At 35.8% G+C, this 63510-nt stretch overlaps 1 protein-coding gene and 1 long non-coding RNA gene across 2 annotated transcripts; both read left to right on the top strand.

Annotated features, from left to right (window-relative positions):
• The first annotated feature begins 6131 nt into the window (after positions 1 to 6131).
• Positions 6132 to 11483, top strand: LOC116718310 (uncharacterized). The gene is made up of 2 exons (XR_004338909.1): positions 6132 to 6598; positions 9193 to 11483. It is a non-coding gene; the product is annotated as an uncharacterized LOC116718310 (long non-coding RNA).
• Positions 11484 to 13565: 2082 nt separating this feature from the next.
• hsd17b12b (hydroxysteroid (17-beta) dehydrogenase 12b) lies at positions 13566 to 35890 on the top strand. The gene is made up of 11 exons (XM_032560121.1): positions 13566 to 13921; positions 22637 to 22683; positions 22987 to 23062; positions 23636 to 23743; positions 24859 to 24923; positions 25212 to 25256; positions 26127 to 26161; positions 29033 to 29114; positions 30039 to 30104; positions 30261 to 30410; positions 34853 to 35890. The coding sequence occupies exons 1-11, from the start codon at positions 13744 to 13746 to the stop codon at positions 34958 to 34960; spliced, it is 960 nt and encodes a 319-aa protein (XP_032416012.1). The 5' UTR covers positions 13566 to 13743; the 3' UTR covers positions 34961 to 35890.
• The last annotated feature ends 27620 nt before the right edge of the window (positions 35891 to 63510 follow it).

Genomic DNA, 63510 nt, shown 5'->3' with positions numbered 1-63510 from the left:
CCTGAAAATACTCGTTCTAAAAATGGCTCCAGCACAAAACAAGCTGCTATTTTTAGAATCCTGTGAAGTAACAAGATGGTTGCAGAGGAGCTGAAGTGTATGCACGGAATCCTATAAAAAAAAAAAAACAAAGAAAGAAAAGCACATGCAAGGGGAAATTTGGAGCTACAAAGCCCTCCCCTCTCCTTTAGATCCACTGTGGACAAAACCTGCTGCATTGCAAATGGATCATATTTACTGTCATCCCCGCTCTCCATGTCTGTGTAGCCAAACCTCTTCTTTCACTCTTGTTTTGGAATGTTTCTCAATGAATAATTGACTGGAGCGGTATTTTTGACCATCCCTGTCTTGGGTGCAGTGTATAAATAGCTCATGTGCTGCAAAGCGTGCATGGATTTGTCAGGGGTGTTAGGCCTGGGAGTAGGAGCCCTGTTATGTAATAGGCATGTGAGTTGGCACACCACAGAAACACTGCATTGAATGGGTGTGTGTGAAAGCTCTGTTCCCATTGAGTGTTTTCAGAGCGATTGTATTCTCACTGGGAGTCCTTTGTTAAGTCTTTTGAAGCTGAGGCAGCTAATTTTTTTACCGCAATGGCAGACAAGATGCGTTAATCTTATATCAACACAAGCTTACTTATCTTGAAACATTATATACCAGATATGTTAAATTTTGATTCAAATATTATCCTCTCCACAGTAACCACCACTCTCCATATACCAGCATTTGAATTAACAATTTGTACAGCTTGTACTTTTAAATAAATACAAGAAACTGCTCTTATTTTTCAAAGGATGAGCTACTTATTAGCTTTTGAGTTCACTAAAATTATAAGTTTTTTTATTTTTGCATTTGTATGTTAGTAACCAGTTAATTAGCTTCACTGAAAAAATACTATTTGGGATTTAGTATATATAAATATTCATTACACTTTGCAGACAGATGAATGCTGCCTTCACTTCCTAATAAATCAGCTTTATAGATTCTCAAAAGGGATAGCTTTTGACTTTTCAGTCATATGTCGTTATAGTAAACTTTTGATGCTCATAGGCATGTTGGAATTTGCTCAGCGTATGCAAGTGTAAATTTAGCTCAGCATGGTTTATTTTAGAAACACTGAATGAAAGTGATGCAAGACATTATGTAATAATTGTGAGTTCCCTACATGGACATGAAAGACTATTTTTAAAGGCACTGAGATAAAGTGCACTAAGATTTCAAACACAGGCTGAATCTTTGTTTCAGATTTCATTTTATGTGTTCACTAGAAAATTGAGACAGTTCTCATCAATTCAATTATTTGTCTACAATTCAATCATATTTTACAGTTTATTAGTTGAGCAAAAATCTACCTATCTTGGCCATAAATAGATATTTTATTGCAGTATTACTCAGATTTTATGATTTGTCTCTCTTCACCTATCGATAATCTAATGAACTGTTCAAGGTGTATCCCATCTCTCCACTGTGGATTACTGGAGTGGGCTTTTTTATTTTATTTGGGCTTCTTTATTTATTTTACTTTTCTTACTTGCAAATAAAGCAAACTCTTGAACAACAAATTACATGTACTTCATAACAAAACAGCAGGAACCATGTCTCAAGTTTTATTCATGCAACAAAAAGAAAAAGGGAAAAGGGTCTGTTTTTGGACAGTAAATTATAACATGGAATCACAGAAGTAGCTCTCTTATAGATTATGGAGATATAAAGGAATATTCTAGAGGGGTTGATGGAGAATGCAAAATCATACCAACAAAGCATTTTCCTTTGTGACTCACGACGAGAAACTAATTGGTCAAAGATCCCATTTGAAATTGTTGCTACTGTGCTTAGTTATGAAATGTCTGTTATGTTGTCCGGTTGTATCTAAGGCACCTCCAAAGTGTACCTCACCTCTGGCCTATTGACTGCTGACAATAGACACCAGGTTCCTGGGAACTCTGCAAGAAGTACGTAAATAAATACATGAATGCATGTATCCACAATGGGTTCTGTGGGTTTTGCTTTGTTTTTAACCATAGTTTATGGTGCAATTATGGTGCAACAAAATATTCATTGGCATTTAGTGTTGAATTTCTTACAGCAGGGACTTTCTTCTCACTTTTACTAAAGCTAAGTATTGCAGGAATGCAACACATATTTATCATTAGTTCATCATCTAATGTCTAATGAACTAATGTCATGTTTCAGTCAGTGTATTTACAAAGAATATACAAACATCATATCATAAAGACTAGGAACAGAAAATTGAATGTTTTTACTTAAAAAAGGGAAAAAAAAACATATCTCAAAAGGATTGCTGATTATTTTTATTTAATTGATCTCCACAAACATCTTGCAGCCTTGTGCAGATCATCCTAAACTCCAATCTGAACAGGTCTTCAGCACCATGGACAGCTCACCAGTGAGTCCCTTACACTTCATTCAGAATCCTTCTCTCTTTTCAAATTTGTTTATATGGATAAGTTGAGGGGAAAACATTATTTAAATCTTACCTAATATTTATGAAAACACAGATCAAAGTTAAGGATATCTATGGTGTCACTGAATCCAAAGGGAAAATATCGCATGTGAATTGTTAATCAAATGCTTTTAATTACATAGTCTGCTATCTAAATTATACAGATGTGTGTTAGCATAATGTCGAAGGAGAAAGATACCTTAGAGAAGCTGTTATCACTGCTAATCGATCTGAGGAGTTATAAGAACCTTTACGAAACAGTTTAAACCTTTCATTCTGCAGTGAGAAGGTAATTTACAAATGGAAAACAGTTAAAACCATCACTATTTTCTCAGGAACAGACCTTATGACAAGTTACCCATTGGTTCAGATCATGCAATGTTCAAACAGACTGCAAAGAACCCAAGAACAACATAGTAGACTCCAGAAGGTTTTTTTGCAGGTTTTTTCCTTATGCCAGGGAAAGCCAAAAGTAGAAATGTTTGCCCAAGATAGAGAGTACCATATCTGAAGAAACCCAAATCTAACAGTATCACAGACTACCAGTTGTCAACCATTTTGGTGAGGGGTGATGATTTGGACTTGTTTTCCAACCCGGGTATCTCTAGATGCAAAAATACTCCAAAGTTATTTAGGGCAGATTTTTATTTTAACAATGCAAGACACGTATAAAAATGAGGGAATCAGACTGTATGGAAAGCATCTGTAAACATCAATGTTAAGGCCTTAGCACATACTTTCAGTTAGATTTAGGTCTGGACTTTGACTGGAATATGCTAACACAAGAATATGGTTTGAACTAAACCATGTGCTGGAATCTGAACGATTCCAGCACATCATTCAGATTCCAGCACCTCTGAACGATGTGCTGGAATCTTAATCTCTCCACTAGTCTCAAGTTAAGGACATGTTTCCTTCCAGGTTTGCTCTGGATGTGACTTCAACTGTCCTCAAATCAACTCTGACCAGCTTCCATGTAACGGCAGAAGACAAGCAACCCCACAGCATGATGCTGTCATCACCATGTTTCAGGCTGACAGTGTGTGGTTAAGTATTATCTGCATGTTGGTCTCATCCAGAGACCAGAACTTCTTTCTTCATATGTTGTGTCATGCTTGCTGCGCATGGCACAGCAAGCATGACACAGCAAGCATGACACAGCATTCTTTTAAATTGGCTTTCTTTTCACCACTCTTCCATGATAGCTGGGTTTCTAAGTTTATGTCTAACAGTTATCCTGTTAGACATGACAGTTCTCCCTGAGTTCTGGAGCTCTGCAACTGTTCATGAGTTATCATGGCTGCCACTCTGCCAGATGTTATTCTTGCCAGGCCTGTCATTTTAGGTAGACAGCCATGTTTTGGTAGGATTGTAGTTGTACTACAATATTTCCATTGTTGCATTTCAGATTGAGTAGTGGTTTGTAAAATGTTTAAACCTTTTGTGTAATGTTTAATCACTTAACTTTGCTTTAAGTGTCTCCAAAAATGATCCATGACTGGTTTGCTGGGTTAATGGGTCATAATAGTGGTGTTTATTGAAGTTTTCTATCAAACTTCTTGGGCCTTCATGTAATAGCAGCATTGATTACCCACAGAAGGGCTAACGTTCAAAGGGAATACAATGTACATGATATTAATGCCTACTATAGATCTATCCATCCATCCATCCATCCATCCATTTTCTTACACTCTTGTCCCTAGTGGGGTCAGGAGGTGCTGGTGTCTATCTCCAGCTAGCGTTCCGGGCGAGAGGCGGGGTACACCCTGGACAGGTCGCCAGTCTGTCGCAGGGCAGTATAGATCTAATTGTTTTTATTATGCGTTTACATATAAAACAATCAGCCATAGGTAGCAACATTTACTCTGTTGCACTTACTTCAGTTACTTTAGAAAAATTTATTTCTCGGCACAGTTATACAGCATCGCATTTTCTTTTTTACTTTTAATCAGGTAATATTTTCAAGTAATACTTATGTTACTTGATTACAATTTAAGACTATTTGACCCCCCACTAATTTATTTTTTCTCAGTTGCTTTGGTGCATTTCTCACATCACTTAGCATTTGGGCATCAGCTAGTTATCAAAAACAATTAGTTCAAACTGCAACTAGCTGACAACTTACAAAAGTGTGTAATTTGATCAAAATAGCTCAGAATGCTTTTTTCCTAAAAAGCAAGTAATCCTGTCAATGAATTTGTGATTGGAAGGAATAGAAAATGGCTACTATGCACCTTCTGACTAAAGACAGTGGAAAAACTGTAAATCACCGAATCAGATCAATCATGTTTTAACCAAAAAATGCACCAGATGTTGGAGCACACGTACACTAATTAGGTTAAAGTAAGTCTTAAAGTAAGGTGGAATCTAAATTGATAATATAAAATTTCTCAGATTTATAGATTATTGTATAAACAATATTTATAGTCTCAGTTTCCTTGTGAAAAGCTACTCATCACATCAGATGTCAACTGTATTGCAAATATTATGAGTGGGTCAGCATTCTGAATAATTGGCCTTTTTTTAAACATTTGAATGTTTAAAAGACAGACAGACAAGAATGAACATCGTAGCTGCAGTGTAATCAGAAAACATGTTAATAAGACAGAAAAAGAAGCAAAAGTTCACTCTCCTGCAAATGCAATGCCATGAAAATCCTGCAGGTTGCAGCTTTAATGAATGAGACAGTGTCTCCATTCTTAAAGAGACACGATTTTTAAAAAAATAGAATACAGGAAATATTGGAGGATTTTTATTTCATTTCTATTTTTATTCTGTAATTTGTCCGATGAAAGCAGCCGTGGGTTAATATCCCGCTTCCAGTACAGTAACACCTTGAGCAGAGAAACCCGCAGCGCCAGGCGTGTTGAGTATGGGAGTTAAAAATAGCATCATCGGTCGGCCAAGCGCCGCTCCGTTACTACGCGTTTCAGCATTCTGCCCTATGCAGGGGGGGAGTCTGCAGGACTGAGACCGCGGCAACCCTCCACCTTTTTATGCTGCTCCGCATTATCAGTCGGAGGGCCACTTGTGGTTGTTTCGAAGGAGTAAACCCAACCTGAAGTCCATTTTAAGCACATTTGCAATCTTTATACGAGTCCATTCTCACATTACTCACCATTGTGCTCCTAATGCTCTATGTGAAATAAAACAGACGTTTTAGAGTCACCGAACCGCGACCACTTCGGTCTATTGAACGAGGTGTAGGCTAGTCTTTTGGTTCATCCTCTATTCGTTTACATTTTTACTGGCTAATTGGGCCCTTGATGGTGTTTATTCACATTAAAGGAAAAAGCAGGCTTTGCTTCCACCTTCAAAGTGGGAGATTCTCTACCTGACGTCAATGCCTGTGTGACTGACGCAGCCCGCAGCAGAAGGAAGTCTGTTTTAGTTATCCATTTGTTTAGGCGTTAAAAATAAAAAAAGGACACCCAATTCTCCACCACCAAGCTCTACAATTATAGCTTCGTTTGACTATTTTTGCCATATAGCCTCTATATATATATATATATATATATATATATATATATATATATATATATATATATATATATATATATATATATATTTTTTTTTTTTCCCTTTTTTGTCCCTTTCCACAAGATGGGTGCGTCTCTGCGCGCATGGATGCACGCGCGCGCTGGGAGATGAGGGTGCTACCGTGCTTTCAGCGACAAATCATGATTTATTTTTTCTTTTTTTTTTTTTTTTTAAGTATCAAATTTTGCACATTATTAACTCCTGTTTGCAAACCCGGTCCGAGTGGTTTCCTTGTGGAAATCATGATCACTTTATATTGGAAAATATGCGGGTGGGCTTGCGCGTGCGTGCGTGCGTGCAGCCCACCGTGCAAACAAGGCTCGCGCTCGCTCTCAAACGCCGCACGCTCGAAATTCCTCCAAGGAACCTCTGCGAGCTTTTCTTTTTTCATCACGCGCGAGCTAAAAATAGAAACGGGGTTGGATCGTGATCCAGAAATAGATAGGGGGCATCACTCCTATAAAAGGCATACCATTCAAGAGTACAGTGAGAGAAGAGAAAAGCCGGAGCAGATTTAATGGACAAATATGGTTTTTAGTCCATTTTTTAAAAGCTTATTTCCGTGCTTTTATCAGAATCTCTGCAGCTACAAAGGTGAGTTGTTCTAACCTTTCTCTGAATGCACCTGTTTCCTTTTTATCCCAGTATTCTGCATCAGTATTATTCCTTGTTGTTCTTTTTACGTACAATTTTGGGCACTGCAACTCTTTGATTAGAATGGGACGCCTGCTTGAAACAAATAGCATTTAAGGAGAGCTTTTTTATCGTAAGAATTGGTGCTATTTCTGCAGCTTGCTGGAAGGAACATCAACCGGTGTGTGCTTACAGCTACACGGGGATCACCCTCAGACACTGTTATTAAAATAGCTAAATTAGTCTTCTCACTGTTTATGAGAGATGAACTGTCAGCATGAGTCTTGCTGTTGTTACTTAATGATCCTCATTCTGAGATTTGTTGAATGGTTCTCAGGCAAGAAGTGTGAAGGGAGCTGTCCTTCTGGTAGCGGTGCTGAAGCGGTTCAGGTAGCGGTTGCTGGTTTACCCCCAGTGCAACTACGAATACCGCCATGGGCAGCTCTGATTAGTTTGATGCACCAGAGTTTTATGCTTTTTGATGGGTTTTGATCTTCACGCATTACCGCTGTGTGAATAAACATGATTTTTATTTTTATGCTTAAACTGAAGCGAGAGGAGTTCGACGCCTCACACCAAATGCTACGTTTAGAATTTGAATTCGCTTGCAGAATTGGTTTTTTTTTTTCTTTCTTTCTTTTTTTCATCTCTCCTCCCTTTTGTGCACGATGAGCCTCGAGTCGTGACTGCTAAAAGTGAGTAAGGCGCGTGCTGCGTCAGTGGCGTCTGGCTCCGGTGCGCTCGAGACAGATGGGGAGAATCGTGACAGGCTGGGGAGACGCGTCCTCGACTGAAAGACTGGGCGGCCCAATGAAAACGAGGCGAGGGTGGGGCCCCTACATCAGCAGCTGGTGATTTGGAGCCAAAATTAACCCTTTGCAAATAATGAAATAAAACTTTATGTTTATTTAAGATGAATGCGCTCTGAGTATCACGTCCGGTTTGGATCCACACATCTGATCTAGATGAAAAGTCGTGCGTTTTCAGCTGCAGCCTGATTGTTTTAAACCGCTCTGATGTCCATGAGAGCAGAGGTAGTCAAGAAACTGTCAGGTGCTTTGGCCTCCTGCTTTTAGGTGCTCTTTTTCTTTGCATCCCTATTGGTGGATGACTGGGTACCCTGTCCAATCAGACCACAAGCATTCCTCTGCTGCGTGTTAAAGTCTATAACGGCGATAAGATACCGCCTCTCTTCATCGCCGCTCTTTTTAATAACAAGGCTGCGTGTTGCTGCAAAGCCAATACCAGTTAGACGAGTGTTCAGATTAGATACAATTCAGTCAATGAACAAGTCAAACGACAGTGCAAAAAGCTGAAGACACTTTGAGGATGAAGACCCCCGGGGAGTCGTGGACTGGAGATTCACTGTGATTTAAAGCAGCTGTCCGTCACGAATCTTTTTGCGGTCTGGGCTTGCTGTGCATACATGAATCCGGGAAGCCCTTACCCCAAAAAGCATTCGTGGAGGACGTTAACGTCGCTCGTGTTGTTTTGGATGGAGGAGTCACACTGCTGCTGTCAAAACGGGCTCTCTGGTGTGTTGTAACAACGAGAGCTGGACCCTCAAAGTGCTTCCTCACACACAGGCAGTGTTTGAATGTAATAGCTAGACGCTTTGTTAGATACTTAAATACAACTATTATGTCTCTGCATCTACTGAAGGAGGAAAAGGCAAACAGGAAGATGCACGCATCTTTCATACACAGTTCACTCTTCAGCAGTTTGCACAATTACGCAAAATGTTGCTTAGCTGTGCAAAGGGGTAAAAAAAAAAAGAATAAAGACATTTAAGAAAAAATATCTGAATTTCAGAAGCGTTGTGAAATAGAAAATAATTTATTTTTTGGACACTTATTTTTATTTTTTATATTATATATATATATTGATTGCACTTAATTATCTATCTATCTATCTATCTATCTATCTATCTATCTATCTATCTATCTATCTATCTATCTATCTATCTATCTATCTATCTATCTATCTATCTATCTATCTATCTATCTATCTATCTATCTATCTATCTATCTATCTATCTATCTATCTATCTATCTATCTATCTATCTATCTATCTATCTATCTATCTATCTATCTAATCTCAGCATGTTTAAATTTTGTTCTATTGCAATATGTGAATTGTAAACAGGTGCATGTGAAAGACTGCGTAATGTAATAAGTGGAAGAAAATAAAAACAATTATCATTATGCCCAGAATTTGCCATGTAATAAGTTATCCAATATCTGGTATATATTTTGATTTTTGAATTTTGAGACATCTATACAAATACCAAATTGCTTTCTTTTTCAACTCACCTTTCATGTGCAATTTATCACATGTATTATTACGTACACTTAATCTGAAAATAGAAGTTATTTGTACGTTTATTTTTTATTGAATCTATCCACGTTCATCATATATCCTCCATCACACCAGTGTGCGCATGTTTTCAAATCATTTTTCTATTTGACGCAGCAAAAGAAATTTCATTTTTACTGTTTCTGCTCCCTCACGTTGTGTTTACTTTCTAATTTTTTTTTACCGCTTTAACTCCTAGGCTCCCCACTTCACACGCAAATACAGCACACAACACCTGGAGACAGCAGCAGTGACCAAACAACATCTAGGTCAGCAAGTGGACTCTACACTGAGTGGGAAATCCTGTAAAAAATGTAAACAAAAATTTGCATCATATTCTGTTTTTACTTTTGTGAAATGTTCAAGAATGTCTGCCTTTTCATCTTTAAACTGCACCTCAACTGAGTCTATTAAGACATCAAGAGTTTGTTTTTCTATCTAGCTATTAATGATGTAAATACTAAAAATTCCACTAGAAAGCAAATTAATTTGTCTCATCTTATTTTTGCAACCTGTGATTAAGTGTTCTATTTATGCGCTGTATTAGTAGGTTGGTTTCTGAATATTCAGGCAAATGATTTAACCTTTTGTGTTCTTTTTATTTTTTACCTTTCACACATTACCACATCTTTTATTAAACTCCCCATACATAATATTTTTTATAAGTAACCTGTACAAACCTTAAATGTGGTTTAAGGTTTAGCACTGAACAATTTATACAACATCTGAATGTTGTATAAATCTGAATGTTTTCTTTATTTCTCTAACAAATTGAGCACATGATTTTTTCGTAATATGTCGCTGACGTAAGTGACTGAACCGTTCATTAATCTTAAAGCTGCTTTAAATAGCTATGAGGCTGATATTTTACCCATGTCGAGGAGCATGGGCAGTCAACACCCCTCACACTTTTTTCTAGAAATGGTCAAATTTATCCAATTCCTCACAAACTAAGGAGCGTCATGTTTGAGATTCATCTCTTTCTTTGCAATTTTTCATCTCATACACGTCAGCGTCTGCACATCGATCACAATCCCTTGAAAAAGCAGGGGAATTACAGTATTTTCTTATCATGTGACAATTTAAATGGATTTAAAAATGGTGTCTCTTGAAATAAACAATATTTAGAAGCTGAAAATGTTTTTATTCTTATTGTTTTTTGTTTTTTTTGCAGGGTTAAAATGTATTTTGATTATGCTCCTTTTTTCATGAGAAAATCCATCAGAACGTGTTTTAACTCTTCATAAATAAAAACAAGAACTATGAACCAACATTAACTGTGATGACTGTGATCATCTTTGATACTATCCAGTCTTTTTCCTTCTCTTTCATTATTTAATTCTTTATTTCTGTACACAGTATGAGCTTGGATTTTAATTAGAAGCAGTTTGACGGTACTAGGAGTGTACAAGTATCTGGATGGGAGACATTCTGATCATCATAGTTATTTACAAGCAGCAGTCTAAATTGATTGAACCCATGCATGCATGTGTCCAATTGGTCTCTCTAAACTGCCCTCAGGAGTGAATGTGTGTTGTGCATGTCTATGACAGACTGACAATCTGACCAGGGTGTGACCTACCTCTCGCCCATTAACCACTAGAGATAGGCCACCCTTACCCCAGCGACCCTGCAAGAAAAAGCAGGGGTATACAATGGATGGATGGGTAAATGGGTAGATGGCTGGATGAATGTGTTCTAGGTGGAAAGACATTCTGCTGCACAGTTAATGGGATTGCTGTGTTAAGCTCTCGCAAAGATGTGACGTGGTACTAATGTCACCAAAGACCAGCATGTATTAAACACTGAATTGAAAAAAATATATATCTCACTATTTTGGGCTCAGTAGAAAGCAGTTGTAGTATGAATCTTATTTTGTTTTTCTCCAATAAGGTTGGTGACATAAAACTGATACATCAGAAGTTATGTGAATGCCCGTCTTTGTTTCAAAATCTACATGTATGGTAAATGTATTTACCCCTGTGTTTTCAATCAAAAAGTGAAAACACCCTTATTTGTGTTTTCATATCTCGCTCTGCTTTTTTTTTTTTTGCTTATTCTTTTTACCATTATTATTATGGTTATTATTTAAGTGTGTGCAGTTGTGTATAGATTGCATTATTATTCAAATAAAAAATATATATTTTTAAACTTTTGTATTATTGGTGAGCTCACTTTGTCAACTCTACTGATGCATAAATGCAAAAGTAATATAGATTAAGCACTGCTAACATGTAATCACAAATAATATAGATTAAACACTGCTAACATGTAATCACTGTTGATGTGAATTCTGATTAATAATAAAAAAACCAGAAGGAGATCCAGATCAACACGAACATTTTACACAAATTTAGGAGATATAATATCCACATTTGCTTTTGTGGTTACTACTGTGAAGATGTAAATGAAAGTTAGTGGAAATTATGTTTATTTTATTGATTTTGTTCTAAGTTGAATTTATGCAATAAAGAGTATACAAAAACATGAGTTTATTATTGTCATTGTACGCCTGCAAAGCAACTAAACAATAAGGTAGAGCTTAATAAGCATAAAATAAAAGGAAAGCCCAGTAAAATAAAAATGTGTGATCATGGGCATTCAGCATTGTTTTACTGTACAGCCATTTTAAGTACAAATATATTAACAAGCTTGGCACTATTTTCATGAACCAATCAATGCAACAAGTTGAAATCAACACTCTTCATTCACCTACAACACACTCACTCACTGAGGCATGAGCAGCAGACTCACAGGACTTGCCTGGTGGCTTTCACAGTAAGGATCAGCTGCCTGTCCATCTGCAACCAAGACAATGCTCTGATTTAAATTTCATTCAGGTTCCTTTGAAAGTCCAGAGCCGTCAGTTTTGACCCATGTTTACAATTGGTGCATTTCTATTTTTAGTAGCAATGCGCTTATGTAACGCTCACACTAACGTTATAGACCACTGATGTCTGCTCCACTTGACTGAACTATGTTATGCATATGTGTGTGTGTATGTGTTTGCATCTGCAGACTAACTTGGACATAATTATGTGGGTTATTAAAACATGAAGGAGTTGTGTTAACATTCATAAAGTTTTAAACCTATTCACATTGTGTCCTTGTGAATTTTTTTAGTGCCATTGCTGACGTAAGGTTTATTATTTTCAAACAAGGGAACAAGGTTCTCCAAAATGTTAACCAACAAATCTAACAATATAACCCATAGATGCATGAAAGCACAAAAACCTAAAGAAAGTGAAAAATAAAACAGTGTTGTATAAAATAGCAGTCAAATAACACAAGTGAAGTGAAATCAATGATTGGCATTTGAGGTGAAAAATATAATTCCAACACAATCAAGAAATTATTAAAATACAATCAGACTAAACATTGGGTATTTCATTTTATTATATATAGAGTTAAATTTTTCAGTTTTTAATTTGTTAACTGGTTTTCTTAACATGATAAATTTAGTACAAAAATTATGCAAGATATAAATCATGTTCATACCAACATGATTTATGTCATGTTGGTGAAATTGAATATTGTATATTCAATTTCATACGTCTTTAAACAAAGAGGTAGACAAACAAGCAAATGTCTATTACTTTTAAATATAAAGCATACAGACCTTATCTTCATATTCACCACCACATAACTTGTAGATTTGATTGTACAGTTAAGTCAAGTACCAAATATATCAGATGAATAAATATTTAAATAGACTTAAAATTCTGTAAAATAAATGAATATAAAGATGTAGCTGAAAATCAGCTGTATAATAAAAAATGACAAAAAACCCCCGAAAAACTAAATATATATTATTAAATACAATGGAAAACTTCTGAATTATGATACTTTTAAAAAATATCTTGAGATATAAAAAGAAATTAGATGGCAAGTGCAAAGACTACATAGAAAAAAAGAGTTTGCAATGTATTGAGTGTAAGAGTGTGTTTTAGTTCATTGGTTTATGGTTTTTAATTTTTAGTTAAGTTATGAACTGTACTGACTAGTATCTTTTAACATATTGTTTTTTTGCACGTATATATTCAAAACAGGTTTCTCCTGAAATTACACCTTGTATTTTAAAGATTTAAGAGTATAAATATAGTGGGAAAAAACATAACAACAAAAAGACAAAACATACACACACACACCCACACACCCCCGGACGCATACGTGCGAACACACAAAAGGCAAACAAAAAAACCAAAAACAACAAAAAACAGGCATAGCTGTAGAGTTAAGTAAATGATAAATCGGGTGTTTATATACAATCTATAAATAAATAAATAAAATAAGCTTACATTAAAATTCCGTCCTTGTTAAAGCAGTTCATAAGTGAAAAGATATAGCCCTGATATCTATTTTATAAAGTATAAAATAGAATATAAAATAAAAATACAACTCAAGTAAAATGTCTGTATCACAAAAATTTGTTTATTTCCAGAGAAAAAGAGAATGGTCCAGTTATCGATCCTCGAACAGTTTGAATTCTTGACATATTGCTCAACCGTAGGTGGTGATAATGCTTCGGTTTTTCACTGTTGCTAAGAAACGTACCAAAGAAGAAGAAGAAGAAGCGGAAGGACCCAATCACCAGCAGCGAAACACAGATGAGGAAGCATCTGACACGGGCGTCTATAAGCTTGGATTCCCTGTTGCACTTTGAGCAGCGGCTGTTTCATTAATAAAGAGGTTAGAAGTCCAGGTGTCAGTGTCACCACAGAGTAGAGACAGAGGAGGGACTGGTGCGGGTATGTCTTTCAGCGGAGAAGCCATGTTGAAAGCCGTAGAAGCGCCGCTGTTCTGGCTGGGTGTTCTAACCGCGGCCTGGCTCTCCGTGTGCTCCGTGTATCGGCTACTGTCCGGCTTCAGGGTGTGGGTGCTGGGCAACGGAAGACTGATCTCCCCCAACAAACTGGGAAAGTGGGCAGGTGAGAGTCCAGAAGGCTGGAAACACTAATGTCAAGTATTATCGCAGTTAAAACTGATCTTAAGCATCCAGAAATGAAGTGACAGTAAGTCTTTTTGATAAGGTTTGGGTGAAGTGAGAATTGTAACAAGGGACGTTAAATGATAAAAGCAAATCTTGCATATTGTTGTACTAGCAACCCAACATGTATTGTTTTGATCTAACATACAGTACAGACCAAAAGTTTGGACACACCTTTTAATTCAATGAGTTTCCTTTATTTTCATGACTATTGACATTGTAGATTCACACTGAAGGCATCAAAACTATGAATAACACATGTGGAAATATGCACTAAACAAAAAAGTGTAAAACAACTGAAAATACCCCTTATATTCTAGTTTCTTCAAAGTAGCAACCTTTTGCTGTGATTACTGCTTTGAGCACACTCTGCATTTTCTTGATGAGCTTCAAGAGGTAGTCACCTGAAATGGTTTTCACTTCATAGGTGTGCCCTGTCAGGTTAATAAGTGGGATTTCTTGCCTTATAAATAGTCATGAAAATAAAGAAAACCCATTGAATTAGAAGGTGTGTCCAAACTTTTGGTCTGTACTGTATATCTATATCTGTCTGTCTGGTCTGTATTTTATTATACTTCTCTTGTGATCGGATTACAGCGAGAGTAGAAATATGTCATCATAAAGATGCACCTATCAGTTGGACAGAGATAATATTAACATGATTTAATTTGCCATCGAGAAGCTCAGACTGGTGATCACCATGTCCAATAACTGACCTTATTTATTGAAAACTAAGTAAGAGAGTTTCTCGTCTAAAACCTAAGACAGCATGTAATTTGATTCAGTTGCCATTTTAGGTAGTATGGTGAAATTGCAGAGTTCCTCTTAGGCTTCTTCAGAGCCACTGCAATACAGACTACTATGAAGATCCTTCCTGCCCACAGCCATAAGCATCAACACATTTTTTTTAATCCAAATCTGGGGAAACATTTTATCCCATCTCTGACCAATAAATATATGTGGTATATTATTTTCATTTTGATATGCAACATTTGCTCCTGAAGACTTAAAATCTTGTTGCAAATGTCTGCATATCTACATGCCTTTTTTCCCCATTGAATTTGAGTACTAACTTAAGGAACAGATAGTCTTTAGAGTAAAGACACTGCCTCACTAGATTGTGCTTTGTATATAACACTTAGAATGGCCTTGCAAATGAGAAAATAGCTGTGTCAGCATGAAGACAATGTGCACCATTCAACTGTAACAAACAACATCTAGTTGCAGTTGTTTTCTTTGTTCCCAGCTATAGTGTATCCAGTCTGTATGAGCAATGTATAGAATTACAATGACAATGTGCTGAATCAAGTTTGCAAATAGGAAGGTAAAAAACCCCAAATGTAATAAACTTTATACATTTATCACAATCTTGTTGTCCATACCCTTAAAATGCTTTTGGTCTGTTTAACTAATCGTAGTACAGAAGTTTTATTTGATAAAATTAACATAGTAGTTTGTGACACTGCCATGCAGCTGTTTTTCTAATATATTTTAATAATTCACATCTGCTGAATCTATATTTATCTTCCGATTCTGCAGCAGCACACAGACATCTCTTGACCTATCTTGTTTGCCCTAGCAATAAATGTGGGTGACAGCCTCTGGTAGGTTGAACACGATCAGACAGTTTGGTTGTAAACTGTAGTAAATCTTGTGACTGGATTATGGTTCGAGTGGATTATCAAATCAGATTGAATACTGTCCATCTTTCCATGTTGCTCACTGATCGAACCTTGACATTTGAACAGGCTACCTGATGTTACTTCATATGTGTGATCCTGGAGTTCGAAGTTCACATTTCAACACAGATGCTGTAAGAAGGCGTGTGTGTGTGTGTGTGGGTGTGTGTGTGTGTGTGTGTTAGAAATGAGCACACCGTATAGGAACTCTAATAGTTAAAAGTAACCTGTTTTGGGCTATTGATCTTGGTGATTTAGATTGTAGAGAAATTGGGCAGATTGATTTAGTTGAAAATGTTTAGAATCCCTTTTAGCATGCACCGTGACATCAGTCTGCCAGAGAGAGGAAAATGTTTGGAAGTTGGGAACTGAAGTTGCTTTTGATCTTTTTTTGTGTGTGTGTGTGGCTATAAATGGAAAATCATCAGAGGGAGAAGGGAGTTTATTTTTGGATCACTCATGCAAAATGATTTAGAATATGCAGTGAGGCAAAAGGAGCCTGTTGGCCTCCACTGCTACTTTCATTCACAAACTTTGTCTCAGTGAAGTGGACTTGATTGGGAGGACAGCCTGATTACATAACAATTTCAGAGTCATTCATAAATGAGGCACACATGAGACACAGAATCCTCAAGATTCTGGTTCAGTGGTTCCCACAGTTCAAAAGACTGCGTGTGAAAGAGATGTTGCGCAAAAGAAGGGAGCATCTATGAAAACATGATTGAGCCCTTATAGCTGCATACTAATGAAATCCACTTGCTTAGCAAAGACCTCAGAGTTATTAGTGGTATAGATGCCAGAAAAAAATTAAGTAATACTTCAATTTTGTAAAGCACATTATAAATTTTACTCATTTTATTTTGCTTATCTTTGGATTCCATCTAACACATTTGCTTACCTGCTGTATTAGATAGATTAGAGTTAGATATTTTAATGACCATCCATCCCATCTATCCATCCACCGCTTGGGACAGGAGCTGGTCCCTGACCCGGGGAAGCCACCCTACCCTTTTCCAGCTCAGTTACTTTGTCATGTTTTATTAATTGTGCGATAGTCTTCACATTTACCTTGCCATCCGATATATGTGTAGCTTGAGATGCTGCTTGCTTTCTTCCTTTGTAGTTTGAGGCCTGCATGGCCTGACCCTAGAGTTGAACATGCTAAGTCGTGTATATGGATGAAAATCATTATTATAACAAAAACATACATGCTAAGATTTTTGTTTGTGAAGAAAACTTAATAATAAAAACATTTTATCCAATGTTTTGCATCAGTTATACATTTATAAGCATTTTATAATCCAGCTAACCTTTTTATTCTGTTTTCTTTGCAACTTCTGAATTTTGTGTCTGTTGAGTTTAACTCCATGTCTCCCTCTGCTGGTTATTACCTGCAAGACTTAATTAGTTGTTTTGAGAAATTGTATGGATTATTTTATTTTTTGTGATTTATTTACTTTTTTGTCACATTTAATGAGTGGTACATCCTGCTGTAATATTATTTATTATACAAGACCATTTTAAATGTAAATTAGCACGGAATATAAACGCGGATGTTTTTTTTTTCCTCTGAGTTTACCTATGAAGCAAACATCTTATCAACATATTTGTATATGGAAAAATTTGTTTTAGATATTTTTATTATTAAATTAGTGAGGTAATAAGCAGTTATGTTCTATTATTTTGACATGTGATTGACTTAGTTAATCATTTGATGGTCTCAGATTATTTTCAGTGATGATTACGTCTGCATATATAAGGCCTACAATTAACTGATGTTAGTGGAGACCTGAGAAATGAGTGGTTGTGTTGATAACAGGGGTTCATATGCACATAGTAGCAGTATAATTTAGGATCCAGTCTGACCTAGTTTTACAGAAGACAACAGCAGCTCTAAAAATAGATCCTTATTTATTTGAGTGAAGGGAACATGCACTCAGCTGTAAAATCTTTCTTTTTATTCCTGTTCTGCCTGAAAAACTGTTCATTCTTAAAATGCCTAAAAATAAACCAGTCTATGTTTCCCTCATCATTTCGCCTACAGACTCTCCCGTACCCCCACCCTCCTCTCTCCCTGTGCTATTTTTAGTTGCCCCCAGGATCCCCCATGTTCGTGTTTGTCATTTTCTTTTCTCTTTTCCTCGGCCGCTCCTTTCTGTTTGACTCTCCTGCAGCCCTAGAGGATGCGTGGCATCGCAGCATCATCTGCACTCAAGAGTATCACACAAAAGAGAGATGGGCTCAATAAAAAAGATGAATAGAGGAAGAAATAGAATAAATAGTGTAAAATAAGAAGAATGTGTGCTTTGAATAAGCTTCATTGTTATGGAAGGAATATTAGATTTTCTAAATAGCATGGGCACCATTTTATGAGAACAAATTTGATGTATCAAACTTCAGTGCAAACAGCATTGAATCTAATATGATTTCAGACTTATTGGGCTGAAAACATTAGAGAGGGTTTTGTCTACCATGCGTTAGATGAGGCAGTGAAAACAATTTAGAAAGTTTGGCTTAGGTAATTGATTATTTTGAAATAAATGGCGCATTAAAAAAAACATCCAAAAAAACATTGAATCCCTCCTGATGTTTCCCCTGTCTGTCACGTTCCAACCACAGATGTCAATGTTTTTTGAGGGATTTTATGTGGTTGAGAAATATTAAGTAATAAATAATTGAAGTGGAAGAGAGAATGATTTAGCTGAATTACTCTGATCAACTAACTTTCCTAAGTAGGCCAAAAACTTAAAATGATCAACTCCTATATTAAATGTGTCTAGACTTTTACATGTTTCCTGCTTTTAACTATTTTCTAATGAACATCTTAGCCTTACAGTTAATTCTAAAATATAATATGGCATACACAAACGTGTTTATGTAGTGTATATTTTAAATTAGGACATATCTTCCTTATGAGTCAGACTGCTCAGACATTTGAGTAATATTGTAGTTTGGGGAAATCTATAAAATAATGGTTACTCAAAATGAATTTACTGAAATTACATCATTTTATTTCAAAGGACTGAAGAATGCTGCTTAACATGTTCTTTTTTCTTTCAGCACTCTTTTATTTCTAGCCTTTTAAATGGAGATTCAAAGAAAATGCGTCATCTGTCTGATCATTCCAATTGCATTGTCTGGTGGAAGTATCCATGGACAATGATGGCTTTCCATCAAACATGGTCTTACACAGCATTTATGCACTGCTGGCGCCTTTTAACTGATTCTTAGAATCATTTCAGAAAGCTGTCGGTTACTTTTGGTGCTCACAGGCCTGGATTTACAGCTAGTTGTAGTGCAAAAGGGTAATTGAGGATCTCAACTCATAGTGAGGTCTTAGATGAATATTGATTTGTCAGGGGTTACCAACCCTGGTCCTCGAGATCTACTGTCCTACGGGTTTTAGACGGATCTCTGCCCCAACACAACTGAAACAAATGATTTAATTTCCTCTTCAGCATATCATCACGTTTGGCAAAGGCCTGTTGAGAGCCATTGATTTGAAGTTTATTGGAACAGGGTTGCATCTAAGGGTGTTTTCACACCAGGAGAATCATTTGGTTCGCTTGTTTGGTCCAGACCAAAAATGGATTTTATTTTATTTTTTTGTTTGGTGCGGTTTGCTTTCACATTGTACTTCATTGCAAGCAGACTATAATTTAGAAACAAGCCACTCTGGTGACAATCATTGCTCTCATTCGACAGAAATGACGGGGTAGGAATAACATCTTTATAATTTTTGATTTGTAAACTTAACATTTCAGAATTGCTGTAAACCTCTTAAGATGAACCTTGACTGGTTAATCTTGCTGGGTTATTCTCCACAGGAAAGATTGCCAAGTGTCTGGCAATCTTCATTGTGAAATAACCTTCAGTGTGAAGTAATGTACTCATTACATTAGGGGAAAATCACTAATTTTACCTGTATATTTTTATTCCATACATTTATTACATGTGGCTAGAGATGGAGAGTATATAAAAATTGTCAGTCTTTTGGTTGTAACTATCACCTTGTATAGTCAAAGCCTCATTAAAAAAATAGAAAAACATAAAACTAAAACTTACCCATCATCAAGCAAGGGACTTCCCTAAAGCAATTGAATTTTGGTACTGCAAGTGAAGTGCTAAAGGGTGCACAAAAATGTTAATATTTTGAAATTAAAAGGGACCATTTATTTATGGCCTAATGGAACCAACAGTGTAACAAGTCACAGGGGATTTACAGAAATCATCAATTTGAATTTATTATAATTAACCCAAATTGCCTTGAAAAGTGTGTGTTTGCATAGTTGTTTCTCCTGGGTGTCTCTGTGGTCAACTAGCCGACAGGTCAGGGTGTGCCCCACTTGTTGCCCAATGGCTGCTGAAGACTGACACCAGACCTCTGCGACCTTGCAAGCAGGGATGGCTGGTTGACAAATTCTTGTTTTCCCGTACCAATCCCCTTTGGGACTTATTTGTTTGCTCATTTTTTAACTCTGTATATTTAGTCATGTTCTTCCTTGTTATGTAGTATTCATTAAGCCTGAATGTATATTATCATTGCTGGGAGAGACATTAGAAGCTGTCCTCCTTACTGCCCCTAACTAATAAAGTAGTTTACTAAGTGTACTTTTCTCGCTTTCTAAGCCACAACTGGGAATTCATTTAAAAAAAATTCCATAAATGTAAATGACAATGAATGAAGAAAAGTGGGTTCACCCACGGATAAGATAAGTTTTTCTTTTAAAGTGAGCTTTTTTAGGTCATACTGGGACATATTGTAGCGCTTCCTGTCTCGATCCACGTTTTGTTATATTTAGCAAGGGATGTGTTGAATCGTTCTTTTTGAAAGCTGGGGACTGCTAAAAATAGTCTGCTGCTGCTGCTGTTGCTGCTGTTTGTGCCAGGCATTTCCAGGGCATCTGCTCACTCTGTTGCTACCTATGACAGAGAGAACTTGCATTCTCTTTTCTTTGTCCTCATCTGTCACATTAGCAGCTCTCCACATCTCTTTCTGCAGAACATCAGTTTGAATTGACAGTCTCTTTAACCTTGAAGGTGTATTCAGTGTGTTATTTATTTATTTTTTTTGTAAAGCTTGTTCTGCTCGGCCATCGTTGCCATCTTTGCACAGCATTTTCTAGAAGTCTCATAAGTTTCTGTAGGTGGCACTGTTAGTCTGTGTTTTGATACTGCTTTCTTTTTTGGTGCTATTATTTTTGTTTGCTTTGTTGGTTCTCCATGTGCCTTTTCTGTCTGTAAAGAAGCTTTCCTTTTTTATCACCGCTAACCCAAGAGCCAGATATTTCTGAAAGCTCTTGCTTCATTTGCTTCTGCCCTTTTTCTATTCAAACAATTTTCCACTCGGCCTTGCTGGGGCTTGGCCAGTCGTTGTTTATCTAATATCAAGTGTTCTTGATATAAGACTACACAGAGATCCACAGTTGTGACTTACAAATACTTTCATATCTCTTAATGCTTCTACTTCAGAATAGAGTACACTGGCTAGATATCACCTAGTTGTGAGCTTAATATCATGGAGAATTGTTTGAAAGATTGATAAAATAGTGTATTTTATTTCTGTATGTATTTTTTACATTTGAACCACAGATTTAAATTCATTGAAATGTGTATGATGGATAGAAGGATAATTACAAAGCACTTTGAAGTTTGAAGAAAATAATCAATGGTTTTCATAGATTTTTGCAAATCAAATCTGAAAAGTGTGGTCTGCATTTGCTTTCAGTCCCCTTTTACTCTTTTATCTCAAAAGAAAGCCCAGTGAGCAGTTTACTTGTGGGTTATGTAATCTCCATCTAAATGCACGTGTTATTTGAAGGCCTCATAGGTTTGCTAGAGAGCATTAGTAAGAAGAACTACACCAAGGACACACAGAACAAGATCAAGGATGTCTCACAAACAGCTGTGTAATTCTTCACCTGAAAATGGAAACTGTGTGGTGGAAAACTAACACTGAGCATCACATTGAGCATATAATATTCACCTTGTTGGAAGGAACTAAACACATGATAATCCTGGAAAATATCTGTATATGCCTATTTTCATATTTTTTTTCTCTTCTGTGCTTCCATCACCCTGTGTCTTCAGCACTTTGGGTAATGTTGTTAGTGTCTGCTGTGAATGTTGGCTGCCGTAAAACTCTGATCAACTAACTGGATATTCCATTAGGATGAAAAATGCAGTTTCATAGCACTTAAAATATATTAGCCAGCAATTGTTGTCCTAGTTGAAGGATCACCTTCTGGAGTCAGAGCCAAACTGTTTTAGATGGTTTAAGTTTAGATTAAAGCATTTTTGTGTTAGAACAGTCCAATTGAAAGCCACACTAAAATCCAATTTAGATTTTGTGATAAAAATGAAAACTGATATTCAAAGACTCTCTCCATCACAGATATCTAAGGTTAAGCTATTTTGCGAAGCTGAAAGGGTGAATGTTTTCAATCTGTAATTATAAATATGGTTGAAACATTTCCCACAAGACTTGCAGCTGTAACTACAGCAGAAAAATCTGTAAAGTATTCCTTCACTGGCTTTGAAGACAAATGAGTGTCAAACTTTTCAAATTTCAATAACATTAACTTGACTTGTCAATTAGAATCCCAGTAAGCTCTGTCTAAAATAACGTCACTCTTATACACAAAATATACAGAGCACAGAATACAAAGAGCAGTGAGCAGTGTCTGACACCACTGACCTATCTTATTGTTATTCTTATAACTGCATCAGAACAACTTCTGCACACAAGACCCAAAATTTGTCTGACAGTTGCCCCAGACAAGTTTGACAGTCGCACAATATTACAGTAGCAGATTAATATGATTATTTGGTTCTACAAACTACTTCAACTACTCACAGTTGAGCGTGTGAATGATCTTAACAGCCATACCATTGCCTCCCTTTTTCAGTATAAGTATGCCAGATTAATGGGAAACATGCTAATTCTACTTGTTTGACCTTTTTTGTCCAACTTCCAGTTGTAACAGGAGCCACAGATGGGATTGGGAAAGCATATGCAGAGGAGGTAGGAAGGCATTCATAGGTTGCATTAAAATAGTTTTGTATCTTATAATGCTAGTTTTCCAAGCTTCTTTATATATGTAGTGTGTGGTTTTAGTTATGTGGTTCTTCATAGAATCTGTCTTAAAATGAATCTTTCTCTGGTTCTGTTTACATGTTTTTACATGTGAATGAAAACTCAAATTAGTGATGCAACATTTTTTTCACTCCTGTTTTATTGTTTCTTATTTTGTGTGATTACAGCAGCATGATTTGTTTGTTTTCTCGTAGACTTGATTTGTTTTTTTTTCCCTTTGCTTCTAAACAGCTTGCCCGCAGAGGCTTTGCCATCGTTCTGATTAGTCGCTCTCAGGAGAAACTTGATGATGTATCCAAGGCAATCGGTAAGACATGTGCACGCTTATTTTTTGACATCATCTTTGATAGTTTTTTTTTGTTTCTCCTTCTAACATGGCACATCATAGTAAAATATTAAAGATGACAGAATATTAGTGCTTTTAAGCAATTATTCAAACAAGTCTTACATTTCTGTGTCAAGGGAAATCAATATTGCTTGTCTTCCCAAGAAAAAGACTAATACAGGTGATCCATTAGGGCAAACAGCTGCTGGACAAGGGCTTAGCCATCCATTGACATCCTTGCATATCCTTGCTGTATGTCCTCATTCATCCTCAGCCTGAAGAGTTTTATCACCCAAAGGGCCTAATTGACAAGTGACTAAATGATATAGCATTGAATTGAGTGTTTTGCACGTGATCCTTTCAGTACTGTAGAGATGCATCAAAGGTTTTATTTTGGAGGAGTAAAGCCTCCTGCTGGAGCCAAGTGTGAATCCATGCAATTGGATAAAAGGAATCCTTTCAGTGATGAACATATTGGATAAATATTTAAATTAACCCTTTTGCTGTCTCTAATATTCCTATTTACTAAGCTCAAATGCATGATTGTGTCCCCAGCAAGCAAATGTGGTGTGGAGACCAAAACGATTGCAGCAGACTTCAGTGCTATAGATATTTATGCGAAGATTGAAGAGGGTCTTGCGGGACTGGAGATTGGCGTGCTGGGTAAGTCTGGTGCACCGTTCACCTAGGGTTTAGGATTTTATTTGAATATAAGAAAAGCAAATTCTTTCTAAAATGCTCTTTATTTATTTCATGCTCTTTATTTATTTCATCTGTGTTAGTGCAAGTATTACATATGCAGGTGCATCTCAACAAGTTCAATTATTTTTGAAAAGATCATTTTGTTACAGAAATTCAGCTTAAAATGTGAAACTTATTGAATAGTGATGTATTTCAAACATTTGTTTCTGTTAATTTTTCAAACTAAAATCATTTTTTTAGAGTATTTCAGAATATTTATGACATTACCCAATGTCACAAATTGACATTGGGCTAATCTCAAGTTATGACACTTGACCCCGTAATGCTGTAATTCATCCAAAAGGAGCCCCAACTATGTATAGAGTGCTTATACTGTAAAAGGCTGCACGTTACAAAACAATTAAATGCAATAATGTTGATAAATGTCATTGGTTTACTTGCTGAATTTACTTGTGATTAATAAATAAATTAGAAATGGTGTTGGTGTCTGTCTTCTGAGGGTATATAATAAAAATAGTCCTCATATAAAGATTGGGGGGAAAAAAATATTTCCATTGTATTCCAGGCATCACATTCTTTTAACTGGCATCTGTCTACAGCTGCTGTTTCTTAATGACCTTTTACTTGAACAACTCAAATCAAATGAATCATTAAATATCTAACTGGCACAGAGAGCTTGATTAGATGGTACTTAAATAATGGAATCAACTAATATTTCCTGCAGTTAAAGCAGTTATTTGCTAAATTTATATTGCATACAATTTGTAAGAATGAATTTAAAATATATTTTACAGCCTTTTACTGTGCACTATACTTTTTTAAAATGTATTTTTTGTTTTAGAATAATGTTCTGTGTTGTTTCTCAATCTGTTAAATGCATAAACATAAAATATTAAAATACAACTTTATGTGCATCTGGTTTAACAACCCATTGCTGCCCCCAAAAGACAAGAAAATGAATAGCACTTTTTCCACATTTTTTTTTTTTATAAAAAAGTCTTTTTCTGGTTTAAAGTTTTCAGTGTATTTTCAGGGCTCTGTCACTTAAAAAGAAAAAATCTACTTTTATTTTGTAGTAAACAATGTGGGCACATCCTACTCCTACCCTGAATTCTTCCTCAACATTCCCAACCTGGACACAGTAAGTTGTCTTTCATTTGACAGCTGTCTAATTGAAGTTCAGGCTTTGTTCAGATCACTTATGTTGAATAAGTGATCTTCAACATAATATCACTTACGTTGTAGATAATAAGTAACCTTATTATCTTCAATTGAATTAAAAACCACCTAAAAGTCATCTCTCATAATTTAATAAATCAGTTGGATTTGTAAGAAATGGACTTGTGTTTTTTGACCATGTAAATTTATAAAACCTTTAACTCGGAAAATAATTCCTCAAGATGATTAACTGGTCTTGTTCTTATTTCAGTTCATTGACACAATGATCAACATTAACATAACGTCAGTGTGCCAGGTAAGTATGAATAAGTTTTTAATCACAGTAACTAAAAAGAAGGAAAACACTTTTAAATAAAAGCCTAAAAAGAAACTAACCATTTATACTGAAATCATGGTTGCGTACGTTTCTCTGCCTACCATTTGATATGTAGATAATGCACTTTTAGCTGTAATTACAGCCTTGATTCTGTTGATGGATTGGTAGTTCTGCTATTGAACTGACAGTCCAGCATGTTTCTAAAAAAAAACAAAGAACACAGGTTGCAAAAAATTTGGTGGAATAAAACTAGAGTTTTATAAATGTTGTCTTATGCAAGCTTGTTTGGAAACCTTGTAGCAGATATTAAGTTAAATGTCTAGCTCAGTCCCAGTCTGCATTCAATAAACTTTATAAAGTTTGAATTTTGCTCATATCATTAGTTTTCCCCTGTGGTATCTGAACCACCTCTGAGTAATTACGTTTGTCTTAAGTGGATTCAGATTGCCGGGATCTTTTTCTGATGTGTGTATTGCCAGTTAGTCACACAGAGATAACACTCTTTCATGCACACACAAAAACATGGGAAACAGTGACATAAAACACAGTAAGTCACTTCCGTCCCTGTTATCCGCATATAGCAGCTCCCAGAGAAGCAGCTAAAGTCCACCCACTCTTTTAACACTTAATTTAGGTCATTCAATATTTCTCCAAATGGCTCCCTGTGCTATCATTAACATTTCCTCCCTCTCTTTGTGTTACCTCACTGACCACTTCTTCACACACCTCCCACACAGGTGTATGTTTGCAGGCACACATCCACACACAAACAATAAGCATTCTTTGTCTGTAATTTCTATTCAGCGTCTCTCTGGCATCTCTTTTTAATTGCTATTTCCCCCCCCCCAGATGACTCGTCTTGTTTTACCTCAAATGGTAGAAAGGTGAGTTTTTGTTTTTTTGTTCCCATACAGAAATGCCACCAATGCTGGAAAAAAGTATTTACACTTTTACTTTATCCACACAATAGATTTATTCTAAAACAGATTTATTGGAATAAATCTTGACTAAGTAGCCTATTATGATAAACTAAAAATACCTATGATAAAGTTAGTTGACTTTAACATGATTTGAAATAAAACACACTTGTCTGTAGAAGGTCACACAGTTGACAGCATCGGTATATCAAAGGTGTGACCTGTAGACCTCAAGAGACTGGATTGTTTCAAGGCACCAATATGGTGACACAGAACTATTTTGACAGCATTGAACTCCCTTGAAAAACAGTTCAGAAAGGGAATAAGTTTAAAACCAGCTGGACCCTATTTAGATCTGACCAGCTAACAAAACTGAATAATTGGGGAATACGGATCTGAGAGGTGACCAAGAACTCGATGGTCTCCAAGGCAGACTTCCTCTGTTCTTCTCTGAAGATGGAATGATCCAGAACTTCAGCCATTCACTACTCGCTCCACCAGTTTGACCTATTATGGTAAATTGATGTCAAATTCATTTAAATAGCATATTAAAACGTAATTTGACCAAATTGATAACAATTACACCAACAGTAGCAAAAGTGGCAAATCGAATAGACGGTAATAAAATAAAACAAGACTTCCGATGTCTAAAAACCATTTAGCATCTCATTCAGAGAAAGAGATGTTTTTAGCTGACATGACAAATTCTCAATCACTACTTAATTTTAAGTTTGATTGTAGAACAAAAAGGAAAAACTGGCTGATTGACTGAAGTGCTTTCAAATATGAGTGGATGTTAAGTAGATCATGTACATAAGATGGGGCTAGCCCAAATATGGCCACTGAAAGGCACTTTTCAGCGCAGTTGGATTTTGCCAAAAAGCACCTTTATAGATTTTCAGACTAAGAGAAAAAAAAACAAACCTTGGCCTGATGAAACAAAAACCATTTTCTTTGGCCTGAACACTGAAAAACAAAATAAAACACTGTTGGTAAGCATAGCATTTACAGCATTATGTTGTAAAGATGTGTTTAAGCAAAGAAAGTGGGTGCACAAGGATACAATGACAGTGGGGAAAATATGGAGAGATCCTTTGAGATCTCCCCCCACAGAGTGCTCTGGAACGCTACGTCTTCCAACACAATGACTCAAAGCAATCACCAGGAGAAAGGAGTGGCTCTAGGAACAGTTTGTGAATGTATGTCCTTGAGTGGCTCACCCAGAGCTTAGACTGAAATCCTATTGAACATCTCTGGAAACTTTGTTTACAAATACTCCTCATCTGACCTTGCTAAGAATAAGATTTGCAGAGACGAATTGGAGAAATGGAGAAATACCTTAAAATATGTGTACCAAGTTTGTAGAGCCTTTTCTTGATTGCTGCCAGAAATGCTTCAACAAAATATTGAATATTATGAAACTCTGGATTAACAAGCTTTTGGCTAAATAAAAAAAATACTTATTATTCAAAAAATGTTTGTTTTTTTACCTTGAGAGGTTATATGTGTAGGTCAATAACCAAATCTGTTTTAGAATACATATTGAAAGTATTAAAATACTTTTTATTCATGTTTATTCAATAAATGAGTATGTAGATATATGATGAAGGCACAAAATGAAAAAAAAGAAGTAAAATGTGATTGGATTCTTTTTTCCACTTCTGGAGCTGTGGCCACTGACAGTTTAAGGGTTTTTGACAAAATTTGTCTGCAAAATCTACAACTCGGTGAAAAAGTGGTTCCTCCTTTAGAAATTTCTTTGGGGTTTTTTTTCTTGCGTGTTTCTTATTAGTATGTGTAATAGTTGACAATGAGTTTTTAAATATTCCTGCTGAGGAATTTTGGTGCATCTTTTATTGCAGTGCTTTTCAGTCTGCACAACAGTAGAAAGCCAAAGTCGTGGACCATTAATAATTGCAAGCTGTCTCAGAAGTTGAAGAACCAGATCTATTCCAGATAATCATACTGCATTGTTTTACTTTTAATATAAGATGGGTTTTTGTCTGATGGGTTTTGGTGTTATGCCAAATATCACACCCTTCTAACGACCAAGTTGTTTTGGAAAATCTTTGTCCTGGAATACATGAAATCCATATTTAAAATCCAACAAAAAATTAACTAATCTGACACAGTTTGCCAAAACAATTTGGCATTTTCCAAATGTGGCATCAACTGAATGCCAGTGGCACTGGGGTAAGCTCTCAATCAGCCAAAAGGGGGAGACAGTGTTGCTTCTTCTGTTACAAGCTGGAAGACGCAGATGCCACAATACAGAAGTATTTTAAAATGAATTTGAATTTGATTTTCAAATGAATGAATTTGAAAATCTATAGAAAATAAATATGTAATTTTTAAAATCAAAATTTTATTTTGTTTAACATCAAAAACTTTAGAAATAATATTTTTTTTTGCAACATCTGACTTTATTTATATGTATACATATGCTTTCATATAGATTTATGTATAGTATTCTTCTATTATCACTGTGCTAAGGATTTATGTCTTGCTGAATATTTTCCTTACAATAAAGTTTATTTTCAGAAGGGGAAAAAATCAGAATGAAGGTACCAAGAGCTGAAGCAAAAATGTCATCAGATTGTAAACATTTAAGTATTGATGTTGCTGTATCTTTGATCTTATCATTATCCACCAGCTCTACTTTGATGTACTACGAGTGGAGTTTTGGCTCAGCATGCGAGTACATGTGCTACCATATTCTTTTATCTTGCTGGGATTGATTTCAGGCTGAAGTGTCTGCTGCCCCCCACCTACCAGCCTTTTTCCCTTCTTTCTGGTGTAAAAGAATTTTTTTTTTTTGTGATTGTATGTGGTTTCTAGGAAAAAGGGAGCCATCCTAAACATCTCATCTGCCAGTGGGATGTACCCTGTTCCTCTCCTCACCGTCTATTCTGCCTCCAAGGTAATTGCGGTGCATGGTGTATGACCTTCGCATCAAATGTTACTTGAAGGAATACCTGTAGGCACATCTCGGCTTCATAAACAGTTTGTTAACATGCACTGTAGCCTTCGAGGAGAAGAAGGCTGTCTTGTTCTCATTTTACAAATTATTGTTTTATTGACAAACATTGCCTCAGGCAAAACCTAATCGATATGTGTAGGAATAGAGCAGCATTAATGTCTATTAGTGTTATGTTCTCTTTGGTAGCTGGAGAATGGTCTGTCCCTCGCTGCTACACTTCAGTTTGTTGGCATCTTTTTTTTTTTTACTGAATCCCATTATCCACACTTTCAATGTGCAACTAAACAGTCACTGCACTGCAAACTTGAAACACTGCTACATGTTCCAGGCCTGGATAATGATGAAAAAGGAAAACAAGAATGTTGAAAAGTAGCTATATGCAGATTTCCTGCTTTCTTTTTTTCTCCCTTCTATCCTTTTCCCTCCTTATGTCCTCCTTCACTTCTTCCTTCCTTGTATCCTTTATTGCTTCCTTTTTTATCTTACTTTCCTTTTTTGTCCTTTCCTTTCTTTTTTCTTTCTTCCTTCTCTTGGCCTTTCCCATTATTCCTTCTATTCTTTACTACTTTTTTATTCCTTCACTCCATTTTTACCTCCCTTTTTTCCATTTTATTTGTCCTTTCTTTTTGTCCATTCTTCCCTCCCTCATGTTTCTTTTTCTTGGATTTTTTAAAATTTATATTTTAAGTTGAGTGCAAAGGATTGAGTAATCGACTTTTGAGTTTGAAAAAGTCTGGAGTTTTTAAATTAAAACTTTGTAAGAATTCTGCCGATAGACCTTTTTTTATTTTAATTTTTTTCATTAATAGAATGGTGAGAACTTGGTTAAAGGGAATATTTATCACATGCTTTTGCTTCAAACAGGCATTTGTGGATTTCTTCTCCCGAGGACTGCAAGCTGAATACAAGAGCAAAGGGATCATCATTCAGGTAATTAATGGACTAATCTAATCTAAGGGTTCCTACGCTGTTATCAAGTGCTGTTGATTAATAACTGAAGTTTGGGGAGGGGTAACAGGAAATTAAGCAAAGATAATGAGGCTATTTGCATTGATGTTTTTTTTAAATCAATTTCTCTGTTTTTAGAGCATTTTGCCGTTTTTTGTTGCCACCAAAATGAGTAGAATTCGTCGCCCTACCCTGGACAGGCCTAGTCCAGAGCACTACGTTGCAGCTGAGCTCAACACCGTGGGGCTGCAGACTCAGACCAATGGGTACCTGCCGCATGCTATTATGGTATGTCATGAAATGAACCAGAAATTTCTCTAAAACTATGCTACTCTCTTTAACCTGTTAATTGTGTTGCCTCCAATGGTAGGTGGTGTTGTATTAAATCACACCAATAAAGGATCCGTCTGATTGTAGCACAGTGGGTACAGTCTGAAATATTTCTAAAAGCACTCAGACTTTAATTGCTTAGATCCCAACATCTTATAAAGAAACAATACGAGGCATGAAAAGGAAAAATAACATCAAGGCCACTAACTTATTATTTCACAGTGACTACACTTTGTTTCTTATGTCAAGTCAGTCTAAATACCGTGCAAGGTGTAACTGTAACAAGCAATTCATAGCTGCAGACTTCCTTTCATGCACATTTGAGGCATGGAAAAGAGAAGAGGGATCTTCAGTTGGCATCACAACCTGATATTCTACAGTTGCAAAACCTCAATCTATTGTTTCTTTTTTTTATGTCTGCTACATTCTAAAACAGAATAAAACCTTTAAGGAAATGCTTAATATTAAATCTCTTAATATGTTAAGCTGCACACACAATAGTCACACACCTTGTTTTGTTAAGCTTAAATCTTTCTTCAGGTAAAATTGAAATTTACAGAAAATATAAGCTGGAGAGCTGTTTTAATTGTATGTTGTATTGTTCCAATCAGAGAGTTTTAGCTCCCTTCACAATGCTCTGGTCCAAAGGTTTAGAGTTCCTCATCACCTCCTTACCAGGGCTGTGTTCTCTTTTTACCAAGTTAGACATGACAAAAATGGATGGATGGGATTTGGGGTTCAAATGTCCCTCGAAAACTACCCTGTATCCTGAAAAAGAATCCTGGTCGACTGTATATACGTGTATGTTAATTAAGAACCATTTATTTAAGTGAACTGCTTACGTCATTGCTGTTGTTTGTTTAGTCAATCGTTTCTTAGGAAACACCTGGGAAGTCATTCCCTTCACCGTTTCATAACATTAAGCTAAAAAACACTTCTTAGTATACAGACAGTTAGTCCTGTTCTGAGCAGTTATTTGTATTTCAGTTCAAGTTAGTGAAGCAGGGAGCAAGAAAAGGTTATATTATTTAATGGATAATTTGAAATTGATGTTTCACCCTAAATTTTTACTTTTTTACAGATTGTACTATTATATGAATTTTGCTCTATTTTGCTCAGAAACACATGGGCAACTTCAGCTACATTAGGCCTTAGGATGTCCTGAAGCATTCTTTTTATTGATCCATGTCTAAAAACAATCCAGCACAGCTAAGAAATCCATCCCTTATTTTATCTCCAGTTTATCAGTTGTGTAGCCATAGCAAACAACTGCTGACATTTTTTGTACAAAATAGAGAAAAAATATTTTATTTAACCTGTTTATATAACCTTGTGGAGCAACTAAAACACATTTTGTGCAGACTCGGTGACTGTGGAAGTTATGAAAGCATGCTTGTAGTACATAAGTTATCCATTTTTTAAAGAAATAAGCTTTCTTTCTCAACGCTATAGAACTGGAACAGCATAATACAGACGCAGCATGGTGAAGGTATGCCATGGCAACTGTGTTAAAAGCTCATCAAGCTCCGGTTTGACTTTATACAAAAAAGCCTCCTACGAGCTCACCTCTATTCACAAAGGTAATGTTGTTCCAACAGCTGCTCCTAGCATCTGTTTGGAAGTAAACATCCTCCAAAATAATGGAGTGGGATGCCTCACTACCTTTCAGCATTGTCTGCATCCTAATGACACCTTATCAGAAATGAGGCGGAAACTTCAGTCCTGGCCTGATTTTCCAGTCTGTGCCTTCATTCATCAGAGGTCACAAGCATATGTCAATGTCAGCGTGCTGCAGTGGACTATATGACCTAAATACCAACGATCATGTTTATTGATTATACATTTAGGTGACACTATTTATTTCAGCACACAGGTGGTCAATGAATTATGTTCATCATAAAAAGACTTTTATTAATCCTGTGCAGTCACTGGGTTTTGTGCAGATAGCATCAATTCAGCCCAGATCTTGTCTGCCCTCAGCCACAGTATTTCAGCCGTCCATAAGCAGCGGACAAGCGGAGCTGTTGTGTTTATCTGATAATCCCTCTCTGTTCAGCTGTGTCTCGGCACTCTGCACGTTTTACAGTTTTAAGCCACAGTTCACCAGTATCCAATTTAGACTGCTGTAAAACTGCAATCTGCACCTTTCTGGGGATAAACAACATCTGTTCCGTTAACTGTGCTGCTGCTTATTTTTCTTTGGTTGTACAATTAGAATTACATAGTAACACGCTTAAAATAATAAAACTAAATGGATAAGTGAGTGGAGTGTGAAATTTCATGCTGTTCCTGCAGTTTTTGTCCAACCAGTACATGTAAATTGCCTGATGGTAATTCATGGTCATCTTTAACTGGACTCAATCAGCTACTCATTTACTGGGTTTGTAGTCTTTAACTACAGAAAGTAAACCACTTTTCTCCTTTTACTATAGCCACATTAGGTTGAGTGAAACGTAGATTTTGTAAAAGAGAGAAAAAAAATTGCATCTACAAAATATGATGAAACTTAATTATGGTTATTAAAAATAAGATAAAATTTTGTTGGAATTTCAAACTGCACTTAAGCAATTTAAAGCCTATTCCATTTTTCTTTTTTTCACATCTTAAATGAAAACGGATCCAAAGAGAAGTTTAATGGACTCTTTCTGGGCTGCCTCTCCAGCAAGTTCCATGTGATTATATGTGGTTGTGTTTTTTGTTTGCATAATCAGGCTAACAAACAGATAGGCAGCTGTAATCACATACCTTCTCCTCAGCTCTCACCATGCTGGAAGAATGAGTTCATTATGGTTTCAGTTAGTCTGAGTAAAACTGCTGATTAGACCGCATAAACCTGCTCCTCACTTAGGGAGAGGACTGAAATTCTAAACCAAATCTTCTGGTTTTATTGCGAATCTCTTCTGCAAAACACTTTAAAGTTAAAATTAATTTGCATTGCAGGTGAAAGGTTTACATACTCAGCGTGAACATTGATGTCATTAATTTGTGGCTTTTTATTGTGAATTTGAACCAATCTTCTCTTGGAGTGAAGTGGTGACAGATCAAATGCTTACAATGATTCTAAAGTTGGAATTTATTGTACCTTTTCTCCCAGACATTTAATTATATTCCAGAAATTATTAAAAGGGTAGATGTTTGGGCCATTGCAGCAGCTTAATGTGAACCTTCATCATCCTTTCCAAAACCAGTTTTCATGTGTATCTGTGATCTGGGCATTTATTTGAGAAGTTGAAGAACATGGAGGTTGCCCTTCTACAGTATTCCATCCACTTTTTTGATAATCCAGTATCAATGGGAGTGCATTGATATTTACCATAATTCTAACACCACCATACTTCACAGTTGACTCATTTTTGTGGGTTTTGTACATTAATTTCTTCCAACACATTTTTCTTTTCATCATTGTTCTGACTTTTCATGGATGGATAAATCTGCCTTCTCATATAGCATTTTAAAATTCCTGGCCTCAACCCACTAGTGATTTGTGAGCTATGTCCCAGAGAAACAAGATATTTAAGTTAACTTTTCAGACTTTGCCAGAGGCTGCTCCAGAATTACACCTGGAGCTTTGGTTGAGTTACTGAACATTAAGGCACAGGTGCCAAAGTCCACTCATTGAAATCTACTATTTTCAACTTTTGGATACAATCCTGCTCCAACATAACTAAATTAATGATTAAATTTTCTCATCAACATTTCTTCAGCTCAACAGCAGCCTGTTTATGAATAAACTATTCATTTGATTCAATTATAAAAACTCTTTTTTTATAATTTCATCAGTTTCTTTCTCCTAGTTAAGTCTGTGGTTCTGATTCTGCTACTCCAACATTGGAGTAGACTTTTGGATCGGGAATATGATCCTGAAGAAAATCATACTTGTGAGCAGAAATCTTGGTTTTGAAACCTATCAGTTCTCCATAAAAAAATATTAATATGCATCAGGAACATCCCAAATAGAATGATATTGAACTCGATGCCAGTGGAAGAATAGGTAAACTTTCCAGCTGTACTACACTTCCCATGGCTGCTAAAGTAGTCATTTGTATTCCTTCATAATGCACAGGCTCGTAAATTCATCCACTGACCCCAGAAAGTGTGACCTTCTAGCCACAAAAAACTTGGATTGTTTCTTTTGCTTTTTAAAGTGGCATTAAGGAAAGCATCAAATAGTTCCCAAATAAGGACATGAGTTTTGTGATCTCTGACTTTAATAAATGGCATGTAGTTCAGACATAATTAGAAAAGGGCATATACAATAAGATGGCACAATTGCTTGAGTTTTTTCCCCTTGTACAAACACGCTTGCCACATTTGTTGCTCCTGTGGGTTGAAGATTAATAATGAATGCTAATCTGTTATTTGTAAATGCCACCAGATGACCATGTAATTTCCCTCTGTAGGGTTGGGTGACTACAGCTCTGCTTCCAGCCAAGATGCTCAACAGCTACGTGATGGGGATGGGTCTGTCCCAGCGCGCTCGTTACCTCAAGAAGCAGAAGCAGGGGTAGGGGGATCAGATGGACGGTGAGAGCCGCAGCAAGAGACAGAGGGGACCAGGTGCATTAATGTCATGTCCAACTGCCGTCATCATCATGGACCAGGCAAAGAGAAAGTGACAGTTTCTGGGCAACATCTCAGTTTTCCTCCCGCAAGTAATAGATGATGTGAGCCAGTCTCTATGTGCTCAACCCAAACAGTTGTATAAATTAACCATTGGACTAATTGGTGCATTCAGTAAACGGCTTTAATTAAACGTAGAAACTAAAACCAGACCATCTGTCTAAGAATCGTGATGAGAAATTAATCCTACAAGAGAAAGGAGGCTACAAAGTTGGAATTATCAAGGGCATGATGTCTCTTGGCATCGTACATGCATTTTATGGCTTCTGTTTGCTAAAACACTGGAAGTGTGACTTGCTTTAAAGGATGATTCACCAGTATTCACTCTTCAAAGTTTTGTATTGTTATTTTTTTAGTGTCTAGTGTTCACCACATTGATTTAAACACTTTCTGTTAAAGCACCAGCTAAATCATTCCAAAGCTTTAGCTTTTGTTTTTGTGTAGTTAATGTCTCAGTAATTTGTATTTATGACAGATACTGAAGTAGTTGAACCAAACACTTTGATTAATTGATATTTGGATTTCTGACTACAACACATATGTTGTGTGTCCATCTACTTAGAAATTTCCACAAATATATTTTGACCTGCTATGTTTTGAATTATTGTGTCATGATGGTTGTTCGGCCAAACCATTGGTAGTTTCTTCAAGTATGTTTTGATCAAGTTGGGTCTGTAAACAATTTCAGATTTGCCATTTCAATTCTCTCATTTCAGCATACACTTATTGTCTTTGTTTACCCTGGATGATTGACTTAATGTTGAAACTTGGATTGCACTTGTTCTTCCTGCTATCAATAAATCTAATTTTCAGATCAATTTGTCTTGTTTTTTTAATGCATTAGTTTTGACTTTAGTTTTGTTTATTTTTTTACATTTTAAAGTTTAAGCTACTTTTGAAGTCTGATTATTAAAATAATTAGAGAAATCACAGACAGTCAAGCATGTTATTACTGAATTGATTCATTTGAATTATCAGAATTATTCTACTTGATTTAGGTGTATCAATACATTAAAAACCTTTATTGCAATGATTCAGTTAATTGTAGCATATAAATTTACTATATGTACAGGGATACACAATAAGTACTGAATACATCACATTTTTCCTAGTTTAAATTTTTGAGATAAGGCCATTATCAAATTCACACCAGGTGCTTGAAACAAGCAGAGTAATCAAAAAAATCTAAAACAAACTAGTCCACACATTTAGTTATTTGTAGTGAAGCCAGAAATAAGTACTGAAAATGTACAAAAATGCATAGAAAGCCCAGATCTGCGCTAAAATCAGTTGGTAATAAAACATTGCTGCAACTACATGTACATCAATATCATCTAGTTTTAATATAAACTGTTTGCCTAAACATTTTTTATCATCACTGACGTGTTGTACAGTTGCAAATAGCTCTTCACACAAATGTTTTGTTGTTGCAAAATGTGAATGACAATGGCTGCTGCTGCATTTCTAAACTTCTGGATGTTCTAGTTCTGTTAAGAGTCAAACTGGAAGAGAATTTTTTTTTTTTATCATAAACCAGCCACGGCTTGGCGTCCCATCGAGGATTTGAAAGACTAAGAGTTGTACAAGAATCAAGAGGCACTTGTAGAGAAGCGGATGTCAGAAAGAGGTATACATGTAGTTTCCCCAATTAAAAAAAAGGTAATGCACTCAACCACAGTGCCTGCAGAATCTCTGCTCAAGACTCATTGCTAAAAATTGTTGAGGCTTTATTAAAGTTTGCTGCAGAATATTCAAACAAGTAAGGCAAATAGTGGAAGAATAGAGTTTGGTCAGGGCATTGTCACATGCCCCATGTTTAGATGAAGAATACACATCAACCCAAAAGCACCATGCCAACGGTGAAGCTTTCAGACTGCTTGCTTGACAGTTTTCCAGCTGACAGTTCTTTATGCTCTACACATGGAAAGTAACACAGATAAGGTTATTACTAATGCGGCAAGCTGTTCAAAGTTGATCTATGAAAAGCAAAGTGGAAGAAAAGAAAACAATAAAATAGGGGGAACAAACAAAAGAGATAATATATAGTTATAGTTGTAAATTCTCTTTAGAGCAGGGATTCCCAAATCCAGGCCTCGGAAGTCAGTGTCTTGCAACTTTTAGATGAGTCCCTGAATCAAATAGCTGAATTACCTCCTCAGTATGCAGTCGAGTTTGCCAGATTCCTGCTAATGACCTCGTTATTTGGCTCAGGTTTGTTGAAGCAGAGATATATTTAAAAGTTGCAGGACACTGGACCTCGAGGCCTGGATTTGAGGACCTCTGCTGTAGAGTATTTTTAAGAGGTAGATGAGGGTTGGTATTAAAGTATTCTGGCTTCCCTTAAGACTCTGCATTGCCACAGGCTAATAACCAATATACCACACTGTTGATACAGGAATGCAAAAGGAGCTCCAACCAGCTGTTCAGATACATAGAAAGAGAGAAAGTAAGAAGCTAAGAAAGAGAACAAACAAAGTACAACGAAGTTCTTGTACAACTGGTCCATTCCAGGAGAAGAGTGGTTCAATCAAATCATTAAGAGCCCAAAATTAATACTACAACCATTTTGCTATTATGTCACGTGTTGTCTCCTTAAACAGAGGAAGGATAAAACTTTGAGATTTTATTAGTCAAATTTTCCATTAGGACACATATTGCATCTGTTTTTACTAGTGTACGTTGGGTTTGGTTAACTCTTAAAATTTTTTATCATACTCACAAAACAAGTGAAACTAAACATCAAAATATGGGATTTAATCTTTAGTTTGTGATTTATGAACAGAGTGAATGTTTTTGACATTTCTTACAACCAGACAGTTTCTGTGAACTTTGTCTAGCAAAGATGTTACTATACAGTTACTGAACAGTATTTATAGCCTGTCAATCAGCTCACATAACTTTTTTAAGTGATTGTACAATTATTCATAATTTTCACAGTCTGCATCAATGTGTTGCTTTTTCCCCGTTCTGCCTACTCCCTCCTAAACGTCCCTATCCGGTTCCCATGCCAACAGTTTCTGGGAGGTTATTCCGGTGCACTGGTATGGAAGCTGCGGAAATGTGTCATCAATGAGGATGTAGGAGGGGAGAGGCGCTCTGTGCGTGGAGGGATGCCCAAAGGAAGAAGTGAGTGGGCTGCTGAAATGTATAAAAGAAGAGCTCAGTGGTGCTCAGACACAACGGCTCACTCAGACTTGTTCACATTTTTTCTCTGTTTTTTAAGAAAAAAAAAAAAACTAATTGGAGAAGGAGCTCAACAGGATCTCTCAAAACATCTTATCAAGCAGAACCCTGAGGGATTTTTTTCAACGTCTCTCATTGATTAAATCCCACTGTTACAACGTTTTTGTCATTTTTTGCATCATTTGTCCCAGAACACTCAGGACAGCCCATCAGACACATCTGAATTTTTCCATCTTTCATCCTCTGCTGCGTCTCCTCTAGAGCTTCACTCTACGCTGCTCGTCATCCCTACATTTGGGCCTCCTTTCTCCATGGCGACCAGCATGGACACTGTTCCTGCCCATCTGCTGCCTTTAGCGATGGAGGAGTTCCCTCAGTCTCTGGCCACAGCTTGCGTCTGCAGGGCTGGACAGCGAGAGCCCCGCCTCCGCTGTGTTGAGTGCGGCATCATTGAGGAGGAAGATGAAGACTGCTCCACCCTGGAGGAGGACCAGGCCCAGCGCTCCTTCCTGCAGACACTGGAAAGCCTGAGAAGGAGTACCAGATGAACTACTCCAGGGGAAATTGTAGCCTGATGTCTTTGACCTATTTGGCTTGACTGCAACTGTTTGGGAACCAGCAGATGTCAGAAAGTAGCTTCTATGAGTGGTGATGTACTCAGATTTCCATTGTTGGATTAGAAATGACTGTATGAGGCAACAGATGAGACAGATGAGTCCTGACATTAGAGTTCTTAAAAGAGCAACTTAAAAGGCACTAGCAGCATTTGGCACAGCATGTTTGGTCAAAGTAAATTAGCTTTGTTGTGTTATCATTTTCTGCAAAGCAATGCTTTCACCTTCTCTAATAACTTGCACATTAAGGCAATTTGTACTGTTTCTTTTCGTGTTTATATCGCCTGCTGTTAATGTATAAAGTTTGATAAAGTTTATGTTTCAAAATGTATTTTTCTTTCTTTTTTTGTTTGTGAGCTAAATTTATCAGAAAGCTGATAAATAGAATTCTTAAACAACTTTTTTTTTACACTTCTTGTTTCAAAATAATACTTCCGCTTATTAGTAGAACTTTTGATTTGAAAGTATTCAAAAAAACCCTTGAAATGTTTTCAGCCCTTCCATTTGGGGGCAGTATTGATACACTTTCTGGTGTTTAAAAGCCAAAACAGATTCAACTGCTTAGCAACTTCTCCATTATTTCAAATAGACTTTGCAACTTCTCATTTCAATCAGTTATTATAGCTAATTTGCTGTTTCTGTGAGATGATATTTTCACCATTCATAAGGAACAAGCAAACGATTACAACAAAAATTCACTGATTAATATAGAGTGACCTCAACTGGGCTCTAAATGAGACAAAAATGTTGCCTTTTGGCTCAAAATCAATTTACTTCTTCATTTTTTTTTCTTAATGTGGCAAATTTATGCCCATCATGTCTATTTAAATGTTTTACACACGGCCTAGCTTCATATTTGCACACTATTCCCAGTATAAAATGATCCAAAACTATTCTGAACAAGCTATTACAGAATAAATGTTGCTCCAATCATGCACATATTAGATTGCAATCTCTCCATTTCTTGATAATTTTCATAAAATAGCCAGAGAGGTTTGCAGATGTCCACTCCATGAATCAATTTAGTTGGCGATATTGTGCACCATCTGGAATCTGTTTAGTGTTTGGTTGTTTGGTAAATACCTGCTCTGTTTAATCTTCTGCTAGAAAAGTAGTCTGTTACTTCTGCTTGCTGCACCGTTTGATTACAAAATCACCGCTGAGTAACAGATGCAGCAGGTTCTGATGACGCAAGACAGTTAATTTAGGATAATTTTGTAAAAATGTGAATTAATTAGACCTATTCAGGGCGTACCCCAGCTAATGCCCAATAACTGCTGGACATAGGCCCCCGACAATCTTCCACTCCAACTCTCCCTCAAAATAAAGTTAGACATTTACAGAAATTGTAACATTTGATATCCTCTTTTTGTTCAGTTCTTGCCTTTTTACTGGATGTCTGAATACCATTAATGTGTGTTTGGACGCTGAATCTGTGCCCCGAACATTTCTTTTGAACTTGCAGCCTAATGGCTTTGAACCGCCACAATAAATGTTGAGTCTTTTCAAGCATTTCTAAAGTATTTTTCAGTCCAACACACTATATCTTGTCTTGTGAGTTAACAAGACAGCTGCACACATGACAGATGGAAACACACTGATCTAAAGTGAAAACTTTAGGGTTTTTAAAACTTTCTTTTAGCTGAATTTTCAAAGTAATGCAACTAAAAGAAAACAGTAAAGAAGTGTGAAAAGGGATTTTTGAGACATAGAAAATGATTTCCTTCTAAATTAATGAAATTAGAGTAGAAATGTTCAGCTTCAGCCAGAATCTTATCAAATAGAATACATTTTATGCTATTTTATTTATATGTGCAAATAATTATAACAAGTTTATAATTAATACTAGAACACTTGAAAGCAACAAGACAATGGGGCTTCAGTTTAATTTTCTTAAATTTCCTATTTATTTTTTTTATGAGGTTGGTTAAAAAGAATAAAATCAAATATTTAAATGCATAATTTTGGCCTGCATGTTGGTGGAGTTATTAACAGTCATAACCAAATCTTGGGCCCTTTTGCATGTTTCATTTTCCTCTACTACTACCACTAAGTAGTGGAATTTTCTTCCAGCTGTAAGAATGTTTACGTGGGATCACCTGCCTACTATAGATTGGTCTTTGTGTGCATCAACATGGTTTTGTCTCATGGTGATGACCTGGGCATCTGCAGCCATGATCGCAAATATCTTCTATACTTGCGATCAGGTATAGAAGATTGATTGAAATTTATTTGGAAGGTGGCAGTGCATTGTTAATTAATGCTCATCACAGCAAGTCTTATTTAGAGATAAAAATACAGACAGGTTTAACATTGGTTATGGATATAAGAGCAAATGACAGATGGGAGACTCAGCCCTCTGCAGCTTAAAGTTTACAATCAAATTCGAACCTACCTCATTCCTGGCTGTATTTTTCGAAGCTACTTTTTGGTATAACTGGTGTTGAAACTTGCGAGCAAAACCGCCGGCAGACACATAAAAAAATAATGAATTTATTTATATGAGAGCAAAGTTTATCTGGCTCCAAATATATTTCTTTTTTTTGTTGTTATTGTTATTTTTTTTTATTGGGCATAGCGGAAACAATTAGAGATAAAATTTGATTCAGGTTTCCCTGAGGTCTACTGAGACCCTATTGTTTCTTTTCTTTTTTTGTTTTTGTTTTTCTGTACAAGCTTTTAAAAAGTAGCAAGCGCTCAAACAACAAGCCACTAAAGGGACACCAGGTCAGCCTATTTAACCTTCAGATGTAGGCTCATAATTCTGTATGTGCCTTTGGCTTTGTAGAAAAGTTGTATTAGTGTTTTCCTTTTGGTATTGATGGTGGTTGTAATGGATTGGACCTGCATGTTCCAGAGAAAATTATAGTTTTTCATGAATTATATGTTCTTTGGCATGGAACTGGCCTATCATTAAGAATCTGAATTAAATGTCAGAGTTACTAGAACTATGTTCTACTTTTTATAATGTTTTTAATGAAGTTCAGCTCAGAATAAAGGAAATTCAATGTCTCTATGTAATCTGTGCCCAACACTGTGCTGGTCATGTTTATTCTGTATTCATGTTTAAGTGTAACCCCAAAATTTTATAAACCCAACATATTTCTGAATGTACTACTAAGGTTTTAGAGTATAATGGTGTTAATGATAATGGGTTAATTACACCAGAGAATACTTGGAGGAAGATACAGATTAGAGTAATGGCATGGAGCTTCCAACCTCAAAAACCTGGATTTTCTTACCAAAGATAAAATGTCAAATCACCAAAAGAAACATGGAAGAAGCTAGTCAACAGTTGTATGGAGGGTGTTTGCATTGATAACTGAGATGATTATAAATATTTTTGTCATGTTGTTTTTGATAAAATGTAAAAAAATTTAAAAGGGCAAAATTGTTTTTTTGTATTTAATTTTTTGTATTTAATACATTATTTTTATTAATTGAGAGATGGCAATCACATTCCTAATCCCAAACAGACTTTGTTGATTAAAAAATAATTGTGAATCTACATCGACTAATAGTTTGCAATGCAAAAGTTTGAGCTTAACTGTCCTTATATAAAAACTTTCTAAAACATTTTCACTCTTTATTTACTTGCACTTCTGTTTATTTTTATATGGGTTTTCTGCAAAATGTAACTGAGAACACTATAATTTTTTGCGGGGCCCAAACCAATATTTACCTCAAAAGATAGCCATAGGAAGCTTAACTTACCGTTTTCTGCACACTCTGATAACTCACAGCTAAAATTGTTTACTATAAAACTGTTTAACAGCTCCTATTGTAGGCTTTATGTATGAGCATATGTGCTTGTCACATGCTCATTGTTGTATTTCTTAAATCGAAACTGCCTACTTACAGCTTCAGGTTTTGTGAATTTTAAGACGATATGCATAATTAGCTTTTGTGAAGCTTTTATGACTCAACCTGCCTCTGCTGCAAATCATGATTGCTGAGCTTAGATTTATCCTCTTCATTTCACTAAAGGTTTCGCCCCCTTGTGGTTTCAGGTGCCCAGCAGGGGGGAGCGGCCACATGGCGCTTGGCGCCGCTGGCGTTAGTTTTAACTTTATTGCAAAAACTTGCAGCTGCCTTCTTGTTGCATTGCATAAAGCACTGCCCAGCATTCACCTCCAGGCTTTTGAGTTTTTCTGGGGGGAGTTTACTATCATCACTGCTACGTTTTCACTGTGCTGAGGTATGTTTCTGCTTTTGGTGAATGACATGCTCAGAAGCTGGCAGCAAATATCAGTTCTCAGCATGCTCCTTTTCATTTGTAATGAGTTGGGTTTATGGATGCCTGACAGAAACAAGTAAATAAATAATAAAACCCACATTTTGTCTGAAGGCAACAGAATTATTCACACTTTATGTATAAAATCTCAAATAAATCCTTGTAATTCACCCAGTTTGTAAATGCTTGTTTTCATGGACTAAAGCAACTTTTGGTGTGACCTGCATCTTAGCCTGTTTTTGTTTGCTGCCTCTTTTGTCCAGCTGTAATAACACCTTTATGTGTTCATCGATTTTTGCTCCTCAGCAACATTTCGTGTCTATTTTTCTGAGCCCACGGCTTAGAGCTTCACTGGGTGTTACTTTATCAAAATGCAGTGCTTAAGATCAATCCAATAGACACGGAGTACTTGGGTAGCATATGCAACTGTTATTATTCCACAGTGTCAGTATATTTGTACCAACATAATTGCACTTGCCCTTCTATTTTACCAGCAAATCATTCGTATGTTGTTGGGTTCACTTCATTTGGGCATGTCATGCTATTAGGGGTTATTTGTGTAATTTACTACTTCTAATTCCGAGGCTCAGCCATATTGGCAGCAACATTCAAGACTAAATTGAGTGTGAAGATTGAGAGGAATTAATGTCTGCTGGACCACAGGCTTGAAAGCATGTCTTCAGTGGGCCCTCGGCCACCACAAGGACAAGAGTGTGAGCAGGATTTGTACGTTAAAGCTTGACTTAGCAAAGTCAATAATTGAGCTACTCTGTGGGAGTTGGACCGCCCAGGAGTAATCATCCATTCTGTTTTGCTAGAAGAAAGCAGTGGGAGAAAAGTGAACCTACAGGACAGAAAGGCTCAAAAGGAGAACAGAAAAATGGAAAACAAATGTATTATTAAAAGAACATAAGTTTTACCATGTTATTCTAATCTTCAGAAAGCTGCTTTGAAGTCAGATATTTGTAGTTAGTATTATCTGTCTTTTTCTGTTCTCCTATGAAAAGGTTTCATGAGATGCTTCTTTGTTTCATAATGCAAAAGACAGTGATGGCTTCTTAAAAGTAAAATGTGGAAAATTTCTCACTCAAATCTGCATCTCCAGAAACACTAAAATAATGGACTGTTCCTGGGTCCTTTTAAGAGTGACCTTTTTTTTTTTTTTTTACTACAGACTCTGCAGTTCAGCTCAACAGGTGACATTATTAAAAGAAAAAAAAAACTAAAGGGGAAACTCAAGACAAAAGAATCAATTGATCACAGTCGGGGATAGTTTCATACAATATGCTCTGCGCTGTACTGAGTTCACATTTAATGTTACACAGCTGGGGTTGTATTCAGGGCTGCCGTATGTGATGTTTGCACCCGTGACTGAACACAAATGAAGATTAAGTTAGTAAAGACTGCTATTTAAATGACACACAATTCCTGCTGTTTGTTTAAAGTGACTTTAAAATGCTAGGCTCAAATCTAGGCTGTTTGCTTTGCAGTTTCATCATGAGCATATAGAAAGACCTGTTAGGGAAGAAATAAAATTGCTAAGTCAAAGTCATTCAAAGTCAGTATACATGAATCTCCATGGAAACTGATATCTTGAAGTAACAGATTTTTTTAATAATATAGTTTAGCTCATAAATTTACATACTCTGGCAGAGTATACATTTTTATTTTATTGAGAATATGAATAATAATAATAATAATAATACAAAAAGCTTCTGATTTGTTCATGTTTAGAGGTTGGGTAAAGCCAAATGATCATGAAAGTGTACATAACCTAACTCTTCATAGTGTGTATTTCCAATTTTTAATGATTATTTATTATTATTTCCATTAATTTTCCCAGAAGGAAAATCTTAGCATTCCTTTTGGCAAAAAGTCTAAATTTTCTGTAAACTCTTGGACTGTCTTGCATAAACCGCATGTCTTGAATCTCCCCAAAATGGCTCAGTGATACTGAGGTCAGGAGACTGAGGTGTGTCCACTCAGAAGCGACATTTTAACTTAGTGTCATGTTTGGGATCATTATACTGGAGTGTCCAAGTATGTCCGATGTGCAGCTTCCAAGCTGTGCAGTGTACATTTTCCTACAATATGCTCTGTCAACATTCATCTTGCTATTAAGTTTGACCACCTTGATGTAACTTTGTAACACACAGATAAAACATCAGCAATACACCGGTGCATTTCACAGTAGATAGACACACTCTTCATGAAAGACCTTGTTGACTTCTTTCCAAATGTGAGGTTTATGGTTTTGGTCAGAAAGTTCAATTTTCGTCTCATCACTCCAATTAACGTTGTTCCAGAAGATTCTGGGAGCTTGTCTCTGTACTGTTTGGTACAGTAATTGCTCTGTTCCACATATTTGGCCATGCGGTTTGTTTTCTTCAAGATCATCCTTCTTTTGTAACTTGAAACAGCTACACAATATGCCAGCTGAAGTTATTTGCAAGATTTTCCTTAGTTGCCGTTTTCCTATTCCAATCGATTTTCATGGCAGTTGTGGTAGACCTTTTTGTCAGTGTACCAGATCATTGTTTTGTTTCAACAGTTCCTCTGTTTTACTTCTTAATTGCAGATCGAAAACTGTTTTTTGGCCCCTAATTCCTTGGATATTTTATATGTTCTTGTAATGTTACATATTGATCAACCACTTTCTCTCAAAGATATCTTGGTAATTATTTTGCCTCTTCAGTCCAGGAGTTTCCAAGCAGCACTGAATGAAACTTACAGGTCCTCCTGTCAAGAGCCCAGAAAGTCACATAGACACACAAATGACAAGCAAGCAGGTCACAGGCAAGGAAACGCTTCCTTTAATAGCAATCCAAACCCACATACACTACAACACCTAGCATTTATATCAAAATAATTTGACATTTTTTATTTGAACACATTGAATTATCTTTTTTTTATATATTTGGAATGCAAAAACATATAAAAACAATACAAAGATCATCTTTAAAAATTACCATACATTCCAGTGAGATGCAAGCACAGGACACTGCAAATATTCTAATTATGTCAAGAAAGAGGAAATTTGTACAAAGAAAATCTTTATCACATTATTTTCATTTTAATCTTGCAGGCCAGTCATAGCTAGTTTTATTTGTATAACGCTAGTCAAACAAAAAGGAAATTCAAACTTCATATCTTTGCAAGTAATTACATGTTACATGTCTCTGCAAGGGTAGAATATGGATAATATTAAATATGCAAAGATACTATAATAAAGATGAGCACTGCATTTAACATTAAACTTTAAGCATTGCATAAAAAGAATGAAATAGTAACATTAAGCTGTAATACAAATGACTAGCAGAAACATAAACAAAGATCAAATATAATTTGACCCTTAAACTGCAACTTTATCAATCCTGATTCAATGAAGACAACAGTTTCTGACTTCCTTTATATCCTTCCTTTATATCTGACCAGCTCTATATATCTAGAGCTGGTTCCAGAGCTCCAATTCCAATAATACATACATACCTGCTGCATACCTGATTTGTATTCCATTTTGTTAGGAAACCCTTTACTCTGTCAATGTTTTACAATGATGTTATGCTGATTTTGTAACAGATTCCATATGGATGCTGAAATTTAAACTTGAGCTCATAACTACACCTAAGATTTTTTTGGTCATACTCTTTGACTTCTAGTCATGAAAACTGTTTTATTTTCACTAGGCTGGAGGAAATTCTGGCCCATCCATTCACTGATAGGCATGTCATTTTTTTTTTTTTACGATGCACTACCAGCTGGTCCGAATATAACAGAGAAGTTTTTGTTTTTCAGCGATCATAAAAGCAATGTGTTGAGTATATGCTCCCTTTAAGAACGTCTAGGTAAAAATATGATTTTATTACTTCATAATAAGAGTGTTTGACTCAGCCTCAACATCCCCTGCACCTCTCTATGACAAATCTTGGTATAAAAACAGTTTGACAAAAAGTTTGATACTTGGCAAATGTTTATTGTTCAAATGTGTAAATCCAAATTCAACAAACCCAAAATATATCAAAACCCAATATTTGTTGTTCACTTCTTAATAAATTTAGTGTGTTATAAAACCTTTAAATATGACATTTAGGGACTTTTATTGCTACTGCTGTATGTATTAATATGATTAGTTATTTTGAGGGTAAATATTCTGAGGTTTAATTAATTGGATTAATTTGCATGACTGTCTTATAAACTATAACCATCTGTGATTTAATTGTCACTCGGGGTGGAACAGCAGAGACTGAAGCCCTTGGAAAATGACAGTTTTGATATGAACACATATATCCAGGAGAAAAAAACTTTCAAGGCCGTCAATTAAAATGTCGGACAAACTGAGAAGTGCTTGGCAAATTCTGTTGAATTTAACAGGCAGCAGATATCGCTTGAATCACTGATCATCAGCATCATGACTTCTATAAAAGTTGACATTATGACACCTTGATGGTATGGAATATAGAAGTGTGTGTTTACATACATCTAAAAGCAATTTTTGCAGCAAATCCAGCCTTAGATTTTCCAAAGCGTGGGGACATAGCAGAAAATCTAAGAGCTTTGTCTGAGATTCCACATACCTCAGCTAGCATTTTAAATATTACAGCTCATGAAAATACAATTACGAAAAGGCTGAATAAGTGTGAAGTTTTTCATCCAGAAGAAAAGGGAAAGGTTATACTGTCTCCAAAGATTGCGGCAGCACTAATTTTGTAGTTTCATTTGAATGAACCACAAGACTTCTCAAACACTGTGTTGGACAAATGAGACTAAAGTATAGATGATTGGCCGTATTTCACAGTGCCATGCTTGCAAAAAACCCCAGCACATTAGCCCAAAAAATCTCATAGCAACTGTTGAACATAGTTTTGATTTGTTCTTCATTTTGCAGCTACAGAATTTGGGTGCTTTGTAGTATCTGATACATGAAAGTCTCTGAATCAGAGTTCAAGACCAAATTCTGTGACAGTCAATGTTCCAGAAATCAGATCATCGTCAGGTACGGTTTCAGCATTGACTAAAAGGAAGTCAGTGTTCCAGCTGTTTTGCAGTTTTCTGGAAGCTTGTTCCAGATTTGTGCTACAAGCCGAATGCTGCTTTTAGACATGAACACAATTTCAGTGTTGTAGTTTAGTGTCAACAAAATTAAAAAAACAAAACCTAAATGAACAGAAGCAATATGGTAAAAAAAAAGAAAGAAAAAGAAAGGAACAGTGCTAGACTTGCTCCACCAGACGAAAGAGAATTATTTTATTTTAAAATAGCAATACAAGTGTACCAGCAACAGATACCAGGTACCAGTGCAGATGGAAACTTACGTGTTCACAGGAAGGTAAAAATATAAAACAAATATAAAGCTGAAAAACAAGGTTGTAATTTACTGCGTAGGAAAAGGGATTTTTTTGTGTTATTTTATTGAACCTTTATTTTACCAGCATAAAAACCCACTGAGATTAAATACCTCTTTTTCAAAAATGTTCTGGCCAAGAGGCAGCAACAAATACAATAAAAAAAAATACACAGTTAAAAAACTGTCAAGCTATAAAGAAAGAAAAGTAAACGTCATTGAATCGGCCTCAAGAACTTTTAGTTTGAATGCAAAAGCACTAAGCGAGATGAATTCAGCCAATTTCAAAGTTTCTTGTTAGAAGTTCCAATAAGAAGGAGCAGAATGAAAGAAAGCCTTCTTACTCAATTCAGTCCAATCAAAAGGGACAAAAAGAAGCAGCAAATCCTGTGAGCAAAAAGCATAAGAGTCAACATTTCTCAATGCAATTGTAGTACAAATATAGGCAGACAGGAGTCCAAGTTGTGCCTTGTAAATAAAGATTAACAACTGGGAGTTCCTTTGGGCAGCCAGACCAGTCCATCCCACCAGAGAGTATAAATCACAGTGGTGTGTTGCAGTTTGTAATGAGCCTCAGAGAAGAGAGGTAGACAGAGTCAAGTATCCTACATTGTGTGAAAGCAATCATATACAAAAGAGCTCACAGTCCAACACAGGCACAAAACGCTACTGAGACAAGCCGCTTTTAGCAGGGTGTGAAAAACACAACAAACTGTTTAAACTAACATACTCAGATTGGGGGCGTGCTGTGGTGGCGTAGGGGATAGCGCGACCCACGTTTGGAGGCCTTGAGTCCTCGATGCGGCCGTCACGGGTTCGATTCCCGGACCCGGCGATATTTGCCGCATGTCTTCAGCCTACTTCCATATAAGGGACAAAAGATCCCCTGGAGGGGAGAAAAAGAAACTACCATACTCAGATTAAAAGAAATGTACAACTGAGTAGAATCATTTGAAACAAAATATGAATTTAAATTCACATAATGCTTTGCCAGTTATTGCAGTTGCTTACAATTAACAGTTTTCTAGTTTAACTCAGTTGTGAAACTTTTGAAGCAACTTTTTAAAAACACAATCCAAACAGCATTTCCTGTTGTTATCAGATTCATTCTCTAAATGTTATTTCTGTGTGTTGAGCATCGTTTACACATTTTGCTGTCACCATGCTGAGTGCTTTATGCATCATGTGCCAGTCAGATTTATCTTGCTTTTATATAAAACCCACATTTCCTCTTCGGAGTCTAAAAGCTTTTCCTGTCTGCATGACAGCAGTCTATTCATCTGAGGTGGTGTGTTTCTGTAAAGCTGTGCTTCAAAGAGATTAGAATAATACCTGCAAAGAATATTCATTGATAGTGCAATTCCGTAAGCACAATAAACTAACTCTAATGCTATTACAATTTGCACACTCTCTCGTGAGGTAGATTTGTCTACGAAGAGGGATCAGTGTTATACAGTATTTAGCTTTATTCTTTCCTTTTGCTGCTTTATTGTCTTGCCTCGTAGCTTTGGTGACAAATGACCCCCGTCTTCCTCCCACAGTTCAACTTATGTATGACTCCCCAAACCCTATTTTAATCAGGACAACATAGTACCATTATAAGTCTCAATGTCCTTAAGCTAATATATATAGTTTTAGTATTAAAATGTAAGTTCAACTTGTCAGGATGCAAAAGGTTTAACTTTAAGATGTGAGAATATTTTGTTCTCATTATTTTTATTATATGCTAAAATGATGTACAGTAAATGTACAACCACAATGTGTGACCTTCTATTTTTTTACCTAAATATACAATGCTGTGAAAGGTTATTTTTAAATCATCAAACAAATTGCAATATAAGACACAGATTAACCTGGATAAATATAAAATAAAGCTTTTCAATGATCCTTTCATCTAGATATAAAAGAAAACTATTCGAACAAACTGACTTGGGTTTATTTGAAGAAATAAAAAAACCTCTGCTAAACTGAACATTTTATCAACCACTTTTGTGGAAACCCGAGTTTATGTTCACTACATACACTCAGGCTTTACTTCTACAAGACATAAGAATCAACAAATAACTAAAAGCATTGAAAGGACTGACGAGGAAACAGTGGATATTTTATTAAAGCTTTTCATTATGTTCAGTGCAAAACTAACAGGACTATGTTTGATTAGTCAGTCAAACATAGTGGTGGTACTGTAATGGTCTGAGACAGATGTGCTGTTACCTGTATCAGACTCGCTGTAATTGATGGAGCCATGCATTCTTTTCTCTTGCAGAAATTGTGACCTTCAGCACAACTGCATTTAGGTTTTACTGCAGGACAAAGTTTAGACTGCAGGAGGTCCATGTCTCCAAGGCCATAAAAACAAAGGCTACAAAATGGAACTTTGTTTCCCATAAAACTAATCATTGCTTTAAAAAATTACATTTTGCATTCATTCAGGTTGTCTTTATTTGATCTTAAAATTAGTTTGATGATCTGAAACATTTAAAGGTAACAAAAAGCGAAACCACAACAATTCTGTTAGGGGAGGACATACTTTTTTGCAGCACTGTATAATCAAAATATCAAAATCAGTACACCCTTTGTTTGTTTTTTTATTTAACACGCAAGGAACCACCAAGCACATGATGAGTTGATCATTAAAAAGTAAGTATACCTTCATAAATGCAGATATTTTATACTGACAAAGGGGGAAAATACCAAATAAGAAAATGTTAACCTTCTATAACCTGATTAATGGGCAGATTCTAAGCGTCTCAATAAGTTAAATGTTAAAGTTCATGACATGCAACAAGTAAAAAAAATAAATAGCAAAGATATGGTATTTTGGAAATGCATGGAAAAAAAAGTCTATCCATCTAATAAAAAGGCAGTAAAGTTTAGATTTGAAAAAATGCAATAACTGACTTGAGTAAATATCTCCTTTGGACAGAAGAGACCCAAGTGGCAATGTTTGACCATAATTCAAAGTGTCACGTTTGACAAAAACCAAACACAGCATGTCAGCACCAACACCTCGTTCTATCTGTCAAGCGCATTGTTAGAGCACCAAATAGATGGGCTTGTTTTGGAGCCATATGACCAGGACATCTTGCAGCTATTGAATCCTGTATGAGCGCCTTTGTCTAAAGGCATCTAGACTAAACTATAATTCTGTTTGATTGCTGAAGTTTAGCCTCTGTCAGGTCAAGGATCACGCAAATGATGCTAAGTAGACCATGCAGATTTTCAAATCCCATGGAAGGATCTGGAAATATCTTGTTACGGCCCCTGGCCTCTTGAGGCTGTGCAGGCTCTTTTCCTTGTTATGCAGGTTCAGCTGTGAGAGCACATCTTCTGATTGGCTGCCTGGAAACTGCAGGAGCTACACCTGATTGGACCAGCAGAGGATTACAAGCCAATCATATGTTGATGAACCTCACCTGTCACTATAAAAGGCCTGGAAATCATTCTTCCTGTGGGGCAGTTAGTAGAAAGAGGTTCTGTTCAGCTGCTCCCCACCTTTTGTATTTTGCTACTGCTTTGGGAAATTTTGTAACCTTTTGTTGTTTGGTCTGCTGAAGCAGTTTGACTTTGTTTGCTTTTTCAAGCTAGAAGCTTGTGCTAGGGAGGTTTGGTGCTCCTTTTGTGTCTTTTCTTTCGGGTTATTTGAGTTTACTTTGGGTTGACTTGTTTGGACACTTTGTAATTTCCTTTACACTTAAAATTCTTTAGTTTGTTAGTTCTCCTTGTTTTTTTTTCTTCTCGCCTGTATTATTTGGGTTGAATTTTATTGTGTCTTGGTTCTGCAAAATCTCTTTTTTTAATAAATCACCTTTATATATAATTTCTTTTTCTCTGGACATTTTTATGTTACCGCCCCTGAACCCCTAGACCTTGGGGGCGTAACATATGTCCTCAGAAATAAATGCCGCATATGTTCATAAATATACCCATAAATGATAAAAACAATAGGTTAAAATCCCCCACAATGACGTGACAAATCAAAGGTACATTGAATTATTACTATCTACAATGGCTTTACTTTGTATGGAAACCATTTATTGAAAAATGGTGCAATATACATTATCATTCTTACCTGAGATTACATTTTTAGGAGTAAATTATTATTTTTTTAATATGTAAAACAAGACAACTTAAATCGGTGGACTTTTAACATGCTTATCCCCATGGGCCTCATTTGACAAGACTGACTGGACAGAGTTTTCAAAACAAACAGTAGATATGATTTAGTGTCTTGTCATATGAAGGAAGAACGGAAATTTTTCATAATATTAATAAATAAAATAGAAATACACACTAAAAATTAGAGACTCTGGAAAGGTAAAAGGCCATTTTTGTCATGTAAACAGTGACCTCAACCAAAAGACTTTTCCAACTTAGGTTCTGACTTTCCGTTTAAAGAATTTGTCCTACTTAGATATTGCCTGAGAAATGGTTTATTTAATAAAGTGTACTTTTGTATTAGATTAGATGACCGATCTGAATGATGCTACACTGGCAGAGTCATAGCTCTGTCGTTTTAGCATGAATTACAATGGGGAGATGATGACAAAAGCTATTTTGCAAGGTCACTTGTCTCAAAGAATTTAAAAGAATCCCAAAGTGATTGAATGACCTCACTGAGGGGAAAAAGAGAGGGACATGCTGCACCATGTTTGGGCTGTTAAACAACATTAAGAATAAGGGGATTAAATGATAAATGACCGATTATTGGTAGGAAAGTAGTCAATGGTTGCTGTAACAAATGCAGAATGAAGAAATATAAACATGGACTTGTTTCAGCTTCAAAAATGTTTTATTTTGTTTTTAAGGCTGTTAGCAAGAAAGACAATCTTTAAGCAAATTAATTTCTACAACAACAATTAAGTTATAGATACAGTAAATTTGTTTGGTGTTCTATGTCTAGGGACTAAGACACAACAAAGTAAAATGATCTTTTATTCGACTTAGTCTTGGCTCTCCCCACACTTGGATACTTACTTTAACATGAACAAAGTGTAGTTTGTTCTTGGCTCTTGTTTCGCTCATCGCCCATCCATTTTAGGAAAGTGCAAGGGCTGTTCATCAAGGAAACTGAGCATTCATCAGACAACCGATTATTCCCGTAGTCCTGCTTTTCTGTCCATCTCATTTCATTTCCATCAGTGAGGACTTGTTCTCTCGCTCAGTCTGCCCTACCCTTAATTAGCAAGCACAAAAAGAAAGTTACCATAATGAAGCAAGGAGAAGGGAAACTCCAATTTGGAGGACAAGTAGGCTAATTCTTTGGAGAAGCACTATTTCATTCTTCATTTATCCCCCAAGCCAGTCTTACCTGCATTATGTATAGATCTGAAACATAAATTTGGCTTTAGCTAGTCCATAGATATTTTTGAGCTTTATTTTCTACCAGTTCGTGTGAATTTTATGTACACAATAATAGTAATGTTCAATATAAAACATGCTTTGCAAAACAGAAAGCAAAGACTAACTATGTGAATTCCATCTCTGAATGAAAAGAAGAAAAATAGTGTTGAACACATAAAAATGTATTTTCCTGACTTCCCATGACACTTGAACTTTTGATGGTTACTCTGGCAACACTGAACACCACAAATCCATCAAAATCTTCAATGTAAATAATCATAGCCTAATATGTAGAACCTTAACCTTAACTATAAATGCAAATAGCAATGTGATATATGGTATAGTTCAGTAATTTCCAGCACGACTGTTAAATTATATCTCTAATTTGGAATATTCCTTCTCCAATTATGCCAAAAAGGGTCAATGTCTGCCCTTACATTCATTTAAATCATGCAGTGAATAACTGATTGCTATCTCTTTAGGAGACAAACTGATAAGCGAATTGATTGACAGATCAGTGGGTGTTGCTGTGGGATGATTTATCTCCAAATGGTTGCCGTGAGGTTCACATTGAGGGAAGATAAAGTCATTTTGCTCCTAATAAGCTAATGGATCCTAAATCCATTTTTTATCTTGCATTTGAGCTGAGCACCATTACTGTAATGGTGATGCACAGACTAGGGTTGAATAGAATGGCAGGGAATGTTATTTGAGTTTAAATCCACTCTAACCTCAAACATGTGGGGGGTGGATTATGAGAGAGGATATGATGGATGCAGTGTTTTCTCTCCAGTTCAGCCTGCCTTGGTGTTCAAGCTATTTCCTCGGAGGGATTAGATTGGATTATCTGGAATTATGGCAATTTATGTTTGATTGGGCATAAATCCCTTTTTGAATTACTATTATTAACTATTTAAGAACATCTACTTAGAACTAGTTATAAAATATAATTGAAGTTTGACTATAACACTATTACATCTATGTTTAAGTGTATAATGTCAAAAGAGATCAAAACTATATAGTTTAAAATATCATAAGAGGTCTGCAATCAAAAAACATTTTTGGGTATTTCAATTGTACCCTAAATTGGTTTAAGTAGGAAAATAAATGTTAGACTTGAGGCTATAAAAAGAACAGTATTATTCCTAAAACAGCATTAATTGCAAAGGTGTTAAAATTTATTACAACTACAAAACCAAACTGTCATTGTAGAATTAAACATAGATTTTTGGATGAAAATTGAATTTTTAAGATTTCCTTTTTCTACTGTAACCAACTGTGTGGGTTTTATCTGAGTAATGGTAAGGAAAAACATGAAACTCAACTCTCATAAAAAATATTAGCATGCAGGTAATATCAAACCCGGAACATGCACATTGTGTTAATATTTGGCAGTTGCCAGTTTGGTCTCAATCACATTTTAGTAACTCACACTACTATTCATTCAATATTTAAAATTACTTTTCAACATAAAAAACACTCTTTGTCAATTTTGAATTTAAGTAACATGTTACCCCCTGATGAAAACTGTTTTGTACTGTAATAAAGTACCAAAGGGAAAGAAATGCCTTAACATGCTGCCTAGCTGTTAATCAGGGAAAAAATCTGTTTTTGTACCATTATAACTTTTTTAGCACATTCATTTGCTGCAGCATGAGTTTTTATAAGCATATGTAGTGTTATGTGATCTGATTCACAACTCTGAGACACCACATATACTGAACGTCATAAAGGTGATAAAGAAATGTACATAAATAGTGTGTAAATATAGCAGCAATGACCCAATACTGATGGTACCTAAACTTATAATGAACCATGCTGATGTTCTGTCTGCATGAATGAAGATTTCCTTACCTTGGTCTGGTAAAGGCTTTAAGCTGCTGCCACAGCAGAAGATACGCTAATTAATTCAGCTAATATGTTTATTTAACTATCAGGACACACCTAGTCTGTGAATTGAGCAGTGAACTTTCCATACAAGATTCTCAGGTAATCGTTAAGATGTTTATAGAAATGTACAAAAAGAGACAAAGACTTGACAGCAAAAGATAACACATGATCTATTATAGATCAATATGGTCCAGAAAATGAAATTCCTTTCCTCATGTCTGACACATGAAACAAATTAAATACACCAACATGCCTAATGAACTTTACAAACTACAGTTACATTCATATTTTAATGAAATCTTCTTCCAAATATTGGAGTTCTGGACCAGTATTTGTTTAAGGTTTTGCCAAAAAGTCAAGCAGCTGCACATAAACCTGACCACCTGAAGAACACAGAGCCCCACCATGCACTCACAGAGGGTGCCAATAATAAATTCATCACTTTATCACGTCCACTCTTCTGATTCTGATCTTCTCATCAGTATCCAAACGGGTAAATTTAGGATTACCTGACTACATGGCCATGTTTCTTTAACCTCAGGTGAGACTTTTTTGAAAAATATTCAAGCATTCACCCCATAAACAATGACAGGTACTTCCAGTGTGTATGAACTGCATTTTATGTTAGTATTTTGACTTCACAAATGTATAAATATGTTTTCTTATCATTATCAATCTAAGACTACATTTTTTTCTTAACATTATAATTTTGCTAATGACATTCAAGAGGTTAAGATCAGACATTTCACACCAGAAATGCTGTATTTTGTCCAAGCTTCTGATTTGTTTTGCTTGTTTATATAAATTCAAAGCTGCTCCATAAGCTGAGCGTGTCCAATCACAATTGCCTGTCAGTCTAACCCACTGCTGTGTGCCCCACTTCTTGCCCCGTGGCAGCTGAAATGGACTCCCGCTCCTCCACAACACTGGACAGGATAAAATGGATGTGGAAAATCGATGACTGAAAAAATGCCTTAATTCGGTATTCCCCAGTCTTCATCCTTGGGGCAAATGGCTCTGCATGTTTCATATGTGTCAGAGCTAGAAACACCAGATTCAGACCAATTTATAGCCTGTTCTCTAAGTCATTAAGCTCCACTGAAGCTTTTTAAAGGTCTATAAATATAAACCATCTGGTCAGATGTTTTTGGAAAATTAAACTCAGTTTAGAATAAAGTTTTTCATCTATGAGACAATCATCCTGGTCAGTTTTTCTATACTTTTTTTCTCATGTTTTGGTATGTCATTTAATTATTACAACCCTAGGGCCAGAAAAACAAGCTTTAACATGTACACTCTGAAGACTGATTAGTTATTTTGAGAATATCTATTTGTCACATAAGCTTGTAAAACAACAACAACAAAAAAACCCAAAATGAAAACATGAACATTTTTGCACCAGTTAAAACTCTGAAGCTGGTCATTGTCATCATTACTGTTTCTCTCAGAGTCAATGGCAGAAGCCGTCATGGCTTAGAGCTTAACATTGTCAATCTTTGACTCAAAAAAAGCAAAATACACAATCCAAAATTAGAAAGTTTGTTTCTTCAGTTCTCTTAAACTTTGCACTTAAGAAGAACTGTGGGATTAAGCTTCAGAAACATTTATTATTATACATGCACCTTGCTAAATATACTTACCCATCTAAATTAATTCTTTGGGGACCAATTTTATTCTTTTTCAGCGCTGATGCCTCTAAGCATCTGTGGTACTGATGCTTAAAAACATCAGTCCTGAATGAGACAAAGATGTTGTCTTTTGGATCTGTGTTTCAAAATGTCAAGAAAATACAGGCTGATGAGGGAATGTTAGGTGTTCTCTTTGATTTTTGAAATCAAGAGCACCACTGAAACCCCTGTTTCTAATCTTGATTAGTTTTGTCCTTTATCTGATATCTCTTGTATTTGTATGCCAAGGTCTTCTCATGAATCAAATACTTTGATAAAATCTCTTTTTGTCATTTGTTCCTGTGATTGAACACCTTTGAGGCAGGTGTTTTCCTAAATCACACAACAGGACCTGTGATCCTGATAATAAACCAAATCCCGTTTGCTGCTTTTGCGTGACCTATGCTCTAGTTCTTTAATAATTTTCCACTGACTGAAGTCCTAAAGAGTTTACAAAAGCATAGCAAAGCAAAAATAAAGCAAAAAAAAACATGGACTGCTAATAGGTTATACAGAGAAACACATCATGACAGATATATACACACACCACTGTCAGATAGCAAAGGATTTTATTTTTTACATCAGGGATTTTATCATCTTTTAGTTTGGATTTTACCTAATTATTTATGTGAGCGTGGCAATTATTGACAATTGTTCATGACCATCAGCATTGGCAGGTAAAATTAACCAAATACACTGTCTAGAATGGAAATGTTTTATTGCTAAACATAAGAAAATTGTTTTTGTTCTAAAATGTCCATTTAGTTAATTAAACAACTTAAAGTCATTATATTATGAGAATCCAAATTACTGCAGGCACACTGTATTATTTTTAGGCATCTGCAGGCATTTTTGGGGGCAAGATAATTTTTTTTTTTACTCAACGGTAAGCAGTGCAGAAGGACATGATGGGTTTTAGGCATGGCTGGTATAGCAGCTGAGTCATTGTCTCATACAGAAAATAACGCATGAATCCTGAAAGTCAGTACAGTCTTTCACTTTAAGCACATTTTGTCATTTTTACTTCCTTCTCATCAAGTATAATTGCGTGAGGAAGGCATTTAGAGCAACACTGGGTTTTGCCACAGAATAAATTTTGAAAGAATGCATTTAGTCTTTTGTGTTTCTCACCAGCTATTAAGTGTGCCATAATAGTTTTTATATGAGCAGTCATTTGACTTGGTCCATCATTATGTATAATATTTTTTTTTCTATATGAGTGTACAATGCTAGAGAATGTGAGGTTATTCCACAAGCACGTAATAACAAAGCAAAAAAAAAAAACACTGTTATACAATGGGCCCCTAGATGGATTCAAACCTTGTCCATTATGTAGAAATCATGGATTTTTTTCATGCCTTTTGAAGCGCATTCAAGGGGTCTTTTATTTTAAGCCATTATCTCAAAGTGCATTACAGCTGATGGCTGCGCTAAAACATATCTTGATCTAATGAGGTGCCATAGAAAAAAATCCAAAATTTTCTGATGAAATAATGCATAGGTCAACTTTGCTTTTTTTAAAAGCCAATGTGGTATCAAATGGCCAAGTCCTGTCTATTAATATTAAGTATTGGATACATATTATTTTATTTGTGAGTTTCCTGATATCCCCTTGTAGATCCATAGCTTTTTCTACATAGGGAAAACACTAACATTGTATACTCCAATACCAAACTGCATCGTCAAAACTGTTTTTTCTCAAACCAATGGGTTCACATTTATCTAAGCAAAAGTTTTGAATAATGATGGAAAATATTGCATCTTTAAAGTATACCTGAGAAACTGTATCTTGAGAAGAATTTGTATTACTGTGATAACTGTGTTGTAAACTCAAAAACTGTCTGATTTGACCTTTCACCCAATCTAACTACTTTAAATTCTTGTATGTAAGATATTTTGTATGCAGAACGATTCAGATTTAGTTACAACATCTACTTACAAACATAATTTAGTGTTGATCCTAAATAAATTGCAATCCTATTTACAGGTATATGCAGATATTTACATAAAGAATTAATTAACATTTTGGTAAAAAAAAAAAAAAAAAGAAAAGATGTTCAATGGGAAAATGAATAATTTAAGAGAAAAATAATTCTGATATATAAAGAGACTGCTTTATTTAAGAAGTACAAAATAGTTCAACATAGCTTAACATAACTACACATAAAGCTTATAAATCCCCAAAACACTTAGTGTGACGGGGCTTATTTTTTATGTGATCAAACTATGTTTCTATGTTTGGTTGTGTTAGAATAATTATCTAAGTTCATTTACTTGTGAGTTTATTTGAAAGGTTATGTTTTCATATTATTTGATGTTACTTGACTTCTTCTCTTCTGTGAAATACTATTAACCATTTGTAGGATGTTTGCCTAGAGGCTAGAGACTTTGCACATTCCTGTGTTATCAGTTCCATCTGTAACTGATTAGTTGTGGTCAGCCATGCCCTTTTAAGGGCATGCCCACAGAAGGTTCTAGGACACCCTGTAGAAAAAGGTCATTGGTCAAATTCTTTGTGTGACTATGTGAGAAGGCCCAACCTCCTTCCTTGTATTTTCTAATAAAGCCAAATGCAGAGAAAGATCTGGCAGAGTTGATCCCAGACAGTGTTTTACAGCGATTCGTCGCGTCTCGGATCTTCCCTCCTATTCTGCAGAAAAGACAATCACGACTGGTCTGAATCCTTGCTAGATAGGAATTAAATAAACCTATCATTTGGGGGCTCGTCCGGGATTCCCGATATACCCGCCGCTGACGGAAGGAGTAAGACGCGCTGAAAACTGCCGGCAGTCAGGTTCTTTAACCTGAAAGTCCCGGGGGGTAATTTCCTCGCTGGGCCAGTGTTTTAGGTCAACCTCCTTCTGCCAACGGTGGATTGACGGGACTCAGAACCGAGACAGAGCAGGAATCAGCCAAGTAAGTAAATAATGTGGTATCCGGGTGGTTTTCAGTCCCCCGTTTGAAAATAAAGAAGGGAAAGTATAAAACACACACACGAAGGGAAAGAAACCTGTGAAACCTTTAAAAAAACGGTGGGAAAGCAAGTGGTGGGCTTTGTTGGGGTTGAGTAGCAAGAATCCTCCACTCAAATCATTTATTGAGTTGAGTCGAAGTGAGGATTGCCACAACAAGAATTTAACCACCACCCCACTTCCAATCCCCCGTTCTATAGCGGCTACCCTAGGTGTCATAAAGAACGGGACGAAAACACTGTAAAAAATGGGTTCTTCACACGGGAAGGAGAAAAGTCTTAAAGGGGATGAGAAGTTAATGTGTCAGATGGAGCCAGGAAACTTAATGTACCTGACTAAATGGAAAAAGAAGTACGGTGCAGATGGCATGTTGAAAGTAAAGAAGAAACGTGGTGTTTTGGTTTTAAAATAAGGGTTAAGTAAAAAACTGGTACCAGAAAACGGGAAGTTATTGGTTGTTGTTAGATTCTAACATAAGTTTGAGATGTCTCTTTTTAAATGTGCACGGGTTTTTAAAACAGGTTCCTGAAGACGAGAGTTTAAAAATTAATTAAATTAAAACATGAAAAATGTTAATAAAACATTGGAAAATTCCTGAAGCTTCAGTAAAATTTGATATAAATTACAGTAAAACTTTGATAAAATAATGACTGACTGAAACTTTGACGGACTACATACCTGGCCAGATGTGTTGTGTTTTGTGTTTTTTTGTACTGTGCTTTGTGTTTTGTATTGTGTTGCAATTCATGTTGGTGTGAAAGATTGTGTGATTGGAGATAAAATACCACTTTGTATTTTATGTCATATAAATACAACGAGAATGTAAACAGCACCTCTGTAAGTGGATGCAATAGGCAAGAATTTCTCACTTGGGACACCAAGTTGAAGTAGAAATTACCCTACAGAGTATTTTTTTAGTGCTGTCTCGTCGTGCAAAATTTCCAGTTTTTACAAACATCCTCTGTGTTAAATTGGACTAAATTATTAAAATTAGGCAATAACAGCAGTAAATGTGACCTGCAGTGTAAAGATTGGAAGGTTATTGAAAGATAGAATCCTGATAAAATAAATCATCTGAACAAATTGAAAATAAATTATGGGTTCTATGGTTAAATAAATAAATAAAGAAAGAAAGAATAAGCCAAGAAAATTAGGTCACAGAGGATTGTAGAAATGATGTATTGGCAAATTAATAGATAAATACATAAATGATTAGGTAGAGAAATAAATAAAATAAAAAATTTATATAGAATTGAAAACTAAAATAGTAGATAAAAATGTTAATTATTCATTCTAGGCTGAGAAGGTAGCAGAAAAATAGAATAAAATACAATAAGTTACAATAGGACCTTTTTAATGAGTTGAGGATAAAGAAAAAACAGAAAAGATCTTTAGAGAAACAGGCTCTAACTCTAAGAGGAATTGCTCAGATAACAACTAACTGTAGCATGCAACCGATTTTAGATAGTTTCACAATCAGTCTTTTTAAAACTGACCAAAACTTTAGCATAGATAAAATATCATTAAATCTACAGGACTTACTGATAATTAGACATGATAAATTAGAAGTAACTCTCTTGTTAATTAGAAATTGATTAAATATAGAAAAGTTTGCTAAAATTGACAAGATTTGTTGTTGAAGGATAACATTAAGTTTGAAATAACTTATTGGTTAATGAAAAAAGATCATATGGAACTATTGTAGAGAATCAATATTAAACTGTAATAAGAGATGATTAAACAGTGCCTACAGAAAGAAGAGAGGGCTGCAAATAAAATAAGAAAATAAAGAAAAATAAATAAATAGAACAAAACAGGAAAAAGCGACAAGTATGTTTATTTAGACATGAGAATAATGAAGCCCAAGGAGGAGTTGCAACCCCCACTCACAGAAGTTCAGCACGGGAGAACAAGCAACAGCTGTGCTGTAACTTCTACCCCCACTAGATTCAACTAACCAACATGTGAAGCCTCTTTACAAACCACTAGTATATGTTTTTTTTTAAGTACAAAGCAACCCCTGCTCACAGCAGCTCAGCTATAGAACAAGCAGCTGTAAGGCAAGCAAATACATAGTGAGCAATTAAATAATGTGGAAAATGTTAAATGTAAGTTTTTAGCATCAAAACACTGAGTCTGTGACAGCTGTCCTGACTGTCACACACAGACACTCTTGGTAATGGTTTTCTGTTTTCCCTTCATATTACTTTATATATTGATTAGTGAGTAGTTTAGATTTTTATCTTTAAATTTGTTTTCATTAGTCTGACTCTTTAGTTGGCTATTTGTTGTGCACCCATTTAGTTAACTTTATGTGTCAGTTCTTTGTATATTTTGTTAAATATAACAAATTAATTTCTTTCTTTTGAGTTGCCAGTTTCCTCTGGACCTGTTGCTGAAAATCATACAGATGAGCTCCAGCTGATTGGTGTCCATATATGGGTGTCAAACTTCCTTAGCGGGCCATTCCATTTGTTCACCAGTGGAGGGGGAAATTTGGTCTTTAGTTTAATTTCTTTCATTTGTAGATTTAGTAATATTCTGACCAGTATTTGTTAGGTTTTTTGTGTGTTTAATTACACCCTAGTGTGTGTTAATGGTCTGATCAGCCACTATTTAAGTTCCCCTCATGTCTTGTTTGTGAGGTCAGTTTGTGCTTGAGTTTGTTCTGTTACCACCTGAGTTGTACCTTGTTATGTTGACCTCAGTTTGGGCCCAATTTATCAGTTTTGGATTTTCTTTGTTAATAAATTAAGACTATATTTTGAATTTTCTTCAACGTCTCTCTGGCTGGTTTATGCAAAACCTTCACAGAGTCTTAATTGGTAAACATGCTTTGTCAAACGCTAGTAAAAATTTTTGAGAAGTTTGTAAAATGAATTATTTGAAAATCATAAGAGTAAAATGATTTTGAATAAAACTTTAAATTCGACGACAAGTACAAGACCTAGAAAAATTGGTATATTTTGAAAATGTCTGGATTTGTTACATTATAATTTCTCCAGGTTTGACTCTTTTGAATTTTGTTTAAGGAACGCATGTTGAATGTTTTAGACAAACAACCAGTAAGATCTAGTTTGTACTATAAAAGTAATTGAAACTGGACTGTTTAATTTACACTGATATTCATAGTTATGATGATAAATGTAAGCTATACAACTACAGTACATCTTTAAGCTTTTGTTATTGTTTTG

The sequence above is a fragment of the Xiphophorus hellerii genome, chromosome 4 (assembly GCF_003331165.1).
Source record: "Xiphophorus hellerii strain 12219 chromosome 4, Xiphophorus_hellerii-4.1, whole genome shotgun sequence".
Lineage (NCBI taxonomy): Eukaryota > Metazoa > Chordata > Actinopteri > Cyprinodontiformes > Poeciliidae > Xiphophorus > Xiphophorus hellerii.
The sequence above is the reverse complement of the archived record's forward strand: the minus strand, read 5'-3'. Positions and strand labels throughout refer to the sequence as shown.

Excerpts from the sequence above, each read along its gene's own strand:
- hsd17b12b (XM_032560121.1), top strand. The coding sequence starts at position 13,744 with ATGTCTTTCAGCGGAGAAGCCATGTTGAAAGCCGTAGAAGCGCCGCTG. Across the intron at positions 25,257-26,126 it reads ACATAACGTCAGTGTGCCAG|ATGACTCGTCTTGTTTTACC; the intron begins GTAAGTATGAAT and ends CCCCCCCCCCAG. Across the intron at positions 29,115-30,038 it reads CCGTCTATTCTGCCTCCAAG|GCATTTGTGGATTTCTTCTC; the intron begins GTAATTGCGGTG and ends TGCTTCAAACAG.